General features: G+C 34.7%; 2 protein-coding genes and 2 long non-coding RNA genes across 5 annotated transcripts in view; 3 read left to right on the plus strand and 1 right to left on the minus strand.

Moving 5' to 3' along the window:
• The window catches only part of LOC112782365 (carotenoid 9,10(9',10')-cleavage dioxygenase 1), a 19,947-nt gene extending 6,210 nt beyond the window's left edge, over nt 1-13,737 (plus strand). The window contains exons 4-13 of one of the 2 annotated variants that reach the window (XM_025824723.3): nt 5,361-5,629; nt 6,955-7,134; nt 7,872-7,950; nt 8,237-8,318; nt 8,636-8,698; nt 8,780-8,918; nt 12,736-12,991; nt 13,073-13,131; nt 13,216-13,380; nt 13,465-13,737. In XM_025824723.3, the coding sequence (XP_025680508.3) occupies nt 5,361-5,629; nt 6,955-7,134; nt 7,872-7,950; nt 8,237-8,318; nt 8,636-8,698; nt 8,780-8,918; nt 12,736-12,991; nt 13,073-13,131; nt 13,216-13,380; nt 13,465-13,596 (1,424 nt within the window). In that variant the 3' untranslated portion in view covers nt 13,597-13,737. The remainder of the gene's footprint in view (nt 1-5,360; nt 5,630-6,954; nt 7,135-7,871; nt 7,951-8,236; nt 8,319-8,635; nt 8,699-8,779; nt 8,919-12,735; nt 12,992-13,072; nt 13,132-13,215; nt 13,381-13,464) is intronic. The other variant, XM_072229744.1, reaches the window with a different exon arrangement.
• A 25,081-nt stretch (nt 13,738-38,818) lies between these two features.
• LOC140183199 (uncharacterized) lies at nt 38,819-40,014 on the minus strand. The gene is made up of 2 exons (XM_072231223.1): nt 39,706-40,014; nt 38,819-39,331 (listed from the first exon to the last, which is right to left on the minus strand). The coding sequence occupies exons 1-2, from the start codon at nt 40,012-40,014 to the stop codon at nt 38,819-38,821; spliced, it is 822 nt and encodes a 273-aa protein (XP_072087324.1).
• An 805-nt stretch (nt 40,015-40,819) lies between these two features.
• LOC140182821 (uncharacterized) lies at nt 40,820-44,718 on the plus strand. Its single transcript, XR_011878966.1, has 4 exons — nt 40,820-41,619; nt 41,694-41,805; nt 41,885-42,031; nt 44,473-44,718. It is a non-coding gene; the product is annotated as an uncharacterized lncRNA (long non-coding RNA).
• Nucleotides 44,719-48,306: 3,588 nt separating this feature from the next.
• LOC140182804 (uncharacterized) lies at nt 48,307-52,220 on the plus strand. Its single transcript, XR_011878945.1, has 4 exons — nt 48,307-49,107; nt 49,182-49,293; nt 49,373-49,519; nt 51,961-52,220. It is a non-coding gene; the product is annotated as an uncharacterized lncRNA (long non-coding RNA).
• Nucleotides 52,221-65,134: the final 12,914 nt, after the last annotated feature.

Below are 65,134 nucleotides of genomic sequence, written 5' to 3' on the forward strand. Positions count from 1 at the left end.
TAGAACCAATTGTTACTTCGCCATACAGGATTTCTCCATCATCAGATATGCTCGTAACATATCCTTGAGAACTTGATCCTTCTGGAACCTTCTCTATGCTCTTCTTATTCCAACAATCTTTCTTGAAGTGCCATCTCTTACAACAATTGTAGCATTTGACCTGCTTCTTACTTTATGAGTTTGGTCTACTTTAACTCCCACTGGAACCATGCTCCATTGATCTCCCTCTTATCATCAACAAAGCCTCTGCTTATTTTGAGTTCTCTAATCTATCTTCCTTATTCTTGTGCCTAGATTCTTCTTCTAGAACCGGCAACCATGTCATCAAAAGAAAGATAATTAGTCAAAACATTATTAGTTAAGTTAATGATAAGTTGATCATATGAATCTGGTAGACTTTAAAGTAAGAGCTCTGCACGTTCATTTTCTACTATGGTATATTCCAACGATGAGAGTTGGAAAAATAGCGTATTTAGATTGTTGATGTGATCTGTTGTCGATGTGGACTCACTCATTCAAAGAGAATAAAGTCTTCTCTTCAAGAATATATTGTTGTGAAGTGACTTGACTTCATATAATTTGGTGAGAGCATCCCAAATTTCCTTTGCTGTCTTTTTTTCTGCTACACTTGATAAAACTGAGTCAGCTAGTGCCAAGTGTAAGTTTGTAACAACATTGTTATCCATCTCCTTCCATTTTTCATCTGTAATTCCAATGGGTCTACTTTCAATTGCTGCCACGCAATTGTCTTTTCTCATAATGGCTTTTATCTTCAATTTTCATACGGAAAAATTACTCCCACTAAATTTTGGAATTTCATACTTTGCTGCCATTTTTTTAGACGGTAACTCGCAGCAAAAAAATAGATATATTAATCAACAACCTTTGGCTCTGATACCACTGTTAGGTACCAGACAAATGACACAGCAAAATATAGAGATAAAAAATTAGAAATTTGTATAAAATATAGAAATAATTGAATAACTTTCTTTGAGAATTACAACTTGTCTCTATCACAAAGAGACTACAATAACACTCTCATTTGACAAAAGGAGAACACACTTCTCTCTACATATATAGGAGAAAACTATTTAGAAATATTATGTTATTCTATCTAGATGACTTGATTGAAAAGAATTAAAGAAAAACTCAATTTATTTGTGAGTCTCTTCAATATGAACTATCCGTCAATTAAAGGTATATAATTCTTTTCTTTTTCAACCATTAAAATTCTAAGATTATAAACTAGGATTGTTTATTACCTTTCATTTTATTTAATTATTGTTTATTTATTTATTTTCTAAAATTGGCTTTACTAATTTTCACACATTTTAGTCTTAAAAAAATTTTGGATCAAACACTTTAGTCTCCAACTAAAATTAATTATTCGATTGGTCCCTAACAATTAACTCCGTCATTCAATTAGGTCCTTTACTCTGTCAACTCTAACGGAGGACAAAATAGTCCCTGACAACTCTAACAGGGGGCAAAATGGTCCATGACTCCTTCAGTTCGGAAACGACACTATTCTCTCCTAATTTCCATCATATATCGCATAACCCTAACAACCTAACACTACAACTTTAAGCTATACAATGCACATTCTGCAACTTCAATGTTCACAAAAAGAAAAATTATCAACTTGTTTTCAACCAATTCATACTCAGAAAACTAATGACTATGTCTTTTAAGTACTTGTCGTCTTCGATGGATCCTATGAATTTAGATAGCAAGTCCGATTTGTTTAAACCCGTCATCGTCGCTGCCATCTCCCTCCTCTTCTACCCTATCATCTCCATGGCCACATTGTCCACTACTCTGATTGCTTCCTTCAGCTTCTTCTCCGAACCAATATTCAGTAATCACTTCAGTTTTCATATGAATGGTGACGGTGGCATTGCTCACTGTATTGATAGCTTGGATGCGAGATCGAAACTGTCTGTCAATTTGGACTTCAGGAGAGAAAGAATGAAGCACTCGAGGTCCAATCCAAATGATAATTTGTATATGGTGTCGAAGGAGAATCTTCTGATGATGTCCTAATGTCCAACAATCTATATTACTTGTCAAAGAGTGGAGAAAAGCGTGTCATTGGGGTAGTTGTGGAACTTGATCTTGAGGATATGGTGGATGTTGTCGAGGTTGGAGGTGATGCTGTTATCAAAGACGTGGAGGTAGATGCTTCTGGCGAGTGAAGTGCGGAAAAGGTGGGTGTACTAGTCACAGAGATTTGGGAAGTGTGTGGTCCATAACATATTGAGGTGGGTACAACACGCGTGGCAGTTATACCATGGCTTGATCTTGGAGTTGAAGAGGAGGAAGGAGAAGAAGACTGTGAAGGTGAAAAATGAGAGTATAAATGTTAGGGTTAAGCAAGATATGATGAAAATTAGAGGAGAACGGTGTCGTTTCCGAATAGAGGGGTTAGGGACCATTTTGTCCCCTGTTAAAGTTGTCAGGGACCATTTTGTTCTCTGTTAAAATTGACGGAGCAAAGGACTTAAATGACTGACGGATCGAAGTTAATTGTTAAGGACCAATCGAATAATTAATTTTAATTAGAGACTAAAATGTCAGTTCCAAAATTTTTTAGGGACCAAAATAGATAAATACTCATACTTTTTATTGATTACCAGCAACTTGCATTGTTTTTCTTTTAAATTGTTAATTTAGCGGCAGAATGATATATGTAGATTCCTGTGTAAGAATTAAACCAACTTCAATTATGAAATAATTTAGAGCTTAACTGAAAAAAGGATAAATCTAAAAACAATGAAAAATAATTAGTAAAATTAGCCAGATTTAATTAATTTTAATTTGGATGTGCAATTTTTATATTTTATTTGACTTTGCAAGTTTACTTTATTTATATGTATGAAAAATGTCAAGTGACTAACACTTTTTTTTATTTTTGTCTTGAATATAAATTAAATTAATTAATTTTTTTATTAAAAAGAATAATTTATCTAAATAAATTAAGATTTATATTTACACAAATATAACAATTTGTAACTCATTACATGCCTGTCCTATTTCATTTTTATATAAATCGTGGCTGTTAACTACGATTTATCATTTGGCCATAAACTGCGGGACTCCTACTGCAGTTTATGAAAAGAAGCATTTGTACATAAACTGCGGGACCCTTATTGCGGTTTATGAAGGTTATAAGCTCTCTATATATGAATTGAGAGTAATTGTCAAGGAGAAAGTCATTTTCACAATGCCTAGTGAGGAGGATAGTTTCTTAGCACTAGTGTATTGCTATGAAAACATTCACAAAAGCAAAAGAGAGGGTGTGAAGTTTACTGACAAAGAATTTTTCAGTGTATTTATTCGTTCATCGAAAACCTTGTCAGATCTAAAAACTACTATATTGCAAAAGCTTGGGGTATTTGGGACCAAATGGGTAAAGAAGTTATTTTATAAGATACCTATTGTAGTTGTGTCAGCCAGTGTGAAGTATGATATTTTATGATAAGGTTTGATGAAGATCTACAGGTTCTGTTTCATTGCCGAAGAAGTTTTTCGAAAGTCAGAATACATGAGTTGTATAAGAAGTCAGAGGATGGTGTCGACAGTTTTGGGACATCAGCTCCAAATCCTCAGTCAACTGGCTTGGGAGTGCCTCTAGTTCGATGCCGTGGTTGCAGAAGCTTGTCCGATCATTGCATCTCTATCCGTTGCAGTTGATTTGAACCGTACAAATGAAGATGGTTATGTAACATTGGAGAACCGTTCGTTCCATCAACTGGCAGTTGAGATGGCTAGTTCTCCTATCATGATTCCTAATTGTGTAGGTGATGGTGAACATGATCTGGTTGAAAATACAATGAGAGATGATGATTTAGACAAAGAGCCTGTCGATATAGTTGGGGACAGTGATGAGGATACAAGGAGAAATCCACGTACATAGCAGGGCCCATCAAGTTCCAGAACACAACATTAAAATAAGCATATATAGCACAAAGCATTAAAATGATACCTGGATGCCAGCAAAAATACAAATGTGTCAAAATCACTCGGTTTTACGTCAGAAACCGTGAGAAAATTCAAGACTGTAGTAGCTAAAGTGGTCTGGCCAAGTTAACCACATTTCTGTTTGTAACTCGACACATGTATTTATACAACAAGGCCAGTGCAGCTGAGGCCCAGCTATACTTTTCCAACTCATCAAGCAGTTTTGCCACAAACGGCAGCCATCGAAGGTGAACCCAGCTCTCATTCTTGTCACTGATGAATAGCTGAGTCAATAGTAACATCATGACATAAGTACGAGCATACCTACACACTGTCTCCTCACTTGCATCGGCAAGGAGCACCCAAAACCTCCCGTGAAACTATGTGAAGTGGATCGTCATTTACTTGACCCTAATCAAATTAAAAAAAAATTAAAAAATTAAACTGGTACTAATCAAATTTTAACAGGTAAATCACTAACATCTTTAAATTCTTTATAAAAATACCAAAATCACAGTTCAAAGTGACATAACATATGAACGGAACAGCAAACAACTAACATATAAAGAAAAAAAAATCTATAAACAACTAACCTCTTCGTTGATATTTCCAGTCACATGAACAACACCGTTCAATCGGTACAAACGATTTTGTTCTTTTATGACCCCAACCCGCCAAAGTATCGATGCCAAGTGATTCTCTCCCAAATCCTCTTAAATCCAAAAACTCAAATCTTAGAGAATGCAATCCGTCACTGCTTTATCGCATTTTATGTACAAATGCTGATCTTCAAAAATTGCGGTAGGAGTCACGCAATTTATATCTAAATGCTGCTCCTCATAAACTACAGTAAAGGTCTCGTGATTTATGACCAAATGATAAATCGTAATTAGTAGATTTACATAAAATTAAAACAGGGCACGCATGCATGTAATGAGATTGAGATTGTTGTATTTGCATAAATATGCATTCCAATTGTGTTATTTAGATAAATTGTCCTATTAAAAACATTGGTTCTTAATATTTTGTTCTGGCAAACTATAATAAAAAATAAATCATAAAAAAATATTTTAATAAGTTGTAATAATTTTATACTTAGAGAGCTAAATTATTCTTAGTTTTTTTTTTTGGTAAAAATCATTTTAAACCGGAACCACTAATGTTTGTATAAAAATTTAAAATCATCTCTAACTTTTCTTTTTTAAATTTAGTTTTCTCCTTAACATTTTAAAAGCTACATACAGCGTCCTTCCATCTAAATAATAATAAACAGAAAATGTAAAAATTCCATTGTTTTATATTACAAAGTGCCCCTCGTAATATATCTATGTTTATGATATATATGCCAAAAATTTTCTTTATTTCTCTAGTGTTCATGCATGTATATGTATGTAATTTAGGATCAAACCCACTGTTTGGAGGGTTGAAATCAACAAAGTCAATTTTGGGGAGTTCAGATAGTGCTTGGGTGGAAGGAGAAGGAATGCTTCATGCTTTGTATTTCAAAAAGCAAATTGATGAAAATGATGGGAATTACACTCTTGTGTACAACAACAAACATGTTGAAACTTCATCATATAGGCTTGAGAAACAAAGTACTAAGCCTTTGTTTCTTCCTGCTGTCAAAGGAGATTCACTTGCTGTTCTATCTTCTCTCATGCTAAACAAGGTCAACATTTTATTCATTTATACATTTTAGTTTTGAGGAGTACTAGGGGGACAGCAATTTTTGTGATTTGTAGCCATCAAATAGTCATCAATGATGATTTCAATGGTGTGAGATTGGTGTGAGATTTCATCCAATGACTCACTTTTCTTTGCTAGTTACATGCTGGCCAGAATTTAATAAAGTTGCTGGCCTCCTAGACTTTTCTTATAGTTTTATTAGAAAATTAAAGGTTTCTTTTTAATTGACAATCAATCAACAAAATAACAAAACTTTAAAAAAAATAAATAAATAAACACCCAAATTTGTCTCCAAAAAATTTTAATTCAAACATTTTGATTCTCAGCAAATTTTTAATACTTTAGAGATTCTCAAGACAAATTAATCTCTTTGTAAGAAAGATTAATTTATCTTATAAAAATTTAAAAATTTAATTACCTATAATAAAATTTGTTAAGACTTATTTATTTAATAAGTATACTAAAAATTTTATTAAAAATAATAGAAACCAATTTGTCAAATAGGTATAATTTCAGGAATTTTCATAATAAAAAAATTATTAATGACCAAAATATCTTAGTTGAAATTAGTTATGAATTGAACTAATTTAAGTATATACTTTGAAGAAAATATTTTTTTGGGTAAAGTATTATTTTAGTTTTTAATGTTTGGGTTAAATTATTCTAATTTGATCTCTAATGTTTTAAACGTCTTATTTTTGTTCGAAAAAGTTTTAAACAGGTTTAATGTAGTACTACCATTAAATTTAACACTAATAGTTAATGGAATAAATGACATGGACGTTAATAACGTTATTAATTAAGTCATATCTTCTTTTATATGGTAAAAAATATAACCAAACATTCTTATAACACTTCTTCTCCTCAATTTTTTTTGGTACAAAATTTTGAATCCTAACAATCAATTATCAACGCGCTTCAAAATTAAAGGAAAAACTTTTATATTAGTGATCGTTGGTGGATTAATTTTATTTACATACTGAAATCGAATGCTATTGGCTCTTTAATATGTGAATTATTTGTGTTAAATTTAATTGTGAGAAAACATTAAACATATTTAAAACTTTTTTAAAATTAAAATAAGATGTTTGAAAATTTTTAGAATTGAACTAAGACATTTAAAATATTAGAGACCAAATTAAAATTCGATCCAAATAGTTAAGATAAAAATAATACTTTATCCTATTTTCTTTTGTGACTATAAGAACTAGGTGTGACAAATCTATTTTAAGCCAAATAACATCTGAAGTCCCATCCGACATGAGTCATCAACATTTTGGTGTGTTGTGTGTATTAATTCACATGCAGTTGAGATTTGGAGAAAACTATAAATATTATAGCAACACCAATGTGATTGAGCATTCAGGAAAGTTCTATTCAGTTACTGAAAGTCACCTTCCTTTTGAGATTGATATTTTCACATTAAATACTTTGAATCAATGGGATTTCAATGGAGTATGGAATCGTCCTTTTGGCAGCCACCCTAAGGTATATATTATATATTATGTACATTATTCAATAGTTAATAATTAAAAAGAAATATGATATAAATTATTGAAATTTACACGAATAAAAAAATTAAAATATAACCTTACTTGATTTTTGAATGATTATATATTCTGTTAATTATTTTTAGAGAAAAAGACAAATAAATTCTTAACTTTTTAATTTGAAGACAAATTTATTCCTTAAAATTAAAAATAAAATTATCCCTCACCTTACAAAATGCGCGACATTAAGATCATTCTGTGCATAGTAATTGCCTAATCAAAACGTCACGGAGTGAGCTGATGTGTCGTCCATATATCCGTTACAGTGCTTACGTAGTCCGTTGTAAAAAAATTTGAGGACAGATAAGCAGATTTCAAAATGACACCGTAACGGATATATGGACGACACATCAGCTCACTTCGTTACGTTTTGATTAGGCAATTGTATGAAAGGATCTAAATGTCACGCATTTTATAAGGTGAAAGATGATTTTATATTTTTCAATTTCAAGAGACAAATTTATCTTCGAATTAAAACGTTAAAAACTTATTTATCCTTTTCTCTTATTTTTAATATTAAATACTAATTTGCATATTTTTCTTTCATTAGTTATAAATGTTTATTACTCTAACTTGATACACTATATGTATATAGACACATATATTGTACTTAATTTTTCTTTTACCTGTTCTTTTCCTGTTGTTGGTTTTTGCAAAATGCATGTTAATATACAGAAAGTTCTAGATACCGGAGAGCTGGTTATCTTTGGAGTAGAGGCAACCAAACCTTTTCTTGAAATTGGAATAGTTTCTGGTATGCTTTATTTTACATGCATTATTTACACTCACATTTTCATAGAGATGAGTTTTCCTTTTCTTTAATTTTATTTATTCTGTTATTATTGTCTTCTATGGGTTCTCTCTTACTGTAACATAGATGATGTACTTAACAGAATTCTCAATTAGAAAAAAACCACTAAATTATTTAATCATGACACAAATAATGATACTATTATTGTATCATTTATCCATCATTTTTTTCAAATTATTTATCAATTAGTTGATTGAAGGGGTTTCTGCTGTTTGTTCATTATTTTCAGCTGATGGAAAAGAATTGGTTCATAAAGTGGATATAAAACTAGACAGATGCTGTCTTTGCCATGAGATAGGTATCACACAAAGGTAATAATATTATTCGTTATAAATGTTATCCGCCGCCGCCGCCGCCGACGACGATGACAATAATAATAATTGAAACTGCTACCAGTGAATTCAGAGTTCAGAGAGTGTTGATCTGATTGTATTACCTAGCATTGTGTTGAATGGTGATGTACGTCAATGTATGTATACAAGTTGTTGTGACTTGTTCTCTAAGCTAGACTTCACTAACTGTTTCTAACCACTCTAGTTAACAACTTCTAACTGCCTTATCATATGTACATGCACTTATCACTTATCCTCTTATCATAATCTATCTTTTTTTGTGTATATATATGCAGATACATTGTGATATTGGATTATCCACTCATAATTGACCCAAACAGACTTCTTAGAAGAGGCCAGTGAGTATATTACACATGCACCTCTTTCTAATAAATAATTTTGCGCTTTAAATTTTTGAATTCTTCATATATATGTTGTAGATTGATAGAATATGAGAAGGAGAAATACGCGAGGATTGGGATTATGCCCATATATGGTGATGCAGATTCAATCAAATGGTTTGAGGTCACACCTCATAGTACATTTCATTTTATTAACTCTTTTGAGGAAGGTCACGAGGTAACTTTAATTATATATTTGCATAGCAGTCATATTTGAAAGAAAATTATTTTATATAATTATTTATGAGTAATTATTTAAATTAATCCTGAAATTTTTAAAATTGAATACTTTAGTCTTTCATATTTTAAAATATATAAAACAGTTCTTAACATTTAGTTTTATTAGACAATATCGATTCCCTCCTAAGTCACTAATAATGATGACTGATGTGAAACATTAATTGACACAAGTGACTGCTAAGTAGGGGTGGCAAAGCGGGCTGGCCCGCCCAAATCCGCCCCGCCCCGCCTAGGCTCGTCTCATAAACGGGACGGGCCGGCCCGCCCCGCCAACTAAAATGGGTTCAAAATACTAGTCCGTCCCGCTTTACGGCGGATTGGCGGGTCGATGGGCTAGCCTGTTTGACTTTTTTTTTATGAAAAATAAAATTCATTAAAATTAACTAAAAAATAATAATTAAAAATCAAATACAAATAAAAAATAGTCAAATTTTATAATTATTAATTTTATAATAGTAATCATTCTTTTATTTAATAAAAAAATAAAAAATAAAAATCTTCGGCTCGGCGGACCGGTCCACCTCGCCCCGCCAAAACCCGCCAATTTGGCGGTGCGGGTTTGACGGATTTTTTTAATTGAGCGGGCTCCAAATCCTAACTCGATCCATCTTTTTTAGCGGGTTTAGCAGGTCGGCCCGACGGGTTCAACCTGTTTTGCCACCCCTACTGCTAAGTGTCCACGTGTGCAAGCTGGACAAATTAATCTATAGGATAAAGTACAAAACAATCTTTGAAATTTTTGAAAAATCTTAAAATAGTTCATGAAAAATTTTAAAAATTTTAAAGTGGACCCTTCAAATATTTTTAATCTTTTCAAAAGTCAATATTTTATAATATTTTTATTAATCAAAATAATAAAATATTATTCAAAGTATATATAATAAATAAAGAATAAAAAAATAATAAAATATAAACTAAAAAATAATTTTATTCATTAATACTTAAATGTTATAAATATAATATTATTTAATTATTAACCTATCATTAGTACTTACATTGAAGTGATGTAAAAATTATAATAATAACAGCTAAATCTAAGAGGTCATTGCATTATAAAGATTACGTTTTATATACCTAAATTTCTAAGATATTGAAACTAAATAAATTTAAAAAAATATTTATAAGTGAAAAAACTATTTTTTCTTGATATAATTATTAATTGTAGTAGCACAAAAATAACTTTAACTGCAAATTTATTTTATACAGCATTATAATAATTGAATTCCAAAACTTTCAAAAAATATATAAACAAAATATTTGAATTTGTCAAGACATTTTTTTTTTCAAATATGCAAAGTATTAGGAGTTTCAAATAGCATTGAAATTTTATAAATCATCCACATTGATCCTATAATTGACCAAAATTTACAAATTTGACTTCATAAATGACTTGCATGCATGTTTCAAAGTGTTACTTTTATAAGCATTTGCACAAAATATTTCCAATTATTTATGTGAAAAATTTTATAAATAGAAAATATTCACTAGTTTATTCTCTTTTTCATCATTAAAGAATGATCATAAAATATGGTACTTACAAATTAAATTAATATTTTATATGATAAAAAATAATATGAGTTCATTTAATTATTTATTTTTTTTGAAAAACTTTAAAATTAGTTTATAATTTAAGATTTGAAAATGTAAAGTTTTTTTATATATGACTAATCAAATTTGAGATAAATAAATAAAAAATTTTAGAAATTAAAATTTTTCAATTTAGAAATAATTTTATATAAATAATTCAACTATTTTGAATTTTTTAAAATTTTTTAGGGATTCTTTTGAGATTTTTTATTTTTCGAGAACTGTTTTTTACTTTATTTTTTGGACTGATTTGTTCAGATTAGATCATACTCGCGGACACTTAATGGCCACACATGCGAATCAAAATTTCACGTCAACAATTGCCATTAGTAACTAACAGAAAGAGACTGTATTATCTAATAAAAATAAATATTGGAGATTATTTTATGTATGTTAAAACCCAAAATTAAAGACTAGAATATCCAATTTTAAAAACTTCACGAAATAGTTTAAGTAATTACTCGTTATTTTATTTTGTATCTGGAATGGATACATAATTTTAATTTTGTTAAATAAAGTTTAGCATTTTAATTTTAATTTTTTAATTGAGATAAATTTTGCTTTTATCTAATAACAGAAAAATATGATTTTTTATTTAAATTAAATAATTATATAATTTAGCAATATACATAAAATGGAGAATAATTACTTAAATAAATAACATACTACATCTTGGATATTGTGAGCCCAACGCGAGTATAGGCGTATCTCTTAAGACCTCGGACTATGACGACGCATGGAGAATTTGATATTCAGGATACGTTGTAGGTCGAAAAACGCGTACTAAGCATCCGAAATGCGTTCAAAAACTGATTTTGGTCACAACACTTGAAATCCAGTCAAAACAGGAATTAGAAATTAGGATTACAGTACTCAAGATACGTGCGGATACAATTTCAGATAAATTTTAAAATAGACAAAATTCAAAAATAATTTTAAATTGATATTTTTGAATGAAAATTAATTAAATTGATAAATAAAAATTAAATAAATACTATTTAAATCGTAACAAATTATACTAATTTTAAAAATATTAAAATTAGTAGACAATTAAAATTTGAATCAGTTTTGTGTTAATCCAATTCAACTCCAAATCGATGGCACCTAAAATTAAAATAAAATTAATAACCATTTTTAATAACCACTTCTAATTTCAATCATCTACTATTTTCAATGTGTACACTTCTAATTTACGTTGGAAATGTCAGTCAGATCAAATAAAGGATTTGGAATCTCTAAAGTTTGAATTTCACTTTAGAGAGTAAAGTGTGATCTCTCATCCTTGAATGATTTCTCTCTAATATCTTCTCTTGGTCCCACCTATGAAATAAATGGTGAGAGATCACACTTTTCCTTCTAAAGTAAAATTCAAAATTTAGGGAATCCAAATCCAACAGTTTAGAGTAGAATTGGATTAATACTGAACCGATTCAAATTTTAATTGTCTACTAATTTTAATATTTTTAAAATTAGTATAATTTATTACTATTTAAATAGTATTTATTTTATTTTTATTTATGAATTTAATTAATTTATATTTAAAAATATCAATTTAAAATTATTTATGAACTTGGTCTAATTTAAAATTTACCTAAAATTGTATCTCTACGTATCTCGGGTACTCTGACACTAATTTCTATTTTGACGGTATCTCGGGTGCTTGTGATCCAAATAAGTTTTTGAACACATCTCGGATGCTCAATATCGGTTTCTCGACCTACAATATATTTAGGGTGCACTCTGGATATGTCAGATTCTCCGGACGTTATAGTTCAGGATCTCAGTACCCGGGATACGCCCATATTCGTGTTGGCGTTATTTATTTAAGTAATTATTCTGTAGTTTATATATATCAGTAAATTATATAATTATTTAATTTAAATAAAAAATTTCAAAAAAATATGTATCAATTTTAATATATAAAATAAAAATACATATAAATACTAAAATATTTTATCAATATTTAAAATTAGTCATTACATCTATTATTACCTATTTTTTTATATTTATGTGAGTTATTTTAGACAATTTTTTAATAAAATAATTTACTATCAAAATAATAAAGCTATTTTTTACTTAAAAATAATCAAATTTTTCCTAATACAAGAATCAAACTTTTTATAAATGTCAAAATAAGTAAAATTTTAGATACTAATTTTGTACTATAGGTGGTGGTGTGGGGTTGCAGAGCATTAGATTCAATAATTCCAGGGCCAGATGCAGGACTGAATAATGATTCTAAGTTTTTCTCTCGTTGTTATGAATGGCGATTAAACATGAAAACTGGGGAGGTTAATGAGAAATATCTCACTAATGGACCAAATCAGTTCATGGATTTTCCTGTGCTCCATGAAAGTTTTATTGGAGTTAAGAATAAATACGCATACACCCAAGTGGTGGATCCTAATGCAAGCTTTGCTGCAGGTATCTATTTATTTATTTATAAATTACTAAAGTTTAGATTTTGTGTTTAATAATGCTGAGTTTGTGTGTTTGAGTTGTTAGATATGCCAAAATATGGAGGTCTAGCTAAGTTATACTTTGAAGAACAACTATCATCTGAGGTACAATTAATAATTATATATGCATTGAGTATTGTTTAATTTTATAAATTATTACAAAATTGAATAATGTGTAAATAAAATTAGGAAAATGTTATAAGAACGGAATATCATGCATTTGAAAGCAGCAATATGTTCTGCACTGGACTCGCCTTTGTCCCTAAAGAAAAAGGGGGCATCAAAATGGAAAAAGAAGAAGATGATGGTTGGATCATTGCTTTTGTTCACAATGAAGACACTAACTTATCACAAGTAGGAATTACTTCTTCTTAACTATGTTCCATGCCATGTATATATGTAGATTATTAATAATAATAATTGCATGCATGAATGCAGGTTCATATAATTGATGGAAAGAAGTTAAGTGGTGAGGCAGTTGCCAAGATTACATTGCCATGCAGAGTTCCTTACGGCTTTCATGGAGCTTTCATGCCAATCTCTTTTCAACCTTCAACTCCCTCATCATAGCTCTATTTATGTTATGTATATATGTCATTGCTATTTAGCCATCATATTATACATTTAATATAATAAGGCCAACACAATGCAATGCTTGAATATCGTTATATTTCAATCATTATAATATCAATATCAGAATAGTTGAGGTTCCATCCCAAGCTGTTAAAGAAAGATCAAAGAGTCAAAGTTAGTTAGAGTAATAGCTAGTTAGTTAAGAATTCTGTTTTCAGTTAGCATATATACTACTTTGAGTATATATACTCCAATAGAATTCTCTAGTGTAAATAGTATTGGAAAAAGCTGAGGTTAAAACAAGAATCTGTCTTACAATAAAAGAATCAAAATAATTTTTTTATAACCTTTGCAATTAAATAGGTAGTTCTAGAGATATTCTAAGTAGTAAATATAATGACAGAAATTAAATAATTAAACATTAAAATTTTTATCATGGAAAAACTTTAAAAAAAGAATAAAAAACTCATAGGATCTATTCTAGTAAAATCTTTCACTATTAAAATAATGAGTACATAATCAGTTTTTCTAGTAGCACTAGGATATCTCAACAATCAACAAATACATTATCAAAATTGATAGAATCAATATAAATCCTCCACAAAATAGGTATCTCAAATCAGACAAAAGAAAAAATCATACAACTAATAAGTTATATCTTAATGTTTATTTCTACACCATGAACAACATACTAAAAATTTCATAAGAAATAGAGCAAGTTTACTAATTTGGTACTGCCATTTTTTCCTTTTTCTTCTTCTCTTGGTCGATCTCTTCTCCTCTCCTACTCTTTATATTGCTTTTCTTTTCTTTTGTTGAAGGAAGACACATTCTCTCTCTTCTTTTTCTTTTTGCTTTACAGTGGCTTTTAGCCACTTTTCTCTTTCTTTTTTTTTTTGAGAATTGTGGGTCCATTTGAGTTTGGGGACCTACCAACACAAATCTCTTTTTCATTGCCTCAAATGAAGATGGGTTGCTCTACCAAATCCACTCTTCGCAAGAATCAAATTTCATTGCAAGTAAACTCTTAGTCATCATATATTATAAATCATTTATGGTTTTGAAAATTGGATTAGACCGGCTGATTGAATCGGCCTGACCGGAAATCACCAACAATTCTGATTCTGTTTGATAAATAAAACTGCCGATCTGAAAATCGTTTCAAAACTATTGAACTGACCGGTCAGACCAAATCAGAACCTGGTCAATTTTTGCTTTTCATCCTTAAACGTCACCGTTTTCGGCTTCAAATTAGAAATAAAAAAGAACTAGTCACACCCTCTCTGTCTCTCACGCATTTGCTTCCCTTTCTCAAAGAAAACCCTAGCCTCCATCACTGATCTCTTCTTCAAGCTGTGTCACTCCCTCCGTCCTACCGCTGTCGTCGAATCTGGTCCAACCGTCATCCCGACTACTTTATCGTTGTCGCAGCACATCTCTACCATCGCTCGTGTCTTATATGCTCAAGGCGGTCGTTCCCACTGCAACTCATCTTGCGTTGTTCTTCCGTCACGCAGCCACTATTGTACTGCGTCGGCTCTGTTCCACCGTGCTCCATCTCTCTTTTACTCTAGTTCTGCCATGCTCCACCCTCCTTTGCTCAAACAATCACAGCTTATTCCTCGAGCTCGGTCTCAGTCCTGGTCTTGTCTACTTCGTTGCGCTCATGCCGCCTTTCGTCGTCATCGTTAAGCGGCGAGATAGATGGAGAGAGAACACGCTGCAAAGGGGAAAGAAGGGGTGGAGGTCGCGGGAGGAGGCGACGTGAAGGGTGAAGCCATTGCTGCTTCTGCTGTGTTTGAGCTCGAAGAGGGCCACCAGAGCTACTACCTCTATCTTGCCTTGCCATCATGATGCCACTGATTTTATCTACTCTCACTCTTGTTCTACTTCAAAATTATATTAAATTTGTGAGCGTCCATTCTTTTTTAACGTGGTTATAAATAATAAGATTAGACATTATTTTTCTGATTGTGGTTTTGGTATGAATATTTAGTAATATTAAGTAGCATTGATTTTGCTTATTATAGTTTTGGTCTGAATATGTGTCTTGTTCAAATTTCATGATTTTATTACTGGCTCCTGAATGTTGGGTTTCTTTTTCTAATATGCTTAACATCATAACGATTTGGACTTTTTAATAAAATAGAAGGCAGAATGCTTGGTAAATGCTGCAACTAGCACCGTGCGTAACAGATTGGCATCATTCATGTTAGTGCTACTCAGATTAAATTGTTATTTTGTTCAGTGCTGTGCTAAAAAATATTATGCTGAAGTCTTGATAATCCTTGTTAATATCTGAAAAATTTTGTTATTTTTTGTTAAAAATGTGCTGAAACTTTGTTAAATTTTTGCTGAAAATTTTGTTATAAGTTAGAATTTAAGTTTGTTAAGTTACTTGTGTCTTTAACTTTTATTTGTTCATTTTCATGATCGGTCTTTTGTTAAGAAAGGAATAAATTGGTCAACTTTATTTTTAATTCAATGAAAAAAAATGAATTGAATTAAGTCAATTGATGAGATCAAAGGTTATTAGTATATTTTATGTCAATTTTTTTTCGTTATTTATCTTTTGAGTTTGTACTTTGATAAGATTATAAGACTTTGGTTTATGTAGTATTTTAAATTTAGATGACATTTTAAGGTTGATATTAGACTATAATTATATTTAGTGTATTTATTTATATTTTATTTATTATTTTATTATAAAATAGTTATTCCGGTATGATTAAACCACGGTTGAACCGGTTGGACCAATGAACTAGTGAACCAGTAACTAAAACGATTCGATAACTGGTCCGATTTTTAGAACCTTGGAACCATTATCATCAGTATGGATCTTCTCAAGTGCATATGACTTCACTTCAAGAGCTTAATGTATCCAATGATACCTCACCTCTATCTGCTTCGATCCAGAATGAAACATCAGATCCTTGTTGAGATGGATAGCACTTTGGTTGTCACAAAATAACACAAACTTCTCTTGATCAGCCTAACTCTTGTAGAAATTTTTTCACCCAGAAGAGTTCCTTAGAAGATTTAACAATATCAATGTATTCTGCCTCTATAATAGATAAAGCAACACATTTCTGAAGTTAGGATTGCCACGACATAGCTCTCCCTGCAAAATTCATCATGTAACTAGAAGCAGACTTTCTTGAATCAAGATCTCCATCCATATCTGTATCTGTGTAACCATCCAACACAGATTGGTCATTCCTAAAGCATAAACAAACTCTGAAAGTACCATTAAGGTATCTGAGAACCCACTTCATTGCTTATCAGTGTTCTTTACCAAGATTAGAGAGAACCAACTAACAACTCCAATAATATGAGTAATATCCAGCCTGGTGCAAATCATAGTATACATCAAACTGCCAATCGTGGATGTATATGGAATCTTCTTCATTTCTTCTTTTTCTTGTTCACTTGTAGAACATTGCTGCGAACTCAACTTGAAATGATTGGCAAGTGAAGTACTAACAGGTTTGAAATTATTTATCCTAAACCTCTCTAAAACCTTCTCAATATACTTTTGTTGCGATAACCACAGTTTTCCATTCTTCCTATCACGAGTGATACTCAGCCAAGGATTTTCTTGGCAGGATCCAAATTCTTCATAGCAAAGAATTTATTCAAATATTTCTTAAAACTTTCAATCTTCTTAGTGTCATGACCAACAATCAACATGTCATCAACATAAAGCAAGAGAATTATAAAGTAACCATCAGAGAATTTCTTGACATACACGCAATGATCAAATAAGTCCTACTATACATATGAACTTCCATGAATGAATCAAATTTCGTGTACCTTTGCTTGGTGCTATCTTCAACCCATATAAGTTCTTCTTCAACTTCCATATAAGATTCTCCTTTTCTTTAATCTCAAAACCCTCTGATTGCTCCATGTAAATTTCTGTATCTATGTCACCATAAAAAATACAGTCTTTACATTAATTTTCTCAACCTATAAATTCAAGTTAGCTACTAATCGAAGCATAACTTGAATAGAGGACATCTTCACAACTGGAGAGAAAATTTCTTCAAAATAAATACATTTCTTCTACTCAAAGCCTTTCACAACTAACCGAAATTTGTACCTTGGCCGTGAGATATTTTCATCCACTTTCAATTTGAATACCCATTTATTCTTGAATACTCTCTTACCCTTTGGAAGCATCATCAATTCAAATGTATGATTCTCATGCAAGAATTTTATTTCTTCTTGCATGACCTTTAACCAATATTCTTTATGCTCATCAGACATAGCTTCCTAGTAGCTCTCTGGCTCTTTAGTTTCAGTGTTCATCACATACTCATGAGGATAGTATCATTCAAAAGGATGATACTCTCTAATAGATATTCTCAATTCATGCTCAACTGGTGGTTCAACTGACACTTCAACATCTGGTGGAATTTCTGCATCTGGTGTAAAACCCGCGAAATTAATAAATAATTAACCAATAAAATAATTATTAATAAAAAAATTAGAAATATGAGTTTTATAGTTTAATGAGATAGAGCTAATTAAAATAAGAATTTTGACACTAACTTTAAAGAATTTGGCCTAAGATTGGACCGAACGGGCCGAATCACCAAACCGGGCCTGTATTGGGCCCAAGGCCCAACCCACTCCACCCACACTTAATGATTCAGCACACTCTCTCTCCCTCCATTAGCATTTCACACTGGAAATGAGAAGAGAGGAAGGGAGGCACAAAACACTATGCACTCCTCTCTTTCGGTGACCATAACTCGAGCTACAAAACTCCGATTGTCACACCGTTTGCAGCCACGCGATCACTACGAAGAGCTCTACAAAACTCACCCAATAAACTGGTGAGAAAACCTCGATTTCCCTCCCAGACCTTCCTTCCATAAATTCAAAAATTTAGTATTTGGGGTTTTGAGATTTTGATATTTTGATGTGTTTAGGATCAATCTAACTTGAGGAGATTATTGGATTGTAATCCTATGATATTTGGAGAATGTAAAAACCCTAACCCTCTTGTGTATTTTTGAGATTTTGAGTTTAGAGATTAATTATAGTGATATATGTGGATTAGATTGAATATTGTTAGTGTAAAATCAAATTAGAGGTCAAACTTGTGAAATTGGAAGCTTGTTTGAGCCTTGGGTGCTGAGGTTTTGGTGTTGGAGGCTTGTGACCTTATCAATTTGGATGTTTTTGGATTAGGAGAGAAATCAGTTAAGATATTGTTTTAGTTTCTTGTATGTAATATATAGTGTCTTGTGAAAACTTAGGCTAGACGACATAGGATAAGTTGAACTATATGTTTGATGCATGTTTAGTGATTTTGGTTAATACAATGTATGTTGGGTTTGGTTGTGAATAATTGGGTATTGGATAATGATGTGAATGTGGTGGATAGTTGACGAGATGATGAATTGAATGAATGATGGTAATATATTAATGTTTGAATATAAGGTGGTGTTAATTATGAAATCCTTGAATATGAGGTTTTGTTGATGATTAAAGTTGAGCTTGACGAATTTGTATATAAGGGTGTCATATTATGAATGTGGAGTGATGAAGTATGGTTTGGTGGGTTTTGATGTTGTGTGGTAAGTTTGGAAAAAGTTATGATTTTGGTAAAATAGAGGTTTGAGGATCTTTTCTGAAAAATTAATTTTTGGCCGAACTTCAGTGAGCCATAACACGGCTTTCGGACTCTCAATATTTTACAAACTTATTTCATATCAAAATTGGGTCCGTGAAGTTTACGCCGTTCAAATAATGGAGGAAAAATAATTTAAAACGAAAAAGTTATGCGCGTCGAAAGTTTGGTGTGTAAAAGTAAAATTCTGCAGCACTTAGACCTTTTGCTATACTGCAGGACTCGCGTACGCGAGTGTACCTGTGACGCGGCCGTTTGGTTTGGCCAGACATGGTCGCGTACGTAGGAGGTATGACACGTACGCGAGATGGCAAAAATTCATATGCCGCGTACACGAGCACATGCACGCAACACGAGTAAACCTTTCAGGCCAAGGGGCTTCACGTACACGAGTTAGGAAGGGCACACTTCTGTATACACATGACATGGTTTGTGTACGCAGGGCCCTAATTTTTAGCAACTGGATTTTTGAGTTTTTAAACATGTTTTGAGCCTGTAAACCTCTATTTCTACTCTCTAAGACCCTAAACCTTAGTTGTAATGATAGTAAAGGGGGTTGAACCATGAAGGGATATTAACTTGGAAATAAAAAAATATTTGAAATAATAAATTGTGGTTGAGAAAGTGCAGGATTGATGATGAAGTATGGTTGATGACAGGATTGAGAATAATAAGATTTGAAATTGTAATGTGATTAAATTGAGATGTGAATGTTAGATTGGCACTGAGTGAGTATGGCTGGAATGGTCGAGATGGCAAGGTCTGGGTGTGATCCCGCTTGCTAGTTAACTGAAAACTTCATAGGGTGGCAAGTTGAGGATGGAGGATTCCCTCTCTTGTCATGATGTAAATGTGGGAAAGGTGGAAAGGCACTCTCCTTGGTATTGTTTCCCCCACATTCTTCTTTGGTTGCAAGGAGGAAAGACACACTCCTTCAATATGGAAAGGCACTCTCCTTCGTGATACCTCCAGGAGAATGTGGAAAGGCACTCTCCTTCGTTAAAGTTTCTCCTGGGGATGCGCAACCTAGAGACCATGTCCGGGTTAGCTACTGGATGTGTCAGGTTCTGGCGATTTAACCGACACGTGAGCTCACAGCCAGTAGGATAGACATACATCATATGCATATGTTTGAATTGCTTGCTTGTGCTTTAATTGGGTTTGTCTATGTGATTATTATGCTTAATTGTTATACTTGCTATCTGCATTACTTGTATTCTACCTATGTTTGTCTTTGTCTGCTTGTTTGTCTGTGTAGTTTTACTAGAGTGGGAAGATTGGAGGAAAGGTGGAGGATTTGAGGGTTTTAGTATGGATTTTGGTTAAGTTTAGGAAATCCTTAGAGGACCACCCTGTTTATGGCTTTCGTCTTTAAACCTTTAAGTTTTATAATTAAGAGCGTCGGAGTTCTAGGATTGCCTCTGGCTTTTCTAGGACCTTATATATTATATATGTGGGCACCTTAACCATACTGAGAACCCCCGGTTCTCATCCCATACGATATTGTTGTTTTTCAGATGCTGGTTGAGATGCTCCTCACTAGGCGTCCGGAGTTCAATTGTAGCGAAGATGGGAGTTTGGGCTTTTATGTTTTGTTATATATATATATATATATATGCTTAGACTTCTCCTTTTATGTATTTTTCTTTTGTACCTCATAGAGGTTTATGGAGAACTAAGATTTTTGTTATGTATTTAGGCTATGGATCTTTATATGCGTGCATGTAAATATTCTTTGGCCAGCCTTAGTTTCATAGGCTGAGTTAAGAGCTTGTTTATTTTGTACCTTGACCCTCTACTCTCCTTATATATATATATATATATATATATATATATATATATATATATATATATATATATATATATATATATATGTTTGTGTACCAAAACTTTCTTCGTACGCAAGTAAACGTTTATGTGAGTGTTGCTTTTTTTTGGTTTAATGCTTTTGTTTTAACTTCTTCAAAGGCTCCTAGATAAAACTTCCTTTCAACTATATTATATATATAATTTTATTTTTTAGAGGTTGTAATACCCCACCACCTCTGTTTTGTGACTTAAGCATAAGACTCTGATATGGTAGGGTATTATATCTGGCACCTTAGGTTGAGGTGTAGGTTCATCATGTAAATCATCACCATCATTATCAACTTGTACATCTCCTCTATGCATCAAAAGGAGGTCTAATAAAAGGACTAGGTTCATTATCAGTAGAATATATAATAGTTGTTGGCTTATCTGTCTTCTCAAGGTCTTCAATAGTTTGGTCTTCAAGAGAAATCACATCTCGGCTTCTAATTATTTTCTTACTCATCGGATCACATAATCTGTAACTAAAGTCTTCGTGACCATAACCCATGAAGATACACTACTTTGACTTCCCATCAAGTTTGGACCTCTCATCTCTTGAAATGTGAACAAAAGCCTTACAGTCGAACACTCGCAAGTGACTATAGGAGATATCTTTTTCTCTCTAAACTTTCTTTGGAACATCACTATTTAGTGAAACTAAAGGAGAAAGGTTGATAAGATCTACTGCAATCCTTATTACTTCACTCCAAAAGGATTTAGACAATTTTGCATGAGAGAGCATACACCTGACTCTATTATTGATAGTGCGACTCATATTCTCTTCAATTTTATTATGTCGATTAGTCTTAGGAATTGTCTTCTCAAGCTTGATCTCATTTCCTTCGTAATACTCTTCAAACAGACCCCTATATTCATCACCATTATCTGCTCGAACACATTTTATTCATTTTTCTCTTTCAACACTTGCATGAAAGTGCTTGAAGACACCGAACACCTGGTCTTTAGATTTCAAAATAAAAGTCCACATTTTTTGAGAATAATCAAAAGTAGAAATAACAAAATATGATGCACCTCCTAGTGTTTTTGCATCCACAATGCATACATCAGTATGAACTAAATCTAAAAGATGTGATCTCCTATGAGGTTCAGAACTATGAAGTGATACTCTAGAATGCTTTTCAACAAAAATAATGAGTACAAGTATTTAAAGTTGTACTTTTCACTAGAAGTGAGTGCTTTTAGCTAAGACATTAAGTCCTTTCTCACTCAAGTGACCAAGACGCGTATGTTGTAAAACTCGATCAAACTGTAATTAATTAAATAATAAATTAAATAGGAGCAAATATGGTTAGAAAATTTAGCAATCAAAATTTGATAATTTAAATATGATATTTGGACTTAGTAGATTTTTCTGAGTCGGAAAACATAGTTTTCTGTGTAAAAACGCGCACTGAAATTTTGATCGGCAGTGCCGGCTAAGATCTGTCTGGTACTGTAGTTGAGAAAATTGACTATAAGTAAATAAGGTTAAGAAATTAGGATTTATAATTAGGAAAGCTAGAAATATTTAAAATGCGATTTGAAACTCTAATCTTAAAGGTTTTGGCCCAAAATTGGGCCAACAGACTAAACCAAGTGAACCGAGCCCAAGTGGACCCAAGACCCAACATATATAAACATAAGTTATGAGTATTTCAGCTCATTTACCCTAAAAGAAGAGTGTAGGGGCGCAGCTTTAGAGAAGAGAGAAGAGAGAAGAGAGGAGAAAACCTAATCCTATCTCCACCTTCAAATGTCCATAACTTTTGCTACGGAACTCCGATTGACAAGCCGTTTGTGGTCACGTGTCGCTCTTCTCATCCTTTACAATTCTATCTAAGTTTTGGGGTGAGTATATCATTCATCTCTGTCCAGTTTTCGAGATTCTTAACTGTTATGCATTTTTAGGGTAGTTAGTGTTAAAATCTTGTGATTTTGGTTGTTTAGGGATACTCTAACATAGATTCTAAGTGGGCTCTATCTCTATTTCATATGGAATGAGGTAAGAAGTACTCAAACCCTTGTGATATATCAATTTTATGAACCCTAGGTTAATGTATATATGTGAAATTGGTTATGTTAGAGTATTGGGTGATTTTGGTACACAATTGGGAGGTTGGTGTTGCTTGAGGAGCTTTAGTGAAGCTTGGAGCTAAGGTTGGTGGAGACTTCCAAAGAATAGGCTCAATTAGTTTGGCTACAAGAGGTACGATTTAAGTTTCATTTAAGTACCGTATGGTGTGATGAGAATTCCTTGGCTAGATGCCCCTAGGATTAAGTTTGGATTGTGTGAATGGTTGCTACTAATATGCATAGTTGATATGTAATGCAAAATTGATGATTGGGTTGAGAATTGTGTGATTTTGTATGTTTGGTGTGTTAAGAATTTGATGAATTAGATAATGAGTATTAGTTTGTGGAATATGCATTTAAATTGTGAATTTGGGCCGGAGTCCGTGAATTTTGGGCCGGAGGCCGTGAATTTTGGGCCGGAGGCCGGAAAGAGGTAAGGAAGGTAAGTTGATATGTGTAATGTGTGATGATATAAGAGATTGGATGGATTTTAGATATCGAATGTGTGAATAATTGGTTTAGTTATTGAATAATTGGGTGAAATTGTGTAGATGAGGTAGGTTTAGTTTGGTTGAGTGTAATTATGTAAATGTGGTTGGGATGTGGTTATTTGGATGAGTGGAAATGAACTTGGCTTGTGAATATTGAAAAAATTGGTGATTTCTATTTTTGGGTAAAAACTGATTTTTAACCAACTTCGGTGGTCCGTAACTCGGCCTTTGGAGTTTGGAATTCTTCAAAAGTGGATTTTTATGAAAGTTTATTCAAGATCTTTTCAACGGTTCAGAAATAGTTGAAAAAAAGAATTTTGTAGAAGAGGTTATGTGGGTTGGAAGTTTGGAGTTCAAAAATGTAATTCTGCAGCTTTTCAACTTAGTAACATTTTTGGCAGATCGTACTCCCACGCGTACGCGTGGCCAACGCGCACGCGTCACTTTCAAATTTTCACTCCCCCACGCATGCGCCTGGCCGACGCATACGCATCGATGTACTGATTCAAGTGCCCAGCCAAAGTTTCCGAGAGTTGTGCAGGTGTTGTGCTGGTTTAGTGCGAGGAGCACAAAACGCACCCACGCGTACGCGTGGCTGACGCGCAGGCGTCACTTTACTTTTCTCCCATCCACGTGTGCGCTTGGATGACTCGCACGCGTCACTATAACTTTCCTGCTTTCCACGCGTGCGCATGGGTGACGCAAGCGTGACCCCGTTTTCACCTCAAAACTGATTTTGAGTTTTCAAAGCCGAATTTCAGACTTCTAAATCTCCATTCTCACCCTTTATGTCCTAAATACTTATAGTATGCCTAGCGATGGAAAGAGGCTAGGAAATGTGGTAACTTGTGGACGAAGTAAGGGGAAAATTAATGATGAGTTATGATTAATGATAACTGTATGAGTTGCTGAGGGAGATGATGGGAGTGCGGCGTATGCCGTGAGCCAAATGGCTGTATTTGATAATGATTATTGGCTAGTTATGGGTTATGTCATGAGCCGGATGGCTATGTTAAATATTGATTTATGGCTGGAAATAAAAATATGGCTTTGAATGATTGCTTTATCTTGAGCTCTCTTTCTCGAAAGTGCGACACCAGAGAGATGAAGGAAGGTGAGGATCCCCTTCCTTGTTCCTCTTGGTTTTGTAAAATCACCCCCAGCGAGATGGTGGGAGGTTAGGATCCCCTCCTTGGTTCCTCCTGGGTATATGAGAATGTACCTCCTGGGTAGATGCAAGGGTTGTGGTTGCGCCCCACTTGCTCCAGGTTGGTTGGTATAGAGGCTCCCCGGGTGGATGCAAGGGTTGTGGTTTCACCCCACTTGTCCCGGGTTATGCTGAGTGATGTATAAAATGTGCAATCATGTGATGTATAAATGACGATATGGTCATGATGAATGATTATGGAATGTTATGAATAAATGTGAAATGATTATCTGAGATACGAGTTTTCCTGGATGAAAGTAGTGACTAGCCACCACGTGCTCCAGGTTGAGACTCGATACTCTGCTGACCTTGTGTCGTAAGTGTGGCCGGACACTGTGAAAGTTCCGGAAGAGCTCACCTCCGTGTATAAACACCAGTGTAGGTGTTGTGTGGATAAACACCAGTGTGGGTGTTGTATGATTATGATTATGATTATGATCATTTTTATGATTGAGAATTACTCAAGTTGGGGATGCACGACAGAGGGACAGTCCAATGGTTAGCTACTAGGACTTGTCGGGTTGGCTTTATAACCGATAGATGAGACTCATCAGCCATATGACAGGCATACATCATTTGTATATGTTTGAATTTTTTGGGTTTGCCTACTTATTTTGGATTGTTATATCATATATGCTATCTTACCTGATTATGTGCTACTTGTTTTACTTGTACTTTAATTGTGTTTTACTTGTCTATATTGCTTGTGTTTGTACAACTGAGAGCTCCCTCATGCTGGTGTCAGTGGACGCTGAGGGCTGCTCTTGATGAGATGAATTTGTGATGTGATTGAATAGTGATGATGATTATTGAATGAGATAATTTGAGCTCCCTGGATAGACGCAGTGAAGTGATTTCACTTGCTCCAGGTGAGGGTATGAAGTAATGATATGATATTGCTAAGACAGAATAGCTGTGAATGGTTTTGTTTATAATTCTGATCCTGGTTTGTTGGAGAGTTAGAAAGTCGGGAAGCATGAGAAATATGAATTAGATTTAGCATTCCCTTATGACAGTTGCCTATTCATGGATTAGCGAGAACCTAGGATGGATATTTGGTGAAAATAAGTTTAGGATGCTTAGTGAATTTTTATTGCAGTACTTGTATTTATTTGGCACTTTTACCGTACTGGGAACCCATGGGTCGGGGGTTCTCATTCCGTATATATCTCTTATTTTTAAGATACAGGTCCAGGTGCTCAGAAGTGAGTTGTAGTTCATCTGAGAGATGGCGAAGATCTTTATATTATCCACTTTATATTTTGATTAGAATCTCTCCACCTTTATTTTTAAAAGCTTATATTATGTACTGAACTCTTTCGAACTTGCCTATAGAGGCTCTTATGTTTCTTTGGGAGAGATTAGGAGATACTATTGTGAACTACTGTTATACTGTACCCTAGCCGACCTAAACTTCGCGGGTCGCGACTAGTAGCTATCTACTCATGTTATATATATCTATATGCTATCTTTCTCTTATTCTCCTTTATGCCTTTATCTGTATATCGCTTTTGACATCACGCCTTATCTTTTAGTTGTCGATGCATGAGCGATATGACTTCGCGATTTTATTTTTACTCTTTCCAGGCTTCTCGATTAATACTCCTTTCAATTATACTTATAAATTATGTATTAAAAATCCACATGAGAGTCATACCACCGTAATATCATTTACTTATGACTCGAGCATAAGAATTTGAATATTAGGATGTTACATTATGGTATCAGAGCAGTTCGTCCTTGTGAGCCTGAGGGATGGAACTGCTTATGCTTAATTACATACTCTGGGTCTGTGCCTGTGCTAGTTAGGGTATCTAACCGATACGTCTAGCATGAAGTCCATGAATGTACCTTTGGTAATTTGAAGCACTTGACTTGAGATATTGAGTCTGATCACCTTGATATCACTTATTTAGTGTGAACAGGAACTAAATGGCGCCTCGTGGACGCGGTCGTAGGAGTAATCAGGGTCGAAGACAGAGAGTTAACAATGTAACCATACCGGTAGATACCTTGGCCGATTTCGTGACCGCAATGGCGAGTGCTGTTGCTGCCATTGGCACTGTGCCTACTGTGACTAGCCAAGCGAGGGGTATGATGGAACAACAAGTTAGAGTGGGCAACGACAGTGGTGATGGAAATAAATACGGAAATAATGTCCCGAGTGCAGAGGTACCCGTGGGAATAGTGAGTTATCCGGAGATATTTAGCACGGGTCAAGCAACGGGAGAAAGCTCGAGAAGAACTATGGTGGCAAGGAGTGACCGACGGGAATCTTGCACGAGGAAAGAGGGAAAGAATACGAAGATTGCACCTAGGAGCCAAAGTTTCAAGGTCATTTTGCTATTCCACGTTCTCAATGCCGGAACAACGACTGAAGAAATGACAACCGTTAGGGGCCAAATTCAGAAGGGCAGACTAGTACTCAACCAGAAGATTTGAGGTGCCCAAGATGCAAGAAGTATCATCCAAACAGACCGTGCAGGGCCGGACTAAGCGTATGCTACAAGTGTGGGAGATCAGGGCATATGTCTTGGAATTGTCCCTACAGAGGAGGCCGGGATGCAACCGAATTCGATTCTCATACCCGAGGTAATTGTAAACTAGTAGTGGAATTTCTAACTTCCCTGCATATCATTAATATGTAATATTCGCTCGTAATGCATGACAAGTGTTGATAATCGTAAAGTCCAAGTCGACGATTAGTCGAGAACCATTAGTTGCTGAGACAGAGTGATATTTAGTTAACTTAGAGGAGTAGCTAGGCTCTTGAAGGTTAAGAATAAGAGTGACACAGCAGAAGCGAGTTGGATTATATTTAAGGGATCGGAAGTGTTGAAAACTGTACGGAGTTATTGTTCGAAACCCAGTGGCAGAGAACTGCGAGAGAAGAGAATAGAGCAGATTCAACCTTTAGTTGCTCATCGTTTGAGGGGCGAGTGAAGATGAGACCAAATCCCTATACGAGAGATTTTTTCGAGACAATCCCCGAAGGAACAACAACAACAATTACCAAGGGAGGAGGTATGGAAAGCAACCTCAAAATGAAATGACTTGTTGGCGATGTGGAAGCTACCGTCCGGGAACTCTGTGTTGAGCTGGATTGGGACTTTGTTATAGTTGTGGATGAGCTGGACACATGTCCTGGAACTGTCCTGAGAAGGCCAACCAGAATACTGCCAAGAGCAACAACAAGGTCGTGTGTTCACTACGACGACAAGGGATACCATTAGATTTGACGGTTTAAAAAGGGGTAAGTGAAAGATCGGTAACAACGTGTTAAAAGTATGATTAAATTGGTATTTGGTTTTGGCTATCATAGATAGAAATCTAGTGAATGTCAGTCATGCTAAGTTGTGGTTTAGTACTTGAAGAAATAAGTGATAGGACTAGTACTAGACGAGAAATCAGAGTGGCACAGCGGAAGCTTGCTGAAGCATTAGCATAGTATGGTAATAATAAGGAAAAGTAGGGTATGATTAGAAATGCTTTATGCTTTGAGTAATTAAAAGGTTAGTGAACTTATGCAGATAATGATTCTAGATAATTGGGATAAATTGTGGCTATGAACTTTGGTGGTTCTGAAATGGATGAGGAAATTATCGTTGATGCGTAATTGGATTTAGATGATGAGTGAGTGCAAGTCGTCGTGTTTGAGAGACGAGTACTATGATATTTGGTCATGGTGACCTTGGATTTAGATTGAGATTTATAAATATTGGTTTTGAAAGACGAATTTGAAAACCATTAAATTGAAATGCTGATGTTGTATTGAGATTGGTTTGAGGGAACCCGTGACGGGTGGTAAACTCCAATTTTTAGGGGAGGTGCTATCGAAATTTTTCAAAGAATTTGAAAGAGTGTTAGTTATGGTTTTGAAGATGATTTTTGAGTCGAGCAACTTTAACAAAAGAGACGTGTTTCGAATGCTTTTATAGATTATTAGAAAAAATCGGATTCTTATGATTTTGTTAACTTGTCATTTCAAACTCATTTGATTTCTAAAAACAAAGAGAGTTTTGATTAGTTAGTCAAAGACTTTAAAACAGCAAATTATATAGAAATTCGAGGGTTTGGGAATAAGAAAGTAAGTCTGGAGGTTATGCTTGGAGTTGAGCTGTGACTAGTGGTAATTGACTTGACAGCGAGAGCGGATAGTGACAGAGTATGATTAAGGTATACTGATGATTTTTGGTTTATTGTAGTGATGTGGGATGATGACTATGCTTAATGATGATGGTGATATTATTGATGACATGATTTGAGGTTTAATAAGATGTGAGTTGATGAGATGATGAGAGTAATGAACGAGGATAATTAGAAATACTTTAGGTTTAAATACCTAAAAGGTTTAGTAAGTTAATGCCAATAATGATTCACAAGTAGATAAGTTTAATTGTAGCTATAGGGTTAGATTGATTCTAAGATAGCTGTATAAATGACTAGAGGTGTAATTGAATTCGTACTTAAATTTTGATGGATAAATCATTAGACTTTGGATGACGGAGTTGGAGGACAGTGAATTGAAATATTGAGGTTGTATCGAGGTTAATTGAGGAAAACGATGAAGCGTGGTGAGTTTCAATTTTAGGAAACGTATTATGAAGAGTGAGACGAACATAACATCTGATTAGTTATTGAGAGAGCTTATGTGAAGATTTGATATGTAATTTTCGATGGCGAAAATTTCTGTTAGGGGGGTAGAATATAAAACTCGGTCAAATCGTAATTAATTAAATAATAAATTAAATATGAGCGAATATGGTTAGAAAATTTAGCAATCAGAATTTGATAATTTAAATATGATATTTGGACTCAGTGGATTTTTCTGAGTCGGAAAACATAATTTTCTACGTAAAAACGCACACTGGAATTTTGACCGGAAGTACCGGCTGAGATCTATCTGGTACTGCAGCTGAGAAAATTGGCTATAAGTAAATAAATTTAAGAAATTAGGATTTATAATTAGGAAAGCTAGAAATATTTAAAATGCGATTTGAAACTCTAATCTTAAAGGTCTTGGCCCAAAATGGGGCCAACGGACTAAACCAAGTCAACTGGGCCCAAGTGAACCCAAGACCCAACATATATAAACATTAGTTATGACTTATGAACATTTCAGCTCATTTACCCTAAAGGAAGAGGGTAGGGGCGCAGCTTTGGAGAAGAGAGAAGAGAGGAGAAAACCTAATCCTAACTCCACCTTCAAATGTCCATAACTTTTGCTACGGAACTCCGATTGATGAGCCGTTTATGGCCATGCATCGCTCTTCTCATCCTCTACAACTCTATTTAATTTTTATGGTGAGTATTTCATTCATCTCTGTCCAGTTTTCGAGATTCCCAACTGTTATGCATTTTTAGGGTAGTTAGTGTTAAAATCTTGTGATTTTGGTTGTTTAGGGATACTCTAACATAGATTCTAAGTGGGCTCTATCTCTATTTCATATGGGATGAGGTAAGAAGTACTCAAACCCTTGTGATATATCAATTTTATGAATCCTAGGTTAATGTATATATGTGAAACTGGTTATGTTAGAGTATTGGGTGATTTTGGTGCACAATTGGGAGGTTGGTGTTACTTGTGGAGCTTTAGTGAGGCTTGGAGCTAAGGTTGGTGGAGACTTCCAAAGAAGAGGCTCAATTGGTTTGGCTACAAGAGGTACGGTTTAAGTTTCATTTAAGTACCGTATGGTGTAATGAGAATTCCTAGGCTAGATGCCCCTAGGATTAAGTTTGGATTTTGTGAATAGTTGGTACTAATATGCATAGTTGATATGTAATGTAAAATTGATGATTGGGTTGAGAATTGTATGATTTTGTATGTTTGGTTGTTGAGAATTTGATGAATTAGATAATGAGTATTAGTTTGTGGAATATACATTTAAATTGTGAATTTGGGCCAGACGCCGTGAATTTTGGGCCGGAGGCTGGAAAGAGGTAAGGAAGGTAAGTTGATATGTGTATTGTGTGATGATGTAAGAGATTGGATGGATTTTAAATATCAAATGTGTGAATAATTGGTTTAGTTATTGAATAATAAGGTTTGAGAAATTGAAGTGTGGAATTTGATAGTTTTGGGTGAAATTGTGTAGATGAGGTAGGTTTGGTTTGGTTGAGTGTAATTATGTGAATGTGGTTGGGTTGTGGTTATTTGGATGAATGAAAATGAACTTGGCTTGTGAACATTGGAAAAATTGGTGATTTCTATTTTTGGGTAAAAACTGATTTTTAACCAACTTCGGCGGTCCGTAACTCGGCCCTCGAAGTTTGGAATTCTTCAAAAGTGGATTTTTATGAAACTTTATTCAACCATCTTTCCAATGGTTCAGAAATGGTTGAAAAAAAGAATTTTTTTTAGAAGAGGTTATGTGGGTTGGAAGTTTGGAGTTTGAAAATGTAATTCTGCAGCTTTTTAACTTAGTAAAATTTTTGGCAGATCGTACTCCCACGCGTACGCGTGGCTGACGCACACGCGTCACTTTCAAATTTTCACTCTCCCACGCGTGCGCCTGGCCGACACGTACGCGTCGATGTACTGATTCAAGTGCCCAGCCAAAGTTCCTGAGAGTTGTGCGGGTGTTGTGCCGGTTTTGTGCGAGGAGCACAAAACGCACCCACGCGTACGCGTGGCTGACGCGCATGCGTCACTTTACTTTTCTCCCATCCACGCGTACGCTTGGATGATGCGCACGCATCACTATAACTTTCTTGCTTTCCACGCGTGCGCATGGGCGACGCGCACGCGTGACCCCGTTTTCACCCCAAAGCTAATTTTAAGTTTTCAAAGCCGAAATCTCCATTCTCACCCTTTATATCCTAAATACTTATAGTATGCCTAGCAATGGGAAGAGGCTAGGAGATGTGGTAACTTGTGGACGAAGTAAGGGGAGAATTAATGATGAGTTATGATTAATGATGACTGTATGAATTGCTGAGGGTGATGATGGGAGTGCGGCGTATGCCGTGAGCCAAATGGCTGTATTTGATAATGATTATTGGTTGGTTATGGGTTATGTATGAGCCGAATGGCTATGTTAAATATTGATTTATGGCTGGAAATAAAAATATGGCTTTGAATGATTGCTCTATCTTGAGCTCTCTTTCTCGTAAGTGCGACACCAGAGAGATGAAGGAAGGTGAAGATCCCCTTCCTTGTTCCTCCTAGTATTGTAAAATTACCCCCAGCGAGATGGTGGGAGGTTAGGATCCCCTCCTTGGTTCTTCCTGGACATATGAGAACGTACCTCCTGGATAAATGCAAGGGTTGTGATTGCGCACCACTTGCTCCAGGTTGGTTAGTATAGAGGCTCCCCGGGTGGACACAAGAGTTGTGGTTTCACTCCACTTGCCTCGGGTTATGCTGAGTGATGTATAAAATGTGAAATCATGTGATGTATAAATGACGATATGGTCATGATGAATGATTATGGAATGTTATGAATGAATGTGAAATGATTATCTGAGATACGAGTTTTCCTGGATGAAAGCAGTGACTAGCCACCACGTGCTCCAGGTTGAGACTCGATACTCTGATGACCCTATGTCGTAAGTGCGGCCGGACACTGTGAAAGTTCTGGATGAGCTCGTCCCCGTGGATAAACACCAGTGTGGGTGTTGTATGATTATGATTATGATCATGTTTATGATTGAGAATTACTCGAGTTGGGGATGCACGATAAAGGGGCAGTCCAATAGTTAGCTACCAGGACTTGTCGGGTTGGCTTTATAACCGACAGATGAGACTCAACAGCCATAGGGCAGGCATACATCATTTGCATATGTTTGAATTGTTTGGGTTTGCCTACTTGTTTTGGATTGCTATATCATATATGCTATGTTACCTGATTATGTGCTACTTGTTCTACTTGTACTTTAATTGTGTATTACTTGCCTGTATTGCGTGTGTTTGTACAACTGAGAGGTCCCTCATGCTGGTGTCGGTAGACGCTAAGGGCTATTCTTGATGAGATGAATTGGTGATGTGATTGAATAATGATGATGATTATTGAATGAGATAATTTGAGCTCCCTGGGTAGATGCAGTGCAGTGATTTCACTTACTCCAGGTGAGGGTATGAAGTAATCATATGATATTACTGAGACAGAATAACTGGGGATGGTTTTGTTTATAATTCTGGTCCTGGTTTGTTGGAGATTTAGAAAGTCGGGAAGCATGAGAAATATGAATTAGATTTAGCATTCTCTTATGACAGTTGCCTATTCATGGATTAGCGAGAACCTAGGATGGATATTTGGTGAAAAGAAGTTTAGGATTCTTAGTGAGTTTTTATTCCAGTGCATTGTATTTATTTGGCACTTTTATCGTACTGGAAACCCATGGGTTGGGGGTTCTCATTCTGTATATATCTCTTGTTTTTCTGATACAGGTCCAGGTGCTCAGAAGTAAGCTGTGGTTCATCTGAGACATGGCGAAGATCTTTATATTCTCCACTTTATATTTTGATTAGAATCTCTCCATCTTTATTTTGAAAAGCTTATATTATGTATTGAACTCTTTCGACCTTGCCTATAGAGGCTCTTATGTTTCTTTGGGAGAGATTATGAGATACTGTTGTCAACTACTGTTATACTGTACCCTAGCCGACCTAAACTTTGCGGGTCGCGACTAGTGGCTATCTACTCATGTTATGTATATATATATGTTATCCTTCTCTTATTCTCCTTTATGCATTTATCTGTATATCGCTTTTGACGTCACGCCTTATCTTTTAGTTGTCGATGCATGAGTGATACGACTTCGCGATTTTATTTTTACTCTTTTCAGGCTTCTCGATTAATACTCCTTTCAATTATACTTATAAATTATGTATTAAAAATCCACCTGAGAGTCGTACCACCGTAATATCATTTACTTATGACTCGAGCATAAGGATTTGAATATTAGGGTGTTACATATGTCACAAATCAGAGGAGGAATCATCATCTATATTCATCTCTTTTTTGCACAACTTTGCTTGCAACCGGTAGAGAGTAATGAGACTATTGTCTTCTTTAGCAACAATGAGAGCTCCTTTGATAATCTTGCATTTTTCACTACTAAAAGAAGTGCAATAACCCTCTTGATCTAATGCCTTCAATAAAATCAAACTGAACCATATATCTAGTGCATGCCTAACATTTTTTAACTAAAATTTGCATCCCATGTTGGTTTTAAGCCACACATCACCCCATGCCAATGATGTCTCATACTCTTTTATCTTTCAATTTGATCTTGCCAAAATTTTCAATAATATAAGAAGCGAAAAATTCACGCCTCAGAATGACGTGACATGAAGCACCAGAATTCATAATCCAAGTGGAATCATCATAAACAAAATTAACGTAATTTTCATATGTGATAAGAACATCTTCATAAATAATAGCAGCAGCTTTTTTTTATCACTATCTTTACCATTGTCTTCGTTTCTTTTTTTTATTATTATTCTTTTTTCAAAAACCTACAATACCTCTTGATATGCCCTGACTTGCCACAATGATGACAAACAAACTCATTTTTAGCTTGTACTTTTCTCTTGATTTGCTTCAACTCTCTGACCTGTCAGAACTGTGAAGTTTTCTACTTTGACATCTTCCCCGTGACTCTAAAACAAGTGCTTCTAATTGGGAGGAGGTATTGATCAAACCTCGCTCCTTTCTTCTGTCTTCTTCATTCAACATGCTCTCTTTAACAATTGTTAACATCAACTTCCTTTTTGGAGTTGAATTAGTCAATGTCACAACCAGAACTTCCAACTTTCAAGCAAAGAACTTAACAACAAAGCTTGCAACTCATCATTTAAAGTGATGTCGCTATTTGTCAGTTGGTTCATAGTCTCCTGAAATATACTCAAGTGCTCAACATTGATTTACCTTCAATATATTTCATATTTACTAGCTTCGGAATCAAAAATGCTTTGTTTTGCACATTCTTCCTCTCATACAACTCCTTTAATTTCTTCTACCTCTTCTTGGCATTAGTTTCGGTATCAACATGTGAATACACAATAAGATCAAGCTATTGTCTAATGAAAGCAACTGCCTTCCGATTCAAGTTCTTCCATTCAACATCGAATTTGGTACCTTTGGATTTATCCCCCTCCATAGGATCATACAAGTCCTTGGTATACAACATATCTTCCATGAGAGTATTTCAAATCGAGTAATTTTTAGAATTCAATTTGACCATATTTAGCCCCTAAATATATTCTTCCATTTAATCAGCACAAAAATAAACAACCAAAGTTTTGGATACCAATTTGTTGGAAAAAGCTGAGATTCAGATAAGAACCTGTCTTATAGTGGAAGCACCAAAATATTTTTTTCACACCCTATGCAATTAAATAGGCAACTCCAAAGATACTCCAAGCAGTAAATATAATAGTAGATATTAAATAATAAAACACCAGAATTGTTATCGTGGGATAACACCCAAAAGAGGGACAAAAAACTCATGGGATCTAGTCCAATAAATCTTCCACTATTAAAATAATGGTACACAATCAGTCTTCATAGTAGCACTAAAGCATCTCAACAATCAACAAAATACCTTATCAAAATTGATAGAATCAACATAAACCTTTTACAAAGTGGGTATCTCAAATTAAAGAAAGAAAAAGACAATACAACTAGTAAATTATATCCTAATGTTCATTTTTACACTATAAATGACATAATAAAAATTTTATAAAAAATAGAGCTCATTTATCAATTCAACAGGAGCACATTAGAACTGCCTTTTTTTTTTCTTTTTCTTCTTCTCTTCGTCGATCTCTTCTCCTCTCCTCGCTCTCTGTATTTCTTTTCTTTCCCTTTGTTGAAGGGAAGACACACTCTCTCTCTCTCTTTTTTTTTTTTCCTTTACCGTGGCTTTTAGTCACTTTTCTCTTTCTTTTTGTTTTTGGAATTGTGAGCCCACTTAAGTTTGGAAACCACCAACAAATAGCAATAAATATTCAGTTAATTAGTTAATGCAAAGAACTTCAAGAACCATGTGTCTTAAAAAACAATTGTAAAGTAGTTAAAGTCAGATAATTAGTTAAACTGGAAGTAGTTATAAATAGGCATTTTGTAATAGTAAGATATGTAAATTTTCCAATTCTATTCAATGTATATTCAACAAATCAGTTTAACTTTAGCTTACATCAATTCTTCTCTCATCCCTGTTCTTGCATGAACTTCAACTATCCAAGATTTTGTTCACATCAGATTCATCACAAGCCTCGTATCATTATTTTGATTTAACTATTCATGAAGCTAGAATCTTTACAGAGGCCATGTTCAGTTGTTCACCAAAATTCACATATTGATTGATGTTACTCATTACATATTTTTTTATGACCTAAACCCATTTACTTCCAATAATTGTTGCATTCTGTGGTGGTTTAACTACTGTCCATGTATTGCACTTCATTAGAGCCTTGTATTCATTGTCGATGGCCTCTTTCTAGTGAGAACATGTAAATGCTTGTGTTAGTAACACTTAAAAAAGCGTTTTTCCAGAGTATCATGGGCAACAAAGTTGTTGCTAAAAGAGAGTGTTAATGCTTTCTCTCAACACTTTTTTGTTGGTGATGAGTATATGGATATGATTTTCTATGAAAGATGCCTTCAGCTACAAGGAATGAAGTGAAAGTTTTGGATAAAAACTCAAATCCCTTGTCAGTTTAAATGGACTATAATTTAAAATCTGTTTGCTTTCCATGAACAATTTGTAATTCTAAAATGCATGAAGAACTTGATGTTGGTGAAAACTGACTGGGAAAGTATAAATATATATTTTAGGTTGGTGAAAATTTGCTGGGGAAGGAGGAGCCCAAAAGGTATATGAAAGTGTAGTATTGTGTTCATTGAATTACTAGGTTAAAAAGAATGATCAAAACCACAAAGTTGACATATGGTTTTATTATTTTTATAACCAAAATAGCCACCACCTCTTGTGTTTCTATCACCACCTCCACATTCAAGATTTTTAGTAAGATTAAGCAAGATGAGCAACTGGCATGCCTGTATCAAGTTTTTAAATCTACTCAACATATGATTAGGGGCAATAAAAAATTTTCAGCCTCAATGACCTTAATAGAACCCATCTTAGATATTACAAGAAAGCATTGTGGTTAATTTTTTTTCTTTTTTTTTGAGTTAATTTTGTTGTCATAATTTTTTATTATTTATTATATTTTTTTTGAATTAATTTGCTTGAAACTATTTCTAATTATTATGTTGAGAATGGAATAATCATAAAGTGATCAATTATATATTAAATATTTTGATAATTTGTTTTATATTTAATTAAACATGTTAAATCTCGATTAAATTTTGGTTAGATCATTAAATTATTGAATTAATTACTTTATCGGTTTTTTTGACGGGTTTGGTTCTCGCAAAGAAAAGTATAATTTAAAAAAATATATAATTAAAAAGGATATCTAATTGAAAGTCTTAATCTAATATAATCATATATGGATTCAGTTACAAATGTTTAGGTTATAAGAATCTAATTGAAAATTTAATAAAATTATAAGAACTAATAGAGTAATTAATGATAAACTATATAATTGGGATATGAAGGGTTGAGAATATAATTTTTTTTCCTTCTAAAATATTCTTTTTCATATATAATTCATAAAAAGCATGTTTTTTTCTCTTTCGAAACTCGAATAAAAAACCTCTTAATTAGAAAATAATCTCTTTACCATCTTGATTAATTTCTCATTTACTATTATTATATGTATTTAAGTAATGAAAAAATGAATTAATAGTCACATTAATACCTATTAATTCTTGTTTAAGTGCCATTAAATTAACAAAAATATCTTTTTTATTTTTCAATGTGTTTAACAAATTTTTAGTAGTAAAAGTAAAAGTATTAAAAAAATAATTTTTGAAAAGCTACAAATTACATCCTTTTTAAAAATATATTTTTTTCTTAAAAAATATGTTTTTCACATAATAAATAAAAAAAGTACTTTTATATTTTTGTACTTAAACATAATTAATAGATAAAAAGATCTTTTTGCATGAGATATCTAAATATAAAATTATTTTTACTTTTTTAAAAAATTTTTTAAAAAAATAACAAAAAAAAAATCTTCTATTAAAAGTTCATCCAAACAAATCTTTAATATATCAATATTAACAATAAATAAATAAAAATTTATTTAATATTTAATATTTTCATGTTATTTAATATTTTCACGTTTTTTTTTCCGACACATTTTGATACGTTTATAAAAAAATTTATTGTTCTCATGTGTTATATATTTGCCTCCACGACCTAATATTTTTGAATCCGTGACTAATTAACATGTGTTTTATATGTTAAGTTACTCTTTATTTTATGTAATTATTTCTCTTGATTTTTTATTTGTTTTTTTTTCTTCTGTTTATCAATTTGTAAAATTTTAATCTAGAAAATCCTAAAATTTCAACCACTCAACTTATAAAAAGTCCAAAATATTTATCATCAAACACAATTCTACTCCCCAAAATTAACATCAATAATCCAACCCAATATGGTCAACAGCCCAGAGAGGAAGGCCAACTCAATTTATATTATTATCAAGGGTGTTCATCCTTAGCTAGCATTCTTAGGTTTATCAATTCTTTAATTGTGACACTTTAATTTGTTCTATCTCTTCTGTTTGTACTAGAATCATGATTAATCACTTTGGATACCAGTCTTTGGCCCTCGTCTATATCTCCAAGTATACAAATTGGATTTCAGTGATTCTTGACTGTAACTCTTTTATTTATTTATTTATTTATTATTTTGTTCAAGGATTGTAACTTGTGTTTTAGAACGTGAGCTTTTTTTTTTTTTTTTTTGAAACAAAGAAAGCTCAACACATAGAAGTGGAGCAGAATCGTACAACTAAATACAAACACAGCAGAACATAAAAACCAAAACACAACAGAAGATAAAAAGACTCAAATTCGGTCATCTCCGGCAAAGCCATCAACAACCAAGAGGAACAGTACCCGACCACTCCTTGTAGCTCAAAAACGTCTTTCGTTGCACGTCCTCAGCCCCTGCTTCCCTGTTATTGAAAGTTCTATCATTCCGTTCCCTCCAGATATTCCAAATCACTGTAAAAAATGCAATCAACAACATCCGCTGCTCCACCTTCCTGTTAAACATACCAATCCAACTCTCAAACAGTTCTTTCATGGTTCCTGGGACCGCCCACTGCCTATCAAAATGTCTTAACCAAGCGCACCACACCTTCCACGTAAACTCACATACAAGAAATAAATGATGAACAATTTCCATCTCCTTTTTACACAGGGCGCAAATATTATCATTTGGAGGAATCACGCCTAATCTGCTCAATCTTTCTTTGGTATTCACCCTACCAACCAGAACAAACCAGCCAAAAAGCTCAATTCTCGGTGGTACAAGTCCTCCCCAAATTGATTGAGTGAAACTGTAGCTCGTAAACTCCGCCAATAGAGTCTCCGATTGCAACACCTGCATGAAAGAGTTAGTAGAAAAAATTCCTTTATTATCAAACTTCCACACAATATTATCCTCTCTACCAACTGATAGCTTCACTGGTCTTAACCTCTCATGAAGTTGATGAGCCAATTCCAACTCCCATTGGAACAACTCCCTCCTCCACTGAAGATTCCAAACCCACTCTAACCCATCTCAGAACCCACAGTCCCCGATCACAGATCCTTGTTGGTTTGAAATAGAGAAGAGTCTTGGAAAACTTCCTTTCAGAGGACCACCTTGCACCCAATTATCTTCCCAAAACCGAGTCCGTCTTCCATCCCCTACTTCCATCGCTAGGCCACTAATAAGCTTTTCTTTCACCTGTTGTTCTGCTATATTCAACTGACAGATATCTTTCCATGGGCCCCCTTCACCGGTAGAATCTGACTAGATAGCAACGCACTAGGGTCCAGATTATTACACGAACAAACAACCTTCTTCCACAAAGGGCATTCCTCCTTTGAGAACCGCCACCACCATTTGAACAAAAGCGCTGCGTTCCTGACCACTGCATCACCAACTCCCAAGCCTCCAGCCTTTTTTGGAGCCTGAACCACTTCCCACTTCACCAGCGGCATACCATAAGCACCATCCTCCGTACACCACATAAAACTTCTCTGGAGTGCAATCAACTTGTTAGCTACCGCCTTCGGCATCTTGTAAAGGCTAAGGTAATAAATCGGTAAGCTATTCAAAACCGATTTGATGAGAATTAGCTTTCCTGCTTTGTTTAAGACCTTTGCTTTCCACAAGCTGAGCTTCGAATGAGCTTTTTTTCGTTGTAAAATCGTCGAATTCGCTTGTAACTTGATACTGGGTACCTCGTGTGAATTCTACTTTCTTTTTTTCCGGTGAATGGATTATGGAGTTTGGGTCATTTTTCAGTTTGCAAACGTGAATTTGCATAAAATTGATTTTGATGAAAAGTAAGTTTGGGTTAATGTAAGACCCAGAATCTTTGAAAAGTCTTATTATGATCAAGTCTCAAATCATATAGTTATTTATAGCCTTAATTTCGGAAATCATTTTATTAAAGATAATTAAGGCAAGTTGTGATTTATTGAATTTGAGACAAGTTATGATTTATTATCCAATTTTACAACTATTGGATTATTTTCTATATTCAAATTATAAAGTTGGTAGTTGCGAAATAATAAGGATTTCTATATGATTTGGATTAAATAAGTAATATTTTAAATATTAATACTGCTATTTTGGAAAATGAAGAAATTGAGTATATTATTTCTAATTATTTGGTTGGGACATTTTATTGAAAATAATTTATGAAATTGATGAGCAAATAGTATTTTTATACATTATTATTAATGGATTAGAATTTATTTCTAATTACTATAATATCCCTATTTTTATTTGAAATTACCAAAATGCCCCTAACCCTAATTTTGAAAGAGAAACCCTAACCCTAAAAACCCTACCCGGTTCCCCTGACCCGGTACACCTAGAGTACCTAATGCAGCAGCAGCAGCTGCAAGCTGCTTGAAAGAAAGAAAGAAACAGGAGTAGGGAACGAATTGAGAGGGAAGGAAGAAGGAAGGTTCGCCGGCGTGGAGAGGGAAGGGAGCTCACAGTGCCGCCGTCGCCCTCACCGCGTCGCGCCGCCGCGGCAGTCCACGCGTCCTTGTCACCGTCGCGAGCCTCCTTGCCGTCGCCACCATGAAGCCGCCGATCTAGTCCGAGTAAGAGAGGATCCGAGAGGGGAGGAGGCCAACGCAGCCGCCGAGCCCGTCACTGTGCCGATTCGTCGCGCGAGGAGCTCGTGCCGTCGCCGATCATCCTTGCGCAGCATCAGAGGCAGAACCGCGACCTGAAGAGAGCGCGAGCCATAACAACCGATGGAGAAGGAGGAGCGAGCGCGGAGAAGGTGAAGTCGCCGCTGTCGCCGGCACCTCCATCCCGCGTCACCGCCGAACGCGCCGTGACCTCTGCCGTCGCCAGTCTGGTTTGCTCTGCCGTCGTGCCGTTGAGGAGAAGGCCGTCCAGTCACACCGAACAGGAGAGACAGAGAGATCTGAGGCTGAGCTGGGGGTTCAACCACCATGCCCAGCCGTGCTTGCGTCGCCGGCACCGCCTCGGTTGGAATTGTCGCCGTCAGAAAAGGGTCCAGGCCGCCGCTAATGGAGCTAGCCGGAACTGTTCCAAGGTTTTGCCGCTTATTTAGATCCTGCTCTGTTTTGGTTAGTGGCGTTATCATTGTTCTGGCCGCCGGAAAACCTTGCTGCCGTCGCCGGAAAAGTATGCCGGTAAGGGTTTCAAACTTGGTTTTCATTTCTTGTGAGATTATGGGAGTCTTATTGTCGCGGCATGTTGGTTTCAGTCACCGTCGCCGGAGTTGGGTCGCCGCAGCCGCTGAAGGCGGCTACCGGGGCTACCGCCCAACCGGTTCAGAGTCCGTTGCTGTTCGGTTCAGCCGTTCTTTCTTAGTTTCAGTAAGTATTCCGGTTTCGAGAGCTCTGCGTTAGTGTTCTGTTCTGTGTAATAAAGTAATCGTAATGTTAATGGTTTTAGGAGCTAGAATCCGGTTTGCTTGTGCCGTTTGGGGCTGTTTCTGCTTTTGAGAGAGCGGGCAGAGCCGAGATTTTGATTTGCCGGTGATTTCGGGTCGAGATAAAAGGAGTTGGTTAACGAGTTGGGTTGTGGTTCCAATGTTGTGAGGTAGGGGCGCTTTCCGAAAACTATAGTTTATTATTGGAATTATTACATATGGGTACTGATGTGAGATATTGTGTATTTGGTGATTGTATCTGCCTTATGTATTATTTGATTGACTCGAATGACTATGGATGTTGGTTTGGCTGAATTGTTATGTGGCTTGTGAAATGTAATGTTTGAAGTTAATTCTTTAAAGATTTGAAATGAGTTTAATCCGTTGAAGATTGGTTTGAATCGAGTCAATTATTTTGATGATGTGAAAGATAGAATACTCTTGAAATTCAGCCTGGGTTGCTTTAATTGATTTGGTTTTGATAAATGATTTGTTACTGAACCGATTCTTTAAAGATTTGGAAATGAGTTAAATCGGTTGATATTGAGTTGATTTTTAAATGGTTTTCTTGAGATATGCCACTGAGGCAACTGTTGGATTTAGCTTGCTGTTGAATTGATTTCTGGTTTGAGCTGTTGAAAAGGAATGAGAAAACGGTTTAGTTGGGACCCGAACCGGGTGGCAAAAGTCCAAGTTTTAGGGGAGGTGCTGCCGAAATTTCTATAAAATCTAAATCTTGTTTGAAAGGTTATTTAAAAGATTTGGATTTGAGAAATTGTATTATTTGATTTATTAAGAGGATAATTATGCTTTCCAGCTTAATTTATTTGATGAACTTTATACGTTGAGTTCGGTTTATTTAGAACTGAACTATGTTTGCCGTTTGAATCACTGAAGGAAAGAATGATGCTATAATATTGATTTCAATATAAAAAGGAGTTTTTAGTGATTTTAAAGGAACCTAGATTTTTGATTGAGTAATCAAGTTTGAGGCATTTTAGAAGAGTTGGAAAAATGGGTTCCAAAAAGAAATCTGAAAGCGGTTTGATTCAATTGAACTGGTCCCGTTTCAAATGAGTTGATTTTTGGACCGGGTTGGAACTTGTGATTTTGTATGGTTCAGTTTCATAATAAATTCAGTTTTATTTACTTGAACCGAGAATCTATGATTTTAAGAGTTTTAATGACTTTTAAAGAATTGATGTAAGATGACCTTCCCTAAAGACTTGGGACTCTGGCAAGAAACTTTTGTTATAAAATCCCATTATTGGATGGGTGATTTTGAATGTTCCCAAAAAGAATCTTTAACTTTCCATGGTTTTGGAAGTTTTGGAAAGAGAATGCCGAGAGTGGCTTTATTTTAAAAAGGGAACTCACTTTGAGTAAATTTGGCTTATGAGCCTGAGATGATTTGAGAAATGAGATCTTTAAAGCCAAGGCTGAAAAGAGTTGAAACTCGATTTCAAAGTGAAATGAATTGAGGAAATGATTTATGGCTTAAATGCCGACTTTATGAATTTAATGATGTTGAATGGTGGAAGTGCTGTTTTGTTGTGAGCCGGAATGGCTGTGTATGTTTATACATATTGATTGGTTCTGGATTGAACCGTGAGCCGGAATGGCTGTGTATGATATGAATATTGGCTGGTTCTAGAATGAACCGTGAGCCGGATGGCTGAGATGGATGTTGATCCATGGATGAGATTGATTGCATGTTTATGCTGAATCATTGATAAATGTGAATGTTGCACTTCCACTATCTGAGATACGAGTTTCCCTGGGTAGTAGCAGTGGCTAGCCACCACGTGCTCCAGGTTGAGACTTGATACTCTGTTGACCCTATGTCGTAAGTGTGGCCGGGCACTGTGAAAGCCCCGGAGGAGCTCGCCCCCATAAATATTCACCAGTGATGGTGATGGATAAATATTCACCAGTGAGGGTGATGGATATGGATCATGATTATGATCAAGTTTATGATGAGTATAACTCGAGTTGGGGATGCACGACAGAGGGACAGTCCAATGGTTAGCTACCAGGACTTGTCGGGTTGGCTCTATAACCGACAGATGATATCATCAGCCACTAGGGACAGGCATGCATCATATGCATTTGTGTGACATTGGTTGGGTGTGCATATTATACTTGGTTTGCCTATGTGATTAATTGCTAACTGTTCTACTTGTAATAACTGTTTGTTTGTGCTTGAACTTCCTATCTGTGTTTGCATCTGGGACTCTGTTGGATTGTGGTGATTGGTTGTTGGTTGGATTGTTTGGGCCTAGGGCCGCGGTTGGAATGAAATGAACTGATGGTTGATTTCAGTTTTGTGTTTCTGGTTTGGAATGAAATATGAAAGGCTATTTTGTTTCAGCATAGATAAACCGTTTTGAAAGACTTTTGAGTTTTTGAGAATTGAACGGTTCCTCTTTTAGAAAGGATTCCCGACTTTACTTTTATTGGAAACTGTTGTTTTTGAAAAGAGGCAAAAGACGGTTATTAATCACTGATGCGGTTATCTTCAAGTATCCTATTACAGTAATTCCTAAAAACCCTCTACTGAGAACCCTTTCGAGGATGATGTTCTCACCCCCCTACATTTTTCCCCTTTCAGGATATGGCGCAGAAGTTACGAAGAGCTTATTTAATTGTTGCTGTGATGCTCTGTATTGTTTTAGTTATGGTTTATTGTACCCTCGCCTTTATCTTGATATAATCTGTAAGAGGGATAGGAATTGTATTGATTATTACTTGTAATATTATTTATATATATAATTATGTATATATATATATGGATGTACTCTTTATGAGTTTTGTAAGTTGTATGGTATTTATGGATGTATGTCATCGGATGAAAGTATTTTTGGGAGCAGTATTGCGGTTTAAAGTTTCAAACAGGCTCATATTTTAGTATTAAATAATATAAAAGTCGTCGTAATGTCCGAACTATCAGAGTCGCGCAGCCGGAAGTGTGAGCTTTGGTAGTTAGGGTGTTACATTATGGTATCAGAGCAGTTCTTCCTGTAGAGCCTGAGGAATGGACTGACTATGCTTCAGTTGCATACTCTGAGCGTTTGTCATGTATTAGGTCTTGTCGAATGACGAGAATTAGAGCTTTATGCACATGACGATCTATTGATTAATGCTGTTAGTCTTGCATTGCATAATTCCTGATATTAAGTTTGGCCGGCTTAATACTAGTGAATTATGTATATAAAAGCACTGATGGGTTATCATAGATGATATACAAGTTTCGAGTAAAGCGAATCGCGGGCTTTGGGGGAACGTTAGAAACTTTTTCTCGAGGCTATTCAGTTGTGTGTCTTGAATTCTGTTCGAGTCGACCTGTTCTTTTATATCCTAACTTGAAGTTCTTGTTTGGTACTCCTCTTGAAAAGTAATTTGATGTTTCCACTCTATTCCTCTATTCATATGCATTCTTGAATGATCTTAAGTGCATATGCTTGTTTAGAATCCTTGATGCATCTGTCTTCCTCTGTTTGAGTTCTTCTTGATTCAAGTATTCTTTGATATAGTCTTGAACTTGTCTTAATGTGCTGTGACTTTTAACTCCGGGTTCTGAGTCCATTCTTTGAGAAATTGTTGATTCAGTTTTTCTCTTACTTGACAGTGATCACAGCCAATTTTGAGATTTTATAAATTGCTGTTGATTAGATATATACTTTTCTATATATGAAACTTTGAGATTACTTATACAGTTTGACAACTATTTATTTCCAATACCCCGCCTGTACTTTTACTGGTTTATGGAACTGCATTTACCTTAAATTACAATTTGACCTTCTAGTAATTTTACTATAGTTCTACTGCACAACTTCATTTGATTATGTATTTGGGTATTTTTCAAAATTTTGGAAAGAAAGAATTTTTCACTTTTATCCCGGTTGAGTTTCGTTTGATAAACTTACTTAATTCATTTTGATTTGAGTTTGATTTAGCATACTACATAGTTTATGCCATTGTTGTTCTTTTGAAAATATTGGATTCATAGCTTTCTTCTTATGAACGGACTGGTTCCTTCTTAAGCTTTTCACCTCTATGAATGTCATACGTGATTCTGTTTTTAACTAATCTTTTACATCTTGTGAACATTACCATTGATCTTGGTTTGTCCCCTCTTGTGAATCTCATCCTTATGTGGGTCAGTTTGATTCGTTTCAAGATAGTGCATTGTTTATTCTCCTATTATCTCTACAAGAGTTTTTAGTTAAAGATTTATCATTGAAAAATTACAAATGATTGAGTTGTCTTTTCTATGACTTTTGTATTCTTTCGGATTAATTTAAAACTTGTTTGATATTTCATGTTTAGTGGATCTTGTTTGAACTACTCTAATTTAAGATCCTTTCTTGCAAGGCTTGACTCCTTTTTAGTACATCTTAGACTTCTTGAATGTTATTCCGAGATGGTGATTTCAAGAACGCTTTTGGAGTCTTGTTTTGAACCTTTTAAAGAAGTCTCGAATTCTCTTTGACGAAATATTAAATGGGATTTATTTTCTGTTGTTTGATTGAGATTAAAACCATTGTCCAATTTTGACGAAATTAATTTAAAGTTGCCATGCACCATTTTAAATGAAGTTTTGGAAAGCTTCCTTGTTTAGTGGAAACCGGTTTGTTTGTAACACACCACTTATTTCCTTACCAGATTGTGTGCAAATTTTTGCCTTGGAGTTTCTTTTCTAAAAGGAGTTTAATTTTCTCTTTCATCCTTGCTACGAATGTTATACACGCTTGTTTGAATATGAACTTTGAGAATTTTTGAACAAGCCTTTGATTCCTCTCCCGAGTTTTATGAACTGCTTCTGGTTAAGTTGTGCATCTAATTATCTTTCTAAAATATTTGAAGAAATATTTTAGCCTTTAGCCAAACCCGTGTGCACCTTGTTTTTAGAACTCGACAAAATCTATTTCAATATGAACTTGCATTAAAGCAAAGCCACGATTATACTTTTGTTACTCTCTTGAAGGATGTTGTTAATTAACCTTTCTTTTAGATTGCGAAGTGGTTTTTCTGCAAGTTTCTGTTCCTTTATGAACAATGTATTTGGAAGTACTTTTAATCTTGCTCTTGAGTTTTGTTAGCTTTGTCTTGGGTTTGATATTCCTTTTTGTAAATCTCCTACTTCTTCGACTCAACTTGAATTTGTTTCGAACTAAGGCGCTGGTTCTCTTCTTATTGATCCTATTGAATTTCCTTGATCCAAGGGTTATCTTTGAAGTTGTCAATTGAATTGTGTCTATCAGACTTCATTGCTTGAGCATCCTTGTTTATCTGGAATTGGATACTCTGTCTCGAATCTATGAGTATTGTCCTTGACATTTGCCTCTCCTTTCTAAAGTTTTGTATCCTTCTGAGTAGACTCGAGAATTATTTTGATATCACGTGCGACTTGTAGACGTAGTAACGCGATACGTTAGTTCTTTAAGACGTGATGTGTATACGAAAGTTGAAGCGGTAGGTGTGCAACGTATGAGTTGTGGGTGTTTTGTTCCTTGCGAACGGGTTTGCGGTTGTTAGGCTTATGATTGGCTATGAGGTTGTAAAGTGCTTGATGGAGTTGGAAAGTTGAAGCTTGGAGGTTGAGATGAGATTGATGTACGGATGTTAAGCACGTCATTTTAACCCCATCCTGTTTTATAGCCTTTGATGCTTTGCCCTACTATCACATGATTGACCCATGTTATCTTTTGCATTGAGCCTACCTTGTAACGTTTGCTTTGCAATCACACCCCTGCCTTTGTACCCTTATGCATATGACAATCAAAGCATTTGAAAATCGTATATATGTTTATATGATGAGATATTTTTGCTTCTTCCTTAAATGTGTTCAAGGGTGAACTGTTATGGAATTTCTTTCATTTTGTATCAATTTTCGAGGGCGAAAATTTTTATAAGGTGGGTAGAATGTAAGACCCAGAATCTTTGAAAAGTCTTATTATGATCAAGTCTCAAATCATATAGTTATTTATAGCCTTAATTTCGGAAATCATTTTATTAAAGATAATTAAGGCAAGTTGTGATTTATTGAATTTGAGACAAGTTATGATTTATTATCCAATTTTACAACTATTGGATTATTTTCTATATTCAAATTATAAAGTTGGTAGTTGCGAAATAATAAGGATTTCTATATGATTTGGATTAAATAAGTAATATTTTAAATATTAATACTGCTATTTTGGAAAATGAAGAAATTGAGTATATTATTTCTAATTATTTGGTTGGGACATTTTATTGAAAATAATTTATGAAATTGATGAGCAAATAGTATTTTTATACATTATTATTAATGGATTAGAATTTATTTCTAATTACTATAATATCCCTATTTTTATTTGAAATTACCAAAATGCCCCTAACCCTAATTTTGAAAGAGAAACCCTAACCCTAAAAACCCTACCCGGTTCCCCTGACCCGGTACACCTAGAGTACCTAATGCAGCAGTAGCAGCTGCAAGCTGCTTGAAAGAAAGAAAGAAACAGGAGTAGGGAACGAATTGAGAGGGAAGGAAGAAGGAAGGTTCGCCGGCGTGGAGAGGGAAGGGAGCTCACAGTGCCGCCGTCGCCCTCACCGCGTCGCGCCGCCGCGGCAGTCCACGCGTCCTTGTCACCGTCGCGAGCCTCCTTGCCGTCGCCACCATGAAGCCGCCGATCTAGTCCGAGTAAGAGAGGATCCGAGAGGGGAGGAGGCCAACGCAGCCGCCGAGCCCGTCACTGTGCCGATTCGTCGCGCGAGGAGCTCGTGCCGTCGCCGATCATCCTTGCGCAGCATCAGAGGCAGAACCGCGACCTGAAGAGAGCGCGAGCCATAACCACCGATGGAGAAGGAGGAGCGAGCGCGGAGAAGGTGAAGTCGCCGCTGTCGCCGGCACCTCCATCCCGCGTCACCGCCGAACGCACCGTGACCTCTGCCATCGCCAGTCTGGTTTGCTCTGCCGTCGTGCCGTTGAGGAGAAGGCCGTCCAGTCACACCGAACAGGAGAGACAAAGAGATCTGAGGCTGAGCTGGGGGTTCAACCACCATGCCCAGCCGTGCTTGCGTCGCCGGCGCCGCCTCGGTTGGAATTGTCGCCGTCAGAAAAGGGTCCAGGCCGCCGCTAATGGAGCTAGCCGGAACTGTTCCAAGGTTTTGCCGCTTATTTAGATCCTGCTCTGTTTTGGTTAGTGGCGTTATCATTGTTCTGGCCGCCGGAAAACCTTGCTGCCGTCGCCGGAAAAGTATGCCGGTAAGGGTTTCAAACTTGGTTTTCATTTCTTGTGAGATTATGGGAGTCTTATTGTCGCGGCATGTTGGTTTCAGTCACCGTCGCCGGAGTTGGGTCGCCGCAGCCGCTGAAGGCGGCTACCGGGGCTACCGCCCAACCGGTTCAGAGTCCGTTGCTGTTCGGTTCAGCCGTTCTTTCTTAGTTTCAGTAAGTATTCCGGTTTCGAGAGCTCTGCGTTAGTGTTCTGTTCTGTGTAATAAAGTAATCGTAATGTTAATGGTTTTAGGAGCTAGAATCCGGTTTGCTTGTGCCGTTTGGGGCTGTTTCTGCTTTTGAGAGAGCGGGCAGAGCCGAGATTTTGATTTGCCGGTGATTTCGGGTCGAGATAAAAGGAGTTGGTTAACGAGTTGGGTTGTGGTTCCAATGTTGTGAGGTAGGGGCGCTTTCCGAAAACTATAGTTTATTATTGGAATTATTACATATGGGTACTGATGTGAGATATTGTGTATTTGGTGATTGTATCTGCCTTATGTATTATTTGATTGACTCGAATGACTATGGATGTTGGTTTGGCTGAATTGTTATGTGGCTTGTGAAATGTAATGTTTGAAGTTAATTCTTTAAAGATTTGAAATGAGTTTAATCCGTTGAAGATTGGTTTGAATCGAGTCAATTATTTTGATGATGTGAAAGATAGAATACTCTTGAAATTCAGCCTGGGTTGCTTTAATTGATTTGGTTTTGATAAATGATTTGTTACTGAACCGATTCTTTAAAGATTTGGAAATGAGTTAAATCGGTTGATATTGAGTTGATTTTTAAATGGTTTTCTTGAGATATGCCACTGAGGCAACTGTTGGATTTAGCTTGCTGTTGAATTGATTTCTGGTTTGAGCTGTTGAAAAGGAATGAGAAAACGGTTTAGTTGGGACCCGAACCGGGTGGCAAAAGTCCAAGTTTTAGGGGAGGTGCTGCCGAAATTTCTATAAAATCTAAATCTTGTTTGAAAGGTTATTTAAAAGATTTGGATTTGAGAAATTGTATTATTTGATTTATTAAGAGGATAATTATGCTTTCCAGCTTAATTTATTTGATGAACTTTATACGTTGAGTTCGGTTTATTTAGAACTGAACTATGTTTGCCGTTTGAATCACTGAAGGAAAGAATGATGCTATAATATTGATTTCAATATAAAAAGGAGTTTTTAGTGATTTTAAAGGAACCTAGATTTTTGATTGAGTAATCAAGTTTGAGGCATTTTAGAAGAGTTGGAAAAATGGGTTCCAAAAAGAAATCTGAAAGCGGTTTGATTCAATTGAACTGGTCCCGTTTCAAATGAGTTGATTTTTGGACCGGGTTGGAACTTGTGATTTTGTATGGTTCAGTTTCATAATAAATTCAGTTTTATTTACTTGAACCGAGAATCTATGATTTTAAGAGTTTTAATGACTTTTAAAGAATTGATGTAAGATGACCTTCCCTAAAGACTTGGGACTCTGGCAAGAAACTTTTGTTATAAAATCCCATTATTGGATGGGTGATTTTGAATGTTCCCAAAAAGAATCTTTAACTTTCCATGGTTTTGGAAGTTTTGGAAAGAGAATGCCGAGAGTGGCTTTATTTTAAAAAGGGAACTCACTTTGAGTAAATTTGGCTTATGAGCCTGAGATGATTTGAGAAATGAGATCTTTAAAGCCAAGGCTGAAAAGAGTTGAAACTCGATTTCAAAGTGAAATGAATTGAGGAAATGATTTATGGCTTAAATGCCGACTTTATGAATTTAATGATATTGAATGGTGGAAGTGCTGTTTTGTTGTGAGCCGGAATGGCTGTGTATGTTTATACATATTGATTGGTTCTGGATTGAACCGTGAGCCGGAATGGCTGTGTATGATATGAATATTGGCTGGTTCTAGAATGAACCGTGAGCCGGATGGCTGAGATGGATGTTGATCCATGGATGAGATTGATTGCATGTTTATGCTGAATCATTGATAAATGTGAATGTTGCACTTCCACTATCTGAGATACGAGTTTCCCTGGGTAGTAGCAGTGGCTAGCCACCACGTGCTCCAGGTTGAGACTTGATACTCTGTTGACCCTATGTCGTAAGTGTGGCCGGGCACTGTGAAAGCCCCGGAGGAGCTCGCCCCCATAAATATTCACCAGTGATGGTGATGGATAAATATTCACCAGTGAGGGTGATGGATATGGATCATGATTATGATCAAGTTTATGATGAGTATAACTCGAGTTGGGGATGCACGACAGAGGGACAGTCCAATGGTTAGCTACCAGGACTTGTCGGGTTGGCTCTATAACCGACAGATGATATCATCAGCCACTAGGGACAGGCATGCATCATATGCATTTGTGTGACATTGGTTGGGTGTGCATATTATACTTGGTTTGCCTATGTGATTAATTGCTAACTGTTCTACTTGTAATAACTGTTTGTTTGTGCTTGAACTTCCTATCTGTGTTTGCATCTGGGACTCTGTTGGATTGTGGTGATTGGTTGTTGGTTGGATTGTTTGGGCCTAGGGCCGCGGTTGGAATGAAATGAACTGATGGTTGATTTCAGTTTTGTGTTTCTGGTTTGGAATGAAATATGAAAGGCTATTTTGTTTCAGCATAGATAAACCGTTTTGAAAGACTTTTGAGTTTTTGAGAATTGAACGGTTCCTCTTTTAGAAAGGATTCCCGACTTTACTTTTATTGGAAACTGTTGTTTTTGAAAAGAGGCAAAAGACGGTTATTAATCACTGATGCGGTTATCTTCAAGTATCCTATTACAGTAATTCCTAAAAACCCTCTACTGAGAACCCTTTCGAGGATGATGTTCTCACCCCCCTACATTTTTCCCCTTTCAGGATATGGCGCAGAAGTTACGAAGAGCTTATTTAATTGTTGCTGTGATGCTCTGTATTGTTTTAGTTATGGTTTATTGTACCCTCGCCTTTATCTTGATATAATCTGTAAGAGGGATAGGAATTGTATTGATTATTACTTGTAATATTATTTATATATATAATTATGTATATATATATATATGGATGTACTCTTTATGAGTTTTGTAAGTTGTATGGTATTTATGGATGTATGTCATCGGATGAAAGTATTTTTGGGAGCAGTATTGCGGTTTAAAGTTTCAAACAGGCTCATATTTTAGTATTAAATAATATAAAAGTCGTCGTAATGTCCGAACTATCAGAGTCGCGCAGCCGGAAGTGTGAGCTTTGGTAGTTAGGGTGTTACAGTTAACATGTTTGGTAATATTTGTATCAAAATTGATTATAGCAAAATAAATGTTGTTTGAATTATACTACTCAAAATCACTTTTAGATGAAAAATTACTAAAAGAGACATCAATTTAAATTATTTTTTATATACATGTAAAAACAGAACCTAACAAAAATAATATAAAAAATATTTATTATATAAATAAATAAATACAATAAAAAATATAAAAGAGAGTACTATAAATTTTATAATGTTAAACAAAAAAAATATTCTATAATTTTTATAATATTACCCGTACTTTTTAATTTAGTATTATTTTGGACTATAAATTTTCATTATTTATGGCTGTATTGTTGCTTATAATTAATTTTTTATTTATTTTGTCCTTTTTTATAGGATCATAGTTTATATTATATATAATTTTGATAATAAACGTAGTATATAATAATTACAATTACAAATTTTACAAAGTTAAAATAAAAAATAAAAAAAATTAATATAAAACAAAGATAGAGTACATCAAAGAATAGAAAAAAAATCATACAGATAAAAAATAATAAAAATTTCATAAAACCAACAACATATATCATATGAACAAAAAAATACAATAAAAACTAAATAAAATTCATATGAATAAAATAAATAAAAAATTAAAAAATTTCATACACAACATAAATACAATGTAGTAAAAGATAGAAAAAAAAGAATTCATATGAACAAAAAATAATAAAAAAATAATAAAAAAATCATAAAAATTAATAAAATACCTGAAAATTATAGCACTACAAAAATAAAAAAAATAACAATATTTGTCATATGAATAAAAGAAATACAATAAAATAAATAAAAATCATATAAACAAAGTCAAACAAAAATAAAAAAAATTCATAAAAAATATACATATAAAAAATAGTATAGGAAATGATAAAAAAAACTCATATAAAAAAATAACATCAGAAATCGTAACACTAAAAATTAAAATATGAAAATGAGTACTAAAAATAATAAAAAAATTAAAATATTCAATTTACTAGTGATTGAAACAAATATGAAAAAAAATGGAAGGAAGAACTACGAAAAAGTAGAAAGAACTACAGAGAATTACTGTGAAGCTTATAGTTATTGGTATCCTTTTTATAGAAGAAAATGAAGGGTAAGATTGGTAAAAAAGAAAAAATTTTCTCACCTAATTTTCTAAAGGTAATCAGCAACCATAAACGTGAAACGTAAAAGCTACAAATTTTAGCTTCTTCTCAACGTGGGTTCAAAGGCAGAATCGTTTCTGCGTTTAAAAATAAAAAAATTACCAAACATAAAAATAAAACTTTCAAAAAGCTCAAACACACTTCTTTTTTTGCCAACATGTTTGCCAAGCATACCCTTAGGTTGGCCTTTCACTTGTAATAATTTATTTTTTAACTAACTTAAATCTGGGCTATTCAAAAGCCTAGTTTGACATGAGACCTATTAAACAAGTTTATTCAAAATAAAAATTAGGGATAAGTATAGTTTTGGTCCCATAATTTTGTGCCAGAATCGAAATCGTCCCTTTTCTAATTTTGGATTTAAAATCATCTTTAACGTTTTTTTTTATATTAAAATCGTCATTTTTATTAAAATTTTTAATTTAATTCCTAAACTACCCCTATTCCTATTTTAATAATAAAAATTATAAAATTAAAAAAAAAAACGCGTGTTTGGGGAAGGGAGAAGAAAACAAAACGCGTGTTTGGAGAAGGGGGGAAGAAAACGCGTGGGAGGGGAGGTATACAAAGGTGCAGGGGAGTATGAAACCACTCATCCCAAAAGCTTAAGCTGATGGGAGAAGGCAACATTAATGGTTATATATCTAACACTCCCCCTCAAACAAGAGCCTCTTTTGGGTTTTGATTTTGCACCTTTCGGACATAGAGCTCTGATACCATGTTATGAAACCACTCATCCCAAAAGGTTAAGCTGATGGGAGAAGGCAACATTAATGGTTATATATCTAACAGAGGGTGGGGGGTATACAAAGGTGCAGGGGAGGGGAGGGGAGGGGAGGGGAGGGAAAGGGAAGGGGGAAGGGGGATTGCGCTGGGGAGGGAGCAGCTCGCTGCTGCTCGCGTTGCTACCGTCAGACCCTGTCGGTGCCGTTCGTGCTTCAGTCGCCGCCACCATCGCGCCGTTTGCGTCGTGCCATCGTAAACAGAACCACGAAGAGAGATGGATCGCGAGTGAGGGGGGTCGGAGCCGCCGCGTCCTCACCACGCTGCCGCCGTCGTCCTCACCACGCTACTGGGGGTGGGGAGAGCAAGAAGGGGGGGAGAAACAGGGAGGTCGCCGCTGTGACCTCCTCATCGTCGTCGGCTTCCGCTCCGCTGCTGGTCGCCGCCTCGCCGCTGCTGCTCGCCTCCTCTGTTTTTTGCTTCGATTTCTGTTTCTGCTTCGTCTTCTGCTTCTTGATTTGTTGAATCTTTGATTTGTTGAATCATTGTTGGTTTTGAGTTGTTGGTTTTTTTTTATTTCTGAATTTCTTGATTTCTGAATTGTTGTTTGCTGTTGATGGAAGAAGTTTGCTAATTGATCTTTGTTTGTTGTTTGCGGTGGTGGTAGTGGTGGTAATTGTGTTGGTAATGGTGAGGATATTTTTGTCCAAAAAAATTATAAGGACGATTTTAATACGAAAAAAAACGTTAAAGACGATTCTAAATCGAAAATTAGACGATGATTTCGATTTTGGCCCTAAACTTTAGGGACCAAAATAGTACTTACCCCTAAAAATTAAGTCTGTACGAGTTTATGCGAAATTGAAGGCAAATTCGGAGTAGACAATAGAGCTCACCATGCTAGCATGGCTTGATCACTTTTAAATATATATATAAGTTTAAAAAAAAGAGTGCGTGGGGCTTACTTTCAGCGTTAAAAATTTTAGTTTTTAAAAAAAAAATGTGGCAGACTCAGGTACTTGAAGAATGGATGAGTAAAGAAGGGAAAGACTCCATTAGCGCAGAGATGAATCAGCCTTGTAAGCTTACAGCGATCCCGTCAGAATCCTCCTTCGCCAAAGCCGGTATTTTTGGAGCTATAACAACGCAAGACGCTTCCAGTAGGCTTGCATCAGTCAACCGGAGTAACGCTTCACAGAGACATCCCGTCCTTGAGCGCTGAAGCAGCAGTGCGGCCTCCGTCTTCCTTCTTCGTCGGAGCGTTGGAGCGAGCTTGGTCACCGCCATTAGCCAAGTTACATCAGATACAATCTCTTCCTCCTCTCTAGACGTTAGTTTTGGGAATTTAGCTTCTTCTGGTTTAGCGCGTTACGGGAGAAATGAATGTTGAGAGGTAGAGGTAGTTCTGTAGTTTGAATTAGGATAGTTGGATAGGGCGGGTCTGGGTTTTGGGTCTTTTCTGTGTGAGCAGGGTGTTTGGCCTTCACCATGTCCAAAAAAAAAAAAATTAAGTATTGAAGTAAATCAAATTTAAATCTTTGTTCTTCTTATTTTGAAAAAAGAATTTACAAATTACAATATGGTATTTCACTTATGTTAAAAACGAGACCTGTCTATAGTTCTAAGAATCAAACCAAGACAGTCGGAGAGATTAAACTGTAAATCCGAGCCTCATCCAATTCGATCACATGTAAAATTGGGAAATTCAAAACCAATTTTCAATCTAAAAAATCAATTGAAAACGGGTGAATCGACTAAATTGAAATCTGGTCGGCTATTAGCCCTTTTTTGCCTCCATCTTTAATGGTTTCAAAATGTTTAGACTATTAAATAGTCTTAGTAATAAAAATATATTTTTTAAGTTTTTTTAATAGTTGTTAATTAGCTCTTTTTAATTTTATTTATTAAATGATGTTTTATGTATTATTTAATTCTAAAATTTACGCTTTATTTCATAATTTATTATTTTATTATTCATTATTTATCTTATTTTTAAAATTCTATCATTAATAATTTAATATTCTATGAGTATCTATCTTCAATCTCTCTCAATTTTATGTTGATTTTAAAATTCTAATCTTATCTTTTTCAATCCCAAGATTAGTAATTTTATAATCTATCATCAATTTCTTTTTTAATTGCCCAATTCTATATATAATTGTAATTGTTTATGATTTTCCTTCCATAGTTAATTTGTTGTAGCAACTGATCATCATTTGTTAATTGCTAGATATACATTCTTCGCATTTATAGAAATCACAATCTGCAAAAAATCGATCGATTTTTTCATTGGAATAATCAATTAGTTAGTGAATGGAAGTGTATGCCTTTTAAGGTTTAGAAAAAAAATCGATTTTTTTATTCAGTGATTGGTTAGTGAATGAAAATATTTTCTTTTGCAATTTTCAAAAAAAAATTGATTTTTTTATTCAAGAAACTGATTGATTAGTGAATGAAAATCTTTTCTTTTTACAACAATCGATTGTTTTATAAGTAAAAGTAAATTTTTTATGCAAGTCAATCGATTTTATTATTTATCCAATTGACTGATTGAGGGATCCAATTGATTGGTTGAAGAAAATAATCAATTGGATTAATAGCAAATACGATTTTTCAATCGTTTACGTTTTTCTACAGATTAAAACAACAAACAAATCCAAAATAAAATTTTGTTGATTCACGTTATTTTTACTTTTTCTTAAATTCAAAAGAATTGTTTAACATTCTTAGTTTTAAAAATCAAATTAATTGAAGTTGTTCACAAATCAACCTCATAATCATATTCATAGACTAGAATTAGGGTTACCATTAATGGATATTCTATTTCTTTACAGTTTCTAATTGTCAATGATACAATTATAAAGATAATATAAATGATGAATAATAAAATTATAATTTATAAAATAGAGAACAGATTTTAGAATAAAATAATATGTAAAGGACTAATTAATAAATAGTTTAAAAAAGAGCTATTCGACAATTATTAAAATATTTATAAAATATATTTTATTACTAAGATCATTTAATAGTCCAAATATTGTTAGGCCATCTAATTATTTGTTCTCTTTTTGATAAAAAAAAAAAAAAAAGAAATGCTCAAACAAGGTTACCATGAGAGAAAGGGGAAGAAAAAAAAATAACAGAGGCTTCTCCCCTCAATCTTTTTGTATTTGTCACCTTCCTTGCTTCTGCGGGGATTTGGGCAAAGCTAAAGAAAAGAAGATTACAAAAAATAACCAAAAAAGCTTAGCAGAGGGAGAGAAGTGGGAAAATAGGGAATGAATGTGAAAAAGCATAAAAGAAAAAAACGTCAATTTAAACCGCTGTTGTTTTTAAATAAAACGAAATTTTTAATTCATTAAAATGACGTTTCAAATTGTCATTTTTACCGAGTTAAAATGGTGTTTCATATTGTTTAAAATGGTGTTTATGAATCGCCATTTTTTTAATAAAGTTACGCATTTATTATTCAAAAATAGCGGTTTGAAACTGCCATTTTTACTGAGTTAAAATGACATTTTAATTGTTTAAAATGGTAGTTATAAGCTGCCATTTTTACCGATAAAAGTAACATTTTTTATCACTTAAAAGTACAGTTTTAACCGTCGTTTTTACCGCATCAAATAAATAATTTTTTGTTTAAAATTTCATAATAATAAGAAATCATAACCCATAAACAAAATATTACATAACTCAAATAAAATATTAGATATAATATATAGTTTTTTAGTATTGGAAATCAAAAGTAATAACTTCTATACAAATAAAGTATCAAACATAATATGATTTTTTAATTCTAAAAAAAAATCACACTACTCTATTACTTACTCTAAAAGATCTACTTCCTGACTCTTTTGGTGATAAAATCTCATTATTTTGATCTAATTCTTACAACAAAAGTATAATTTGAAAACATAATAAAAAAGAATAAATAGATAAACCATTTCAAATTATGACAGTGACATTTCATCATCAACAGGAATTCAAGAACTAGTATTTATATTTAGAACACCCCATAACTATATTTATATTTATATACAGTGACATTTTAGATTTTGTTTGGTGTACGGGACGCATGGGAGGGAGGAGAAGCGGGTGGTGTAGGAAGAGTTGAGCTATACTGTGGGTCTGTGTTAGGTTCCTTTCTACTTATTGGGGGACTTTAATGAGATTTTGCAAGTTGAGGATTGCAAATGGGTGACTAGTTTGCCGGCATCAGCGAAAGAGTTTAAGAGTTGGGTGCATGACATACAGTTGATGGATTTACCGCTTACTGATAGAAAGTACACGTGGTTCAAGGGTCGATCATGTAATTGGATTGATAGGTTTCTGGTCAATATTGAATGGATTGAGAAGTTTCCTGATATTCGGCTAAAAGGTGATCCGAAGGGATTGTCAGATCACTGCCTGTTGATTGTGGAGGATACAAGAGTCAGAGGGGGCCTTAGACCTTTCAGAAGTCTGGATTCCTGGTTTATGCAAGAGGGCTTTCTGAGGATGGTCAAAAATGAATGGAGAAGTTTGGGTGATGCTCAGTTCACATGTACACTGAAGGCCTTGACGATACCTTTGCGGCAATGGCACAAGGATAACTTTAGTGACATGGATAAGAGACTGATAAGGCTTGAGGATGAAATCAAGAAGCTTGATAATCTAGTTAGTGATGGGATCTATGATGGTACAACGGAGGCTAGAAGGAAGGTGTTGGTGAGCTTTTGTGAAAAGTGGTACATTAGGAAGGAAATCCACTGGAAGCAAATGTCTCGGTCCCAACATACTAGCAACATGGATAAGAATACCAGATACTTCCATAACATTGCCTCGGTTAGAAAAAGCAATAACAGAATAGATGCTCTGATTATTCATGGACGACTTGTGCGGAATCAGGCAAGAATAAAGGTTGCAATTAGGGGGTTCTACAATGATCCGTATCAGTAGGAATATGCTCCGAGGATTGGTGTTCGGGATGGTTTGGTGAAATAGATTGATAGAGTTGAGGCTAAAGCTTTGGAAGTTTTGCCGTCTGAGGAGGAAATCAGGAAGGCAGTGTGGGTTTGTGAATCTTCTAAGGACCCAGGTAGTGATGGGTACAATATGAACTTTATCAAGAAATGCTAGGAGGACATTGGTCAGGAGTCCATTGCAGCGATGATGGGGTTCTTCCAAAGTGCTAAGCTACCAACGGATGCGAATGTCACGTGGGTGACGCTAGCCTCAAAATTTGTGGGTGCAAAGGAGATCAAGGACTTTTGACCGATTAGTATGGTGGGGTGGGTGTATAAGGTGATCTCGAAGGTGTTGGTAAGAAGGATGAGATCAGTTATGCCAGGCTTGGTAGGAGAGACTCAGACAGCGTTTGTGAAGGGTAGAAAAATTCATGACGCCGCGCTCATAGCCTGTGAGATGGTTCATTGGCTTAAGACGCGGAGAAATACATCGGCTATTATCAAGTTGGATTTTTAAAAAGCTTATGATAGATTCAAATGGTGTTTTGTGGATATTGTGTTACAGAAGATGGGTTTTGGCCAAAGATGGAGGAATTAGGTGAAGGAGTGTGTTAGTACGGCCACTATGTCTATCTTGGTAAATGGGTCACCATCCAAGCCGTTCAACATGGAGAGGGGTCTAAGACAAGGGGATCCTCTTTCTCCACTTCAGTTTGTGCTTGTGGTCGATGTTTTGCATAGGATGTTGGGGGAAGCCGTCAGGAACAGGTGCATTGCTCCGCTGCTGGTCGGGGGAGATCATGTCGAATTGTCACATCTCCAATTTGCATATGATACCATCTTGTTTTGTCCTCCAGAGACTGAGACAATTGTGAATTATAAGAAGCTGTTGTGGTGTTTTGAGATGATCTCTGGACTGAGCATCAATTTTGATAAGTCAAATCTGATCTCAGTGAACTGTGAGCAGGGATGGGTAGATCATGTGTGTGGCCTACTGGGGTGCAAGCAAGTTGTCTTACCTGTTAGATACCTCGGGATTTCTTTAGGAGCAAATCCGCGCCTGGTGAAGACTTGAAAACCGATCATAGATAAGGTGGAAGAGAAGCTCAACTTATGAAAAACGAAGGTTCTAAATAAAGCAGGTAACCTTGTCCTCATCAAATCGGTGCTGAATAGCCTATCGATATATTACCTAAGTTTGTCCAAGATGCCAAAGGCAGTGGCTGACAAGCTGATTGCATTACAGAGGAGCTTTATATGGTGTAAGGAGGACGATAACTATGGTATACTTCTAGTTAAGTGGGAGCTGGTCCAGGTACCGAAAAAGGCTGGGGGCATAGGGGTTAGAGATGCAGTGCTTAGGAACACAGCGCTCTTGTTTAAGTGGTGGTGGCAATTTTCAAAGGAGGATTGTCCGTTGTGGAAGAAGATTGTCTGTTCGTGTAATAAATTGGACCCTGATGTAATGCTAGTAAATCATACTTTACTGGTAAAAGGAGGGCTCTAGAAAGACATATGTCAATTGAATATAAAAGAACAACAGGTTAGAGTAAAAATGGTTAGTGGCCTGGCAATGGAAGTAGGGAATGAAAGAAAAATCCTGTTTTGAAAAGATAACTGGGTTCAAGGTGGTCCTCTGAAAGTGAGTTTTCTAAGACTCTTCTCTATTTCAAGCCAACAAGGATATGTGATTGGGGATTGTGGGTTTTGGGATGGGTTAGAGTGGATATGGAATCCCAATGGGAGCTGAAACTTGTCCATCAGCTCCATGAGAGGTTAAGGCCAGTGAAGTTATCAACTGGGAGAGAGGATAATGTTGTGTGAAAGTTTGATAATAAATATATTTTTTCTACTAACTCTTTTATGCAGGTCATACAATCTGAGACTCTGTCGAACGAGATCACGAGCTATAGTTTCACAAGTTTAATTTGGAGAGGATTGGTACCTCCGAGAATTGAGCTTTTTGGATGGTTTGTGCTAGTTGGTAGAGTTAATACCAAAGAGAGGTTGACTAGATTAGGCGTTATTATTCATAGTGATATTTGTGTACTGTGTAACAAGGAGATAGAATTTGTTCAGCATTTATTTCTTCTATGTGAGTTAACATGGCAGTGCACTTGGTTGAGGTCTTTTGGTAGAGCGTTGGAACCATGAAACAAAGGTTTGAGAGTTGGACTAGCATGCACAATAGAAAACATGAACAGAAGACGTGGCTGACTGAGTTTTTTGCAGTGATTTGAAATATTTGGTTGGAATGTAATGCCAGAATTTTCAATAATAAAGAAGCAGGTGTTGAGATCATTCAAACAAGGACGTTTTTGAGCTACAAAGAATGGACTGGCAGTGATCCTTTCGGTTGTTGATGGCAATGCCGGAGATGACAGAAGATTGGTAACTTTTGTATGCAGGTTTACTTTATGTCCGTTTTATTTTTGCTCCACTATAATGTATTGAGCTTGCTTTGTTTTAAAAAAAAAAAATAATAGCCATTCCTTGAACTAGTGTCTTGCATATCCTTGTCATCAATCTACCTAAAAGAAATAAAATTATAATTACCTGAGTTTTGGGCTTAAGATAATATTCTACGAATAAAATCCATTAATCAGGATCAATATCTTTAGGTGTATTATTTACTGAGGATGTTCTTGAATAATGTGACTTGAGAGTTGAAACTTGTGACTTGAGAGTTGAGACTTGAGAGCACTATAATCTTGTGTTTATTTTTAGGAAATCTAAAAGCTCCTCTATCTCTCCATGCCTCAATGTCTAACTAACTAATATTGTCTTCTCCTTATTTATATTGAGATAACTCTTTTAATATTAACTATTCTATAATTGTGTGAAGGAAGAACTTAAAAGGGAAATAAATTACGAAAAAAAAAAGGAATCTCGTATTGTATCACATATTCACATGAGTAAAGTTCTGGAAAGAAAGAATAACAAAAGAGAATAGAAAATGGAAAGGAATAAACAGGAGTATTCATCCATATGAGAATTTAAAAATCCATTACTTTGATAGGGAAAGGGAACTAGAATGGAATGATTTTGAATATCGATTCATTAGTAAAAAATCGTCTCCGACTTTTGAATTGCCGAAACAAGAACTTTATGTAAGAGTTGAAGCCCCCAAAGGAGAATTGGGAATTTTTCTAATAGGAGATTAGAATGGTTTTCCTTAAAGATGAAAAATTCGTCCACCCAATTTTATCAATTTGCAAATTCTTCCTCAATTAGTTAAAAGAATGAAATTGGCCGATATAACCGCTTATTTAAATCTAATTGAGATGATTTTGTTCTCCAATATTTCATGATCAATATCTGCCACTGATGAATTAACTGCACACCAGACCAGGCCAAATATAGTTTTTGATCAATAAGGCCTATTCATTTTATTTTATTTGTGATACTAATTAACTAAGTCATAGATAAAGGAACTACATGAAAATTGTGAACAAATTGCATATTAATTATATTGTACATACATAATATTGCAATTAGAAATTCGGCAAAGAAAGAAAGAAGCATGATTATAGCAAGGTATATAGTATTCGAGAGGTGTGCAGCACTTGATGATGTCATGGGTTGAGAAAGAGAGTTTAGTTAACTGAAACAATTAAACAAACAAGTGGTGACCACTGACCGGTACCACAAAAAAATAGGGACAAAGTCTAATAGAACACAAATTAAGGTCCAAATCAAACAATTTTCATTCAAACAATATAAATCTCCTTAACAAGTAACATTAGCCACCTAAATCCAATGTATAAAAGTAAGGTCCTTATCAAACTAACCAACTAGAACTAGCAAGAAAAAGTAATAGTAAGTAGTAAAACCACATAGAATAAAAAGTCAAGATTGAAAATTTTGAAGTACCCAACTAGGATAATGGAGAAAAGGATAGAAGAAGCTGAAGAAAAAGAAGCACCTGGCCGATGAGAGCATTGGGGTAAACCATTGCAGTGGGTTTCCAATATGGCCCAATCAATTAGAAAGAAAATGTATGTCTCTGACTCACAGTGTTTTGAAGATATAATAAGAAACGTTTTAGCTTAGCTTAGTCTAGGAAAGAAAATACCAACATAAGTGAAGATGAGAAGTGTTAGAAAGTGTAATGTGAAGGGGAAAAAAAAGTCAGTTAGCACGACCAAAATATAGAAAAATAAGAACAAATAATAAGAAAGGGAAATTGTTAAAGAAACATGGTCTAATTAGAAGCCATGTAACAAGAAAAAGAAATACACAAAAAGGAGGAGAAGAACGAAAAAGGACAAAAGAAAAAGAACTAGGAAGAAGAGAAACAAGACAGATACAGAAGGAGAGATACCTAATGAAGGTGAAGATGATGAATCTGAAAATAAAGCTACCAAAATTTGAAAAATAGGATCACAACTCAATCTGACTTGTAGCAGTGATGAGGCTGCTGTCGATTACATTAGGCAGAATTTGGACAGGAGAAATGCCAATATGCCACGAAGGATTTTAGTTTAATCACAAGTATGAAGTATCAGAAGAAGGCAGAGAGTGACGCAGAGTTAGATATTAGAATCTTAATATAAGAATTGAATGCATAAAGTTCAACAATTAAGTGTAATAGTTTTTATTGGTGTCTTTGGTCTAGAGTATTGTTTGTATTTTGTTTGTTTAATATTAATATTCTGATCTTCCTTATAGCTAGTTCGTAAGGATGTTTAAATTTTGCTTTGTTTAGTTTGGGCCTTTGGGGTATTGCTTGCTTTTGTTTCTATTTATGTTGATTTATTAGCTGTGCGTCAAGAGATATGTTGAATACGTGGTCAAGAGATAGAGGCGGGAGAGGGAGGATGAGGACATTAATGGATTTCTTGCATGCTTTTGTATTATTAAGGTTTTAAAACTTAAAATGGAAAGTAAAAAAATTTAAGACGCATACAACCATTGTCTCACACTACCTACTTTAATAATTATAAATGTCAATCTATTTTTCTAATCAAGTTCAATCAAATCAAATTTATATATGCACTCTTTTTTAATATCTTTGTGCATTTTTATTTTTATGATAAATTCTACAAATTCAAAATTTTCATTAACATTATCATTATCTACTGATAAATTCAAAATTCAAAAGTATTGCAATAACACTAGAAGAAGGAGAAGAAATAAAAAATATAACAGTAATACCAATAATAAAAACAAACGATAATAAAAAGAAAATACACAAAAAAAATATATTTTACGTTGTGGGAGTAATTTTTATTAAATTTAGGTCAATTTAATTAAATTTAGTCGATAAAAACATTTAAAAGTGTAGCGAAACTAATAATTTATATAACAAGTAAATATTACAAGCTTCAAAGGCTCTGCATGACGGTCATCAAAAAAAAATTATCCATGGCACACTATTTTCACATTATAAAAAAGAAGAGAAAAAAACTATTAAAACTTGTTACAAAGTAAAAAAAAAAAAGATCGTATAAGTGAGGCTTTTTACTTTTAAAAAAAAAATCATATTTACCAATTTAAATAAGGTCATAGAAATTTACTAATTTATATATTTAGTTGTATTTTCGTAGTTATGAATTGCGAAAACAAAGAGTAAATAATAATTTCCAACCATAAGTGTTATAGTTCAGATAACATAATTTATCTTTTTCACTTAGAGATTTCGAGTTCGAATCTCACTTTTAACTTTAAAAAAAAAATAATTTCCAACCATAAAAATTTAAACGCACAAAAAAATTAAACTAACTTGATACGCATAAAAAATAAATTCTATTAGACAAAAATATTCTATTAAAAAAATATATTAAATTTTTAAATTATCTTTTCATCTTTATCGTCAACCACTTTTTCTTAAACCTCTTGATTTTATAAAAAAGGAGAATGTCCAGAAAAAAATTATTGCCAACATTTTTCTTCCAATACTTTCTAATTATTGCTGCTTCATAAATAAC

Source organism: Arachis hypogaea, chromosome 20 (genome assembly GCF_003086295.3).
Source record: "Arachis hypogaea cultivar Tifrunner chromosome 20, arahy.Tifrunner.gnm2.J5K5, whole genome shotgun sequence".
Lineage (NCBI taxonomy): Eukaryota > Viridiplantae > Streptophyta > Magnoliopsida > Fabales > Fabaceae > Arachis > Arachis hypogaea.

Excerpts from the sequence above, each read along its gene's own strand:
- LOC140183199 (XM_072231223.1), bottom strand. The coding sequence starts at position 40,014 with ATGCCGAAGGCGGTAGCTAACAAGTTGATTGCACTCCAGAGAAGTTTT. Across the intron at positions 39,332-39,705 it reads GGGCCCATGGAAAGATATCT|GTGTTGCAATCGGAGACTCT; the intron begins GTCAGTTGAATA and ends TCTTTCATGCAG.